At 45.8% G+C, this 70,902-nt stretch overlaps 1 protein-coding gene and 2 long non-coding RNA genes across 5 annotated transcripts; 1 reads left to right on the top strand and 2 right to left on the bottom strand.

Moving 5' to 3' along the window:
- Positions 1–11,010: 11,010 nt before the first annotated feature.
- LOC140530102 (uncharacterized) lies at positions 11,011–12,213 on the bottom strand. Its single transcript, XR_011975793.1, has 2 exons — positions 11,788–12,213; positions 11,011–11,306 (listed from the first exon to the last, which is right to left on the bottom strand). It is a non-coding gene; the product is annotated as an uncharacterized lncRNA (long non-coding RNA).
- Positions 12,214–24,268: 12,055 nt separating this feature from the next.
- Positions 24,269–28,659, bottom strand: LOC140530101 (uncharacterized). Its single transcript, XR_011975792.1, has 2 exons — positions 27,143–28,659; positions 24,269–25,258 (listed from the first exon to the last, which is right to left on the bottom strand). It is a non-coding gene; the product is annotated as an uncharacterized lncRNA (long non-coding RNA).
- Positions 25,862–46,676, top strand: TAL1 (TAL bHLH transcription factor 1, erythroid differentiation factor). Of its 3 annotated transcripts, none has more exons than XM_072649350.1 (5): positions 25,862–25,935; positions 29,067–29,220; positions 34,886–35,359; positions 36,882–36,976; positions 42,315–46,676. In XM_072649350.1, exons 3-5 carry the CDS (start codon positions 34,887–34,889, stop codon positions 42,776–42,778), a joined length of 1,032 nt encoding a protein of 343 aa, XP_072505451.1. In that variant the 5' UTR covers positions 25,862–25,935; positions 29,067–29,220; position 34,886; the 3' UTR covers positions 42,779–46,676. The 3 variants fall into 3 exon arrangements, with proteins under 3 accessions (XP_072505451.1, XP_072505452.1, XP_072505453.1); XM_072649351.1 differs by lacking the exon at positions 25,862–25,935 and adding an exon at positions 26,173–26,739; XM_072649352.1 differs by lacking the exons at positions 25,862–25,935; positions 29,067–29,220 and adding an exon at positions 29,238–31,920.
- Positions 46,677–70,902: the final 24,226 nt, after the last annotated feature.

Raw genomic sequence — 70,902 nt, 5'->3', positions numbered from 1 at the left:
CTTTTCATTGGTGTACTACATTACTTAGCCCTGCCTATGGACAGGCAGAGCAAATCTGATGCTTCACGCAGGGAACAGCCCTTCCAGTACACATAGACAACTCTCATGTCTCCCAAGTCTATTGACTCTAGATTACTTTGTTCTTCAGTGTATCACGGTCCTTTCTAAAATGTGGCACCCCACCCAGTACAGCAAGATTATCACCTTCCAGTTCTGGGTACTATGTACTTTTAAGGGCTAAAATTACATTAATTTTTTTTGGAGGTGGGGAGAGGGGACTACTGTATCACATTATTAACTCATAGACCTTGCAGTTCCCTAGACCCCAATGGCTAAAATTGCATTAGTTTGGTTTTTTTGCTACCATGTATCACAATATTGAAATGTTGGCCTTTCCATTTGCTAGTCTTAACTCCAACCCCTTCAACCCCTATTTTTTTTTCCTTCAAATGAACTGCTGTCTAGCATACCTTCCCCATCTTTTATTTGGGATACTTGGGAAATTGGTTTTTTTAACCTAAGTGTAAGACTTTACATTTATCCCTGAACATTTCATTGTAGTCAATTTTTCATTTTATCAAAGGGTCCACTACAATTTTCCTTTAGGCAGTGACACGTTGTCATCTAATTCTTCCATCTCTGACTACTTACATATCTCTACTTGCATATCCCATTATCAGTTCAAACACAATGTATCCAAAATCAAACTCCTCTTCCTTTCTAGGTAGTCCCGCCTTTCTGATTTCCCTATCTCTCTTTGTGGCACCACCAGGTTTATTCCCTGAGACTTGAAAGCTTGGCGTTATCTTCTAAACCTTCCTAACATCATCTGTAACAAAATAACTACCACTTATGTAACACTTTCTGGTTGGAAAAGTACTTTGCAAATGTCTCATTTGATTCTCACAACAACCCTAGGAGGGTCCGTGCAGTCATTATCCCCATTTTACAGATGAGAAAAGTAAGGCTGAGATGGCTGAGATGGGGTTTGAATTCTGTTCTTCCTGTGCCCAAGTGCAGCACTTCTTGCACTTTGCCACCTTGATGACATAAACATTGTCTCCCAGTTTTATTGATGTCTCCTGTGTTCACCTCTTTCCGTTCATAGCCTATCACTTAGTGCCTGGATTACAATGACACTCTAGCAAGTCCCCCAGCCTCATTTTTTTCTCCCTTTTCATCCTGCATAGGCCCCAGACTAATCTTCCTAGTGTCCTCATGCTGTATCACTCCAAATCAAGTTCAAATGCCTCACTCTGACTTTCAAAATTCTTTATGATTTTGGTTTATCAAACCTTATCTCATTGCTCTCCTACCTAGAGACCCTCTACCTAGGCTGATTTCCTCCTTGGCTGTTTCCTACTAAGACTCTCTCTCTCTCTCTCTCTCTCTCTCTCTCTCTCTCTCTCTCTCTCTCTCTCTCTCTCTCTCCCACTTCTCAACATTCTTTGGAATTCTCTTTCACCTCATCTTCCCCTATCTAAATCTTCAACTCAACTCAAGGAAGTCTTGGCTAACCACCCCAGCCCACAGTCAGCGAGGTTTTCCCTTCCTGACTTCTCTTTGGGTATTTAACTACCATTAAGCGAAAGCCATTCTGTTCTGTTTGTACTCCTTTATAACTTTTTCAGACCATATACTTGCTTCCAGGGATGCAAATCATTTCTTTCCAAAGATTCTGAGCTCCAGGAGGTCAGGGGGCCCTGGCTGCACCCCTCTTTCCTATTCAGCATACCTGCTGGGTGCAGAAGATTGCAGGAGAAGGAGAGATTAGATGCTTCATAACCAATAGCTAGCATTTCCTCTATTTGGAGTACTTTAAAGTTTGCAAAGCACTTGCCTATTTTAACTCATTGGATCCTCACACCAACCTTGGTGGGACATAGATGACATCATTATATTATTTATAATATATATTATTAAACCCAATTTGCAGATGAGAATGCTTAAAGTGTTTGAGTGACTTGCCTACAGTCATACCACTAGGAAGTGTTCGAGGCAAGAACATGAATTCTGATTCAGCACTCTTTCCATTCTACTGAATAGCTGTCTCAATAGTGTACTTGGTCTACTGGGGCAGGTGACCCATTGACAAATCTTTTATGAGAAAATTGCCCAAGGAGAGATAGCCTCAGAGAGATGAGCTGGGTTTGAGTCCTGTTTCTGATACATATGAGCAGTAAGTTCCTGGACAAGTCACTGTTGTTGGAACTGATCCAACCATTTTGGTGAGTAATCTGGAATTATGCCTATGCATTATAAAACTGCCTATACCCTTTGGCCCAGCAATACCACTGTTAAGTCTGTTTTTCAAGAAGATTAGGTAAAAAGGAAAACCTACCACAATTAGGAGAAATAGGGAAGGCCTCCTAAGGAGGTGGCACTTGAAGACGACTTCAGCTAGAAAGGAACTCAGCCACCTTGTCCAGCTTAGACTTGAATGAGAATCCCCTGAGATAACAATAATAATTTGTGGCATTTCAAGATTCGCCAAATACTATAGGATCATCTTGTCTCAGCTTCCTAACAGACCCAGTGGGAGTGTTAAAACCAAAGGTGATATGGATGAAGTGACTTGCCCAGGGTCCTTTGGCTCATAAGTCTCCAAAGCAGATTCCAAACCCAGGTCCTTCTGATTTGGAGTCCAGCTCTTTCCTCATGATCCGGGCTGTCTTGGCAGTATGGCTAACAAGTAGTCAGACAGCCTCTGCTTGAAGTCCTTCAGAGATGCTTGAGGCAGCCCATTCCACTTTGAAACATCCCTGGTTTTTCTTTATGCCAGGATGAATTGGCCTTTCTCTAATTTCTCCCTGCTGCTGCTGCTGCAGGTTCTGCCCCCTTGCAGCCAAGCCGACCAAGTCTGACCCCTCCCCCACAAAACAACAGACCTTCAGATAGTTGAAGGCAGAAATCACATCTCCCTGAATCTTCTTCATATAGAACACCTCTAGTATCTTCAACTGATCCTTGAATGAGATGAACACAAGGCCCTGGGCCAACCTGGTCACCCCTCCTTTGGACACTAGCTTCTCAGTGTCTTTCCCAAACTGTGGTGGTCAGATCTGAAGCTAGTCATTAATGTGGCCTGGCCAGAGCAGACAACAGTACCTTATTCCTAAAAACTATAGCTTTTAATGCAACCTAAGGTTGGGGAAGGTAGGTGGCGCCATGCTATACAGAACTCTGGGCTGAGAGTCAGGAAGACTCTTCTTGAGTTCAAATCTGGCCTCAGACATTTAGTAGCTGTGTGACCCTGGGCAAGTTATTTCATTCTGTTTGCCTCAGTTTCCTCATCTGTAAAATGAGCTGGGGAAGGAAACAGCAAACCACTCTAGTATCTCTGCCAAGGAAACACCAAATGGGGACACAAAGAGTCATAGATGACTGAAATGACTGAGCAACAAGAACACATTAGCTTTTTTGGCTGTTGAAGCAGACTCAACTCACATTGAGCTTGAAGTCCAGTAAAACTCTTCAGATCTTTTGAGGTCTAACTACTTTCTAATAGTACCTCTCCCATCTTGCACTTGTGATAGTGACTTTTAGAACCCAACTGTAAGACTTTTACATTTGTTCCTATGAAAACCCAGTGTGATGAATGAAAGACTAGCCTTGGAGCCAGAAGTCCTGTCTTGGATGGCTATCAGCTGTATGAATGTCAGCTAGTCCCTTAGACTTAGTGCCTTAGCCAACTCTCTAAAAGATGATAGGTTGCTCTACAATATCTTTGGTTTTTATTATCTTCAATTCCCAACATATCCCTCACTCCCCAGAGAGTCATCCCTTGTAACAAAGAATAAAAAAGAGAAAAATTGTCCAGCAAAACTGACCAACATACAGACCAGGTCTGGAATTATGTGTAGTGATCCAAACTCATATTCGCTGCCTCTGCAAAGAAGGGAGGGAGGTAGTCTCACATCTTTGGGATCAAGTTTAGTCATTGATAATTTCTCAGCATTCTGCTTCAAAATTTGCATTGCATATATTTTTCTCTAGTGCTGCTTACTTCACTCAGTATCAGTTCATAAAGGTCTTCATCTACTTCTCTATGTTCTTCATATTCATCATTTTTACGGGGCAGTAATACTCCATTCCATTCGTGGATCACAATTTATTTAGTCACTTCCCAGTTCACAGTTCCAGCAACAGTGGATTAGTGTGCCTGTCTTTCCATGATCCCTTCAACAATGATGATTCATCTCTTTTGCCTTCTTTGCCAGTTTGGTGGGTTCTCCTCATGTTAGCAGTCATCACAGTACCCGACATACACACATAGACACACATATCCATGTACACATATATATGTATATACATACATATATATATACACATACATATGCCCACACATACACATACTAATATACATATATACTAATATAATATATTGTATACTTTTTACTAATATACCCCATATTATAATATACCATATAGAAATATACTGTATTAGTGTATATATATATTAATATCCTGATATATATCCTAATATACAGATACATAGATATATATATTCATATTTAGTGCTGTGGGAGCTCTAAGGGAGATAAGTTATACACCATCTTGGAGGAACCAGGAGCAGAAATAAGCTTAGGAGAATGGGTGGCATTTGGATAAGCCAAGAGGAGGGTGCTTTTAGGGAGTGACCTGGCACTAGTGAAAGCCAATGCTGATGTCACCCCCATTTCCTGGCACCCTGGGCTCCTGGCTGAGAATGATGGTTCTGTGGTGTTCCTGCATCTCTGCCCATCCCCCACTGTCTCCACCAGAAAGGCCAGGAGTTCCCCACCTCCTAGGGGGAGGAAAAAGAGGGTGAAAGGAGGAGCAGCAGGAAGAGGAAATCCTGTTTTTCCATTTCCTGGCCAGGGGGAAAGTCTGCCAAGATGAAGACAGGAACAAAACAGTATGGGGTTAAGGTTAGAAGCAAGAGAGATTTGTTTTAGATCCCCCTTCCCTGAGCTTGTCAGGAGGCTGGAGTCCTGCGAGGTGGGAGAGGAAGGAGATTGGAGAAGCAAGGGCATGATGACATTAGGGACCTGAAATGTCAAAGCTGGGGAGAGAGGAGGGAGGTTGTTAGGACCATTGGCTTTGGGGTCAAAGAGACCTGAATTCAAACCCTGCCTCAGACACTTAGCTGTATAGCCTTAATCAAGTCACTGAATCTCTCTCAGCCTCTGTTTCCTCACTTGTAAAATTGGGATAATAATAGCATCTATCTCACAGGGTTATGGGGAGAATCAAATGAGATAGTTTGTAAATTGCTTTGCAAACTTTAAAGTTGATGGAAATGCTGACTGTAATTATAGTCATAATCATGTCAGAGCAGCAAGAGGCATTTGAACACAGAACATGGAATATCAGATCCGTGAGAGACCTTGAGATCATATTGAACATCTTCATTTTCGGGAAGAATACTGAGAATCAGGATTGAGTGACTTGCTCAAAGGTGTCCAGTGACAGGGGAGTAATAAGATGAGCACCCAGGTCACTGTGCTCCCAGTTCAGGCCCCTGCACCCCTGCAGTGTTGGCCCCTGGCAGGGTACACATTGGCATCACTTTCAATGACATGGTATTCTGTACCAGGCAGTTCTGGGAGATGCAGTTAAAGAGAAGGGACAGCCCTGACTTGTGTGACTCACGGATACATGTTTTCACACATACCTACAGATACTTTGTTCCCATCATGCACGCACACATAGATCCAAACACACTAATTCTGAGAATTCGCACACACATACACACACACACACACACTCAGTTCTAGCTTTGGAGACAGGCTCCATTGTCACAAAATGGCACATGTCAGAGCCCACACGATGGCTGAGGAATTGGACACGAGATCGGGATGGGGGGAGGGGACAGAGCGGAACAGGATTACCCTGGAGGCCTCTTTGGATGTGGTGAAGTTGGAGTATTGGGTGGCTATGGTTTAGACAGAAAGGGAGGGCAGTGAATTTGTGAAATGAGGTCCACCAGTGTTCAGCACAGTGCCTGACCCACCACAGCTGCTTAATAAATGTTTATTGACTGACTCCATCCCAACATGTCTGGGCTAACCCTAGTGGGGCCTCAACTGCTTCTTTCTGGAATACTGATCCTTCTCCCTTCTCTCCCCACCTTTGTCTCTACCCAGACCACTGCAGCACATGAACCCAGAGGGATCCTGGCTCAGCACCTGGCTAGTCCAATGTCCAGGCTGCTCCAGGAAATTGCAGAGACTCTAAGGTTGTGTAATCAGCTTATCTGCCCACAGGATGCCCTCCACAATCTATATGGAGGTGCCTTGGAGGGGTGGGAGAGTTTCTTCTAAGCTCATATTGCATGCTCCTTTCTGATTGTCCTCTGTGTCTTTCTCTACCCTTTCTCTGTATCTCCTTTATCTCTCTCTCTCTCTCTCTCTCTCTCTCTCTCTCTCTCTCTCTCTCTCTCTCTCTCTCATCTCTGCCTCTGTCTCTATTTCTGTCTCTCTCTCCTTCCCCCTTCTCTTTCTGTCTTTGTTTTTCTCTGTCTCTATCTCTGTCTTCTATACCTCTCTGTTCACTCTCCCTTGCAGTGTCTTTCAGTCACTAACTCTGAAAGATGGAAGGGACCTCAGAGGTCATTTAGTCTAACACATAGCTAAATCTCTCCAGCACCCTCAGCATGTAGGCATCCAGCCACTACTTGAACACCAGTGATGGAGAACTCATTCCTTGCTGGAGCAGTCCATTCCACTTTTGAAAAGCTCACATTGTAAGGCATCCTCTCCTCTGGACCTCAGACTAACTTCACTGCCTCTCTGCTATGTCCTCACATCATCCTGGAACTGGACAAAACAAAGCTAATCCATCCTCTGCATCACAGCTCTTCCAGTGCTCATATCCCTTCTAAGTCTGCTCTTCTTCAGGCCACCTATCCCCAGCTGCTTCTCCTGATCCTTACATCTTTCTTTTTTCATCCACCTCTCCCTTTCCCATTCTGGGTTAAATTACAAAATATTTATTAAAAAAGCTTGGCCTAATGCCTGACACATGGGAGACACAACACAGATGCTCATTTCCTTCCCTGTTCCGTGTGTGTGTGTGTGTGTGTGCGTGTGTGTGCATGTGTGTGTGTGTCTACCTTGTATCTGAATGTATATTTCTTTCTCATTCAGTCTTTGTATAAGTGTGCAGGGGAGGAGGGACGATCACATACATGTGTGAATGTCTAAAAGTGTAGAAGGGATATCCATAAAACAGTAATTTACATTTCCTGTGTGGCCTGTGGCCTCGGCCTCATCCATTTATAGTCACAGGGCATCTGGGAGGTTGTCCCCCACCAGGTCCCATGACTGTGCATGGATGACATAGACAAGCCTTGCCCAGTATTTGAAGGCAAATATTACCAACCTTCGTGAAGTGCCCATAGTTCTTCTGAACTGACTAGAGAAATGAAGAATATGAGGAAAGATACACGGACTGAGAGAAGAAGAGAATAAGGAAACAGATGAAGGATAGAGAGAGGAAGTAAGGTCAGGAAGATGGAGACAGACAAGGAGAGAGAAAGAGTGAGATGGAGTCAGAGACCAGAGATAAGAGATAGGGAAAGAGAGAGACAGGAAGGACAGAGAGATGAGAAGACATAAATATGGAGACTGAACCTGGAGATAGGAAACGGATACATAAAGAGATGGAGGGAAAGAGACAAGGTGGAGGTGAAAAGTGGAGATAGTAGCAAGCATAGATATGTCCTGGAGAGACTGAAAAGAAACATGTGGAGGCATGTGAAGACTTACAGGAGCTGAGGAACATTTAGAAACCCAGGAAAGAGAAAAAGACAAAGAAATGGAGACAAAAACTGGAGACAGGAAATGGAAACAGGAAAAGGGAAGACACAAAGAGATGGAGGAGTCAGATAAATGACAAAGAACAATGTTTTGCCTTAATTTTTTCACCAAGGTGTTTTCCCATCTCCTGGCTTCTTTAAGTACCAGTCTCTCATAATTAAATTAAAAAATTAAAGAATATTGAATGTGAGATCTAGAAAGGGTCTTTGGAAAGAGAATAAAAAATGCAAAAGGTGGGAGGGGCTTAGAACTTAGGTCAGAGACCATCAGACCTGGGAGGGATTTTACAGATTGGACCCCATTATTTTAAAGATGAAGAAACTAAGGAAAAAAGATTGGTCTAAGGTCACTCATGTCATTCCAGACTTCTTATTCCATTGATGTTGGAATAGGTCCTACCCTATCAGCTCCGGTTTGGGACTCAACAGACAGTTAAGTGAATTTTAATTTTATTTTAAAAATGATAGTTTATTTTCCCCCAGTTACATGTAAAACCATTTTTAATATTCATTTAAAATTCTTTTGAGTTCCAAATTTTCTCTCTCTTTCCCTCACCTCCCTCCCCCTTCCCTGAGTTACTAAGCGATTTGATATGGGTTATACATGTTCGATCATGCAAAACATATCATATTAGTCATGTTGTAAAAGAAGACCCAAACCAAAAGAAAAAAACCCACAAAAATAAAGTAAAAAAAATAGTATGCTTTGATCTGCTTTCAGACTCCATCAGTTCTTTCTCTGGAGGTAAATAGCATGCTTTATCATGAGTCCCCTGGGATTGTCTTGGATTGTTGTATTACTGAGAATAGCTAAATCATTCATAGTTGATCACTATACAGTATTGCTGTTTCTCTCTATACAGTGTTCTCTTGGTTCTGCTAATTTCACTTTGTATTATCATAGAAATCTTTCCAGGGTTTTCTGAAATCTGTCTGCCCATCATTTCTTATAGCACAACAGTATTCCATCATGTTCATATTCTACAACTTGTTCACCCACTCCCCAACTGAGGGGCATCACCTCAATTTCCAATTCTTTGCCATCACAAAAAAGAGCTGCTATAAATGTTTGTACAAAAAGGTCCTTTCCCCTTATTAAGGGACATTTGATGAGTCACGGGGATGTAAAAGGTCATCCTTTTCAACATGTCATTTAACAAAGGAAAAAATGAGAAGGGACTTGTCCAAAATAGAGCAGGTAGTAAGTTAGGATGTTAACCTAGGGTCTCTGACAGAACATCCCATGTTTTTCCAAATATGCCAAAGTATATCCTTGTATTCCCAGAAACTGTAATGAAAAGCTTTAATTTAATTTATAGAGAGAGGAAGTAAGATCCATTGTTGCTTTTCAGTGACAAATCAGCCTGTCATCACCCTCATCATCTGCCTCCTTCCGGTGCCCAGGAAAGGACACCATAGAGGTGCATGTGCCTGTCTATACAACTGTGGCACAAGATCTTGCTGGTTTGGGGCTCCCCTCCACCCTTCTCTGGCTGCTTGGTGAATATACACAAATATAATTTCAATGTCCATAGAGATGAATAGAGCCTTTGCTGGGCAGATAGCACTCCTGTCCTCCATCCCCAAGGCCACCACCCTTTTAACTATCTGCTATGACAATGACTTCCTTGGAGGTCTTCCTGCTTCTCTTTCCTCCCTCCCTCTTTCATACCTACAGATCTGCTCATGTCCCCTTCCATCGCCTCTCGAGAGAACAGAAAACTTCCTCATCTGGCATTCTAGTCTTTCTCAGCAGTCATCAGCCTGCCTGTCCAGATAGGATCATAGTGTTACCTTCTGCCCACCATATCCTCTAGCTAAACTAGAGCCCTGAATGTGCCAAGGGCCCTCCCAAGGCAGCTAGGTGGTAAAGTGGGTAGAGCTGGACCTGGAGTTGGAAAGTCCTGAGTTCAGATCCAGCTTGACATTTGCTAGCTGTGTTGCCCTGGTCAAGTCACTTAACCTCTGCCTGCCTTAGTTACCTCAACTATAACATGGGGATGATAAACAGCACTTACTCCCTAGGGCTGTTGTGAGGAATGAACGAGATAATATTTATAAAGTGCCTGGTACATGTTAGACACATTTCCTTCCTTTTTTTCCTTCCTCTTTTCCCTCCTCACACTGTGTCCTAGGACTGGGATCCCATTCTCTTCTTTCTTTGCCTGCAGTATTCCTGCCCATACATTTAAGCCACCTCCTCCAGGAAGGCTGCCTTGATACCCTTCCACTAAAGACCTCACAGGGACACTTTATTTGTGCTCTGGTGTACTCTACAGTATGTTGCGCATTTCAGTTTTCTCTTGGTAAAGGATGGATAAGGGGGAACCCAGTTTTATCTAAACTTTGTGTCTTCTGCTTCTGCCACAGGAGAGTTCTGCACAAAATGAGGACTTAAATAAGATGTTGGTGGCCTATTCCTCTGTAGAGCTGGGAGGTTCACAAGCATTGCATGTTGCACTTATCTTCAGACTTTTTCAATGTATAGATCAGTTCAACTGGTTTTTCCTGCTCTTTCCCCGTTTTTTTGTCCTTAAAATGCTATTTCTTATATGGGATAGCTCTTAGGGAGGGGACAGGGGAATACTGGGGGATATTGGGATATAGAAAAGTAACTAGGTGGCATAAGGACAGATAAGTGGTGCAGTGAGTAGAGGACCAGACCTGGAGTCAGGAGGACCTGAGTGCAAATCTGGCCTCAGACACTTCCTTAGCTGTTGACCCTGGGCAAGTTACATCACCCCATTGACCTCAGTTTCCTCATCTGTCAAATGAGCTGGAGAAGGAAATGGCAAACCACTTCAGTATCTTTGCCAAGAAAGTTCTGGCACTGATGAAATCCCAAGTCCTTGACTTGCTGACAGTTGATTCTGAAGAGATGTTATGATTGTAAAATTTCATGATTCTAAGATCTGAGGGGAATGATTGTTACTGGCTGTGGGGAGATTCCAGGATGAACCAGTACCTACTTCACAGGGTTGTGACATTTAGATGAAATGATATTTGTAAAAAAAGCACTTAGCACAGTGCCTGGCACATAGTAGGTATATTATAAATTCTTATTCCCCTTTTGTGAGGGTGAAAGCTCCCCCGCCTCTTGTGAGGGGCTGGCGCTAGTACCAGTGCTGTCTCCCATCCCTGCAGCTGGAGAGAGAACAACTCAGCACATAAAATGGGAAGTCTCCCATGAAACTGACACTAGTCTAGGGTAGCTTGTTAGGGGACCCTGTAATATAGTTTGTTAGGTGTTCCCCTGAGAAACATTGAAGGCAAAGACTGCCTGCCTAGTTTTGGTCTGAATGTTCAGGTGCCCACCAGCACACTGCCTGGCACGGAGCAGGATCTTGATAAATGTTTGATGGCCCTCTGAGCACAAGGCCTTTGCCTGAGGTGTGAGAGGCTATTTGTCTTCCCCCAGATCATCCTGCACTGAGGGGGTGGGGGGGTGGAGATGGTGGTGTTCCTGGAGAGATCCTGGGTGTCCTGGCCTTGGGGAAAACAGCTCCTAGGAAAAGAAAACAGCTACTTGAGAGGTATAAAGGGGCACTGGGCACTCCTACAGGAGGTTTGACAGGATGGGGTCCTGACCCTCTCTAAACAGCTCCCACTTCCGGCTGGCGTGAAAGATAAAGGGGAGAAGGGCGGGGAGGAGGAGAGGGGAGAATTGGGGCTCTGGTCCTTCCCCCTCCTCGGACTCGCTTCCGTCTGCTGGGTCACGTCCGGGGTCAAACTGCCCACTGGTCTATCCGTTCTCTCCTTCTGTTCCTGTCCTGTCTTCCTGTGGCCCACCTGGGAGAGGGACTGGGCTGGGGACAGCCGGCTCTGGATGCCCGGAGGAGCTGAAGGGTGGTGGTAGGCGGGGCCCCATTCTCCCAAACTTCACAGTGGCTGTGATACGTTGGGGTGGGGGAATGGGAGAAGGGCTATCACCCTTTGTCTCTTCCCCGCCCCCAGGCCCCCCTCCCCGCCCCCCGCCCAGCTCTTGCCTCTGTCCATGGTCCTGCGGAGAAGGGAGAGGGGCCACGTTTCCTGGCGTGCCCTTGGGTCTCACGTCACGACCCGCTCCCCGCCTCCCGAAGGCTATTTTTAGCTGCTCTGCAGAGGATCTGCCAGTGTTTCCTTTTTTCCACTGGCGATGGAAAGTGAGGAGGGAATTAGATGTCGTCACGGGCCCCGGAAATGGTTGAGGGGGGAGGGAGAGAGATGGACAAAGACCTGGCCATCCAGACCATGGCGCCACCAGCAGGACTGGATAGAGCAAGAACCGGGGTGGGGTACGGGAAGAAACTCGGAAGAGTCAGTGAGCATCCTTCACGAGGAAGTACTTTGTAACCCACAAAGGACCCTAGGACTGGGCTGGGTACAGCCCTGCCTTTTCCCCTAGTCCCATCTCCTTGCCAACTCCTCACTCCTCTAACCACCATGAGGATAAAAGGCCATAGGGAGAGGACATAGTTATCATAATAGCCATTGTTACAGACATTCATTGGCATCACCTATGTGCAGGGCCTTGGGAAGACCTTGGGCAGAGGCAGCCCAGTAGGATCTCTGCCTAACCTATCAACTTCATGGTTTCCCCGGTCCTCTTGGCTCTACCATAAATCGTGGTGGGGAGGGGGGAGGTGGGAATGGGGGTTGATAGGGCAAAGTCCCAAGTAGCTTTAATCCACAATAATAAATGATTTGAACTCCTGAGGGAGTCAAATGTGGTGCTGATCAAGATCCAACAGGAAAGATTATTACCTGCTGTACAGAGATTCCAGAATGAGTGGCCACTGGAATTAGATTGTAAGGGCGGGGGGGGGGGGGGGGGAGGGGGGGGCAGTAGGAATTCAACAGATTGGGGATGGGGCAAGAGAATGCAAGGTCATTGCTTGGGGTCAGAGATTTGCCTGGTCTGACAAGCTACTGTGTGCCTGGAGGGCAGGGATGGGAGATAAGCCTGAGAAGATAGGAAAGTGCCAGGTTTCCTAGGGTCTTAGCTATGCTGATGATCTTGAACTTCATTCAGAATGAAGGAGGGAGCAGAAGAAAGGTTTGTAGCTAAGTAGGGGCATGACAGCTATGTATACAGAAGATTACTGGGACTATGTGTGTGAAGACTGGATTCGAGTGGAGAAGGAGGGAGGGATGAGCAGCTATGAAGTTAATGAAGAAGTCTAGGAAGGTGGCAATGAGGGCTTATATTAGGTGATGGTGATAGGAATTAAAAGAGGGGACATCAGGTGCCAAAACAATGAGAAGGAATGAACAGGAGACTATATATAACTGAGGGGAGATGAGAAGTGAGGGCACAGGAAGAGGGAAAGATAACAGCAAGGTTCAGGGCATGAGAGACCAGCTTAATGGGGCTACAAAGAGCAATCAGAAGTGAAATGTTGGAGAAAGAGAAGAGTTCATGTTAGGGTGGGTTATTTGAAGTGTGGCAGAGGTGCCATCTGAGGTAGGCAGCTAGAGATGGGGGAAGTGGGGCATCTGGAGCTCAGAAGAGACATTAGATCTGCACATAATGATTTGCATAAAGTTTGAATTTCTTGAAGCAGAGGGTGAATGTGAATTTCATGTATCTGGAACTGGGAAAGACTTCATAGTCCACCTGATTCAATTACCTCATTTTATAAAGGTGGAAACTGAAGCCTGGATAAGCTGTGTCTTGTTCAAGATCATACAGTTTTCAAAGGATTGTACAAAGGATTTAAATCCATGTCCTTTGACTGCAGCTAACTAGAGGGAGTATAATTAACAACTACTGACATTCATGTAGCACTTTATAGATTGCAAAATGTTTATTTACTCTCTTTTTTTGTCTCTCTCCTTCCCCACCACTCTCTGTGTGTCATACCCTCTCTCCTCCCCCATTTTCTCCTGTCTCTCTCCCTCTCTCTTCCTACTCTCCCCACCCCTATCTCTCTCTTCTTTCTCTCCCCCCCCCCATCTCTCTGTCTCCCTCTTCTCTTTCCTGTCTCCTCCCTCCCCGCCCTGCCCCTGACCTCTATGTCTCTTCTCTCTCTCTTATATCAATGCTGATGGGCACTGGCTCTGCCAATTATAGTCTTAAGGAATTGCCTGGGAGTCCTGAAAAGTTAAAATCATGTTTCCAGGATTATACCATGGTGTGCATGTCAGATTTAGGACTTGAACCCAGGATCACCTAAGAGGGTAGCTCTTTTTCCACTATATTATGATGCTTCTCACAGGTGTTATTATGTCTGTTTCGTAGAAGAGGAAACTGAGGCTCATAGCGTTAATGTGTTAACTGAGTCATCTACTAGTAAGTTTCTGAGGTAGCATTTGAACATAGGTCTTCACGATGCCTAATCCATCACTCAGTTCATTAGGCATACTGCCTTGTCTAGAGATGAGAATAGATCCTTAAGGAATATCCACTTTATTAAGGAGATGAGGAAACATTGAATGAATCTGAGCAAGAGAATCCAAATCCTCTTTCATCTTAGTACCTTGCCTCTGACCTCACCTCTCATTTCTTTTGTTGGTGTCTTTTTGTTATAATCATTTGCTTACGTGTTGTCTCCACCATCAGATATGGGGGTTCCTTGAAAGCTATTTCCCCTTTCTTCATATCTTCAGCTTTTAACACAGTGCCTGGCACAGAATAGGTGAATAATAAATGCTTGTTGTGGCTAATACAGAAATGTATTGCGTGATCTCACATATATAATTGCTATCACATTTCTTGCCTTCTCAATGGATAGGGGGAGAGGAAGGGAAAGAATTTAGAGTTCAAGATTTTAAAAAATGAATGTCAGAATCTTTTTACATGTAATTGGAAAATATTTAACAAAATAAAATTTTAAAAGTAAACTTTTGTTGACTGATTATATCTGAGAGGCAGGCATGGTTAACACTTATCAGCTACTGCTGAGAAGTCAAGGGGGCTGAGGCTTGAGAAAAGGCTTTTAAAAAGCTGTTTAGAGGTCACTGGGGACTTTTGAAAGAGGAATTTCAGTAGACTGGTGGGGTCAGAATCTGGATTGCAATGGGTTGGTGGTGAGGAAGCAGAGACATTGGGAGTTCTCAACTTTTCAAGAAATTTACTGGAAGGTGAGATGGGAGAAGATTCAGTTAATCAACAAGGGTGAAAGAACCACTTTTTAAGAAACTGGGGAACACAAAGAAAGAACTATAGAATCGGAATGCAGAATGAAGCAGACTATTTTCTCTTTCATTATGTTTTTTTCTCATGATTTCTCCTATTCATTTTAATTATTCATGCAACATGACTAATATGAAAATATATTTAATAAGAATGTAAATATAGAACCCATATAAGATTGTAAGCCATTTCAGGGAGGGAGGGGGGAAGGAGGGGGAGAAAATTTAAAACATATGGAAGTGATTGTTGAAAACTGAAAACAAATAAATTAATAATAATAAAAAAGAATATCCCATACAAAAAAAAGAAAAAAAAAGAAACTGGGAAACTAGGGAATGTTTGTAAAGAGACAGGAGGTTATCTAGCCCAGAGGGAGAGATTGGAGATACATGAGAAAGAGGGGGTGACTAAAGGAGGCTGCCTTAAAATAAGTTTGCAGATATTTAACAAGCAAACAGTTACTGTATGCCAGGTAGTGTGGTAGGTAGGCAGGCACTGGGAATACTAGGATGAAAAGAAAAACTATCCTTACCTTCAAGGGATATATTATAGTCCTTTGGGGGCTGAGGATATGGAATGAAATGGATAAATACGCAAAAGAGTGGTGGTGGTAGATTGAGTCACTAGTGATTAAAGGGGATATGGAAAGATGGTCACTAGGGGGTGACATATGAGTTGAACCTTGGAGGATCAACTAGGGGTTCTGTGAGTTGGAAAGGAGGAGGTAGTACATGTCAGGCATGGGGAACAGACTGTGCTAAGATATGGGACACGGTGTTGTGTAAGGGGAACAGTCAAGCCAGTCAGTCAACAATCCTTTAAGTGCCTGCTATTAGTCAAACATCATCCTAACTGCTGGTGATGCAAAGAAAGACAAGAACAATGCCAGGATGTTAAGGAGCTCATAGGTTAATGGCAGACAGAACATGCAAACAATTATGTACAAAACCCTATAGACAAGATAAATTGGAAAAAATCAATGGAGAGAAGTCCCTGGTGTTAAAGGAAGGTTTGGGAAAGGCTCTGTGCAAAAGGTAGGCTTTTGACTGAGACTTGAGGAAAGCAGAGATAAGGAGGGAGAGAATTCCAGGCTTGAGAGACAGACACTGAAAAGGTACAGAGATGGGAAACAGGTCTTGTGTGAGGAAGGGTTTGGAGGCCATTATCACTGGATCAGAGAACATGGGAGAGGGGAGTAAGGTGTAAGAAGACCGGAAATATAGAGGGGGACCAGGTTATGAGGAGATTTAAAAGTAAAACAGAAAGATTTATATTTGATTCTGGAATTAATATGGAGCCACTGGAGTTTACTGAGTAGGGAGATGACATGATCTCATTCAAGTTTTATCATTTTTGACAGCTAAGTGGAGGAGAGATTGGAATAGAGTGCAATGAAACAGAAAGATAATGAACCAGAAGTTTATTGCAATAGTCCAGGCATGAGGTGATGAGGATTGTGTTGAGGGAAAGAGGCAGGAATATGAAGAAGATGCTGCAAAGGTAGAAATGACAGAATTTGGCAACTGATTGGATATGGGGTGGGTGAGATATTGAAGAGTCAAGAATGACAAATAGGGTGTGAACTTGGGTCACTGAGTGGATAGTGATATACTTTACAGTCTACAGGGAGGTTAGGAAGAGCAAAGGGTTTGGAGGGAAAGGCAATAAGTTTTAATTTCAGACATGTTGAATTTTAAATGTCTATGGGATATCCAATTAGAACTATCCAATAGGCAGTTGGAGATGTGAGAATTGAACTCAGGAGAGAAGTTAGGTCTGGATAATTAGATCTGAGAATCATCTAGAAAGAGATGCTAATTGAATCCATACGAGCTGATACCAACAAGGAAGATAGTATAGAGGGAGAAGAGAAACTGGCCAAAGTCAGCCTTAATTAGTAGGTGTGATCTGAATCCAATAAAGGAGCCTGAGAAAGAGCAGTCAGACAGGTAGGAAGAGAACCGAGAAAGAGCAGTGTTACAAGAAGGAGGTCAAATCAAAAGTTCAGAGAGGTCAAGAAGAATAAGGATTGAAAAAAGGTCACTGGATTTGACAATTAATAGATGACTGATAACCTTAAAGACCAACAAAGCCAAAATGCAGAGAGCTAAGAAGAGAGTGAAAGCAAAGGAAATAGATGGCCTTCTTAAGGAGTTTGGCCATGAAAGATAGGAAAGATATAGAATTATAGTTAGCAGGGATGGGTGGATAAAGTAAAGGTTTTTTTAAGAACAGAGGAGCACAGGCATGTTTGTAGGTGGCAGAGAGGTAGATAGTAGAAAGGAATAAATAAGCCAGTTTGTCTTGGCCAAAGAATATGTGAGGGAATTTTTGTTCAACAGCTCTGAAGATATTGGAACTAGACTTTATTTTAAAAGATGTTTTTAATTTTCAACATTCACTTTTATAAGATAAAGAATTCAAAATTTCCCCCCTCCCCCTCCCCAAGATGGTATGCAATCTGATATAGGCTATACATGTATAATCATATGTAACATATGTGGAAGCATCAGTCATTTTGTGAAAGAAGAATTAGAACAAAAAGGAAGAACCATAAGAAAGAAAAAAAATAAAAAAGAGAAAAATAGTGTGCTTTGATCTACATTCAGACCCTGCAGTTCTTTCTCCAGATTTCTCTGGATAGTATTTTTCATCATGAGTCTTTTGGAATTCCCTTGGATCATTGTGTTGCTGATAAGAGCTAAGTCTATAGAAGTTGGTCATTGCACAATGTTGCTGTTGCTGTGTTCAGTGTTCTCCTGGTTCTGCTCACTTCACTCAGTATCAGTTCATGTATGTCTTTCCAGGTTTTTCTGAAATCTGCTCGCCCAACATTTTTTACGGAACAATAGTATTCCATTACAATATACCACAACTTGTCCAGTCATTCCCCAATTGATGGGCATCCCTCTATTTCTAATTCTTTGTCACCACAGAAAGAGGAACTAGACTTTCAAGTGTATGGCATGTATGCTCTGGAGCAACCTCACAAACCTCTATCCTTATTGACAAATCAGATGTTCAGAGTTTAGCTGCTACTTATTTTCTCAGAGTCTAGGTGTAGCCCTGAGGGGCTGGAAAGTCTTTCTTTCTTTCTTTCTTTCTTTCTTTCTTTCTTTCTTTCTTTCTTTCTTTCTTTCTTTCTTTCTGTCTGTCTGTCTGTCTTTCTTTCTTTCTTTCTTTCTTTCTTTCTTTCTTTCTTTCTTTCTTCCTTCCTTCCTTCCTTCCTTCCTTTCTTTCTTTCTTTCTTTCTTTCTTTCTTTCTTTCTTTCTTTCTTTCTTTCTTTCTTTCTTCCTTCCTTCCTTCCTTCCTTCCTTCCTTCCTTCCTTCCTTCCTTCCTTCCTTTCCTTCCTTCCTTCCTTCCTTCCTTCCTTTCTTTCTTTCTTTTATTTTTTCCCCATCTATGTTAAACAATTAAAAAAAAACTTTTGGGTCTCTCTCTCTCTCTCTCTCTCTCTCTCTCTCTCTTTTTTTTTTTTACATTTTGAGTTCCAAATTCCCTTCCTCCCCTTCCTCCTGCCTCCCTGAGATGCTAAGCAATCTGACATAGATTATACATGTACAATCATGTAAAACATTTCCATATTAGTCATTTTGTTCAAGAAGACTCAAAGGAAGAAAGACAGAAAGAAAGGAGGGTAAAAGGAAAGAAAGAAGGAAAGAAACGGCATGTGTCAGTCTGTATTCAGTCAACATCAGCTCCTTCTCTGGAGACAGATAACATGCTTCATCATTATTACTTTGGGATTGGCTTGGATCATTGTATTGCTGAGAATAGCTGTCACTCACATTTCTTCATTGTATAGTATCACTGTTACTATTGGTTCTGCTCACTTTTTTATCAGTTCATGTAACTCTTTCCAGGTTTTTCTGAAATCATCCTGCTTATCACTTCTTATAGCGCAATAATATTCCATCAATCATATACTATAGCTTATTCAGCTATTTCCCAATTGGTGGGCATCCCCTTGATTTCTAATTCTTATCCACCACAAAAAATCTGCTATAAATACTTTTGTACAAATAATTCCTTTCCCATTTTTTTTTAATTTGGGAGGTGTCTTTCTCATGTGATTGATAGCTCATCAGTTCCCACCAATGTTCTTCCCTCCTCCCCATGATTATCAGTGGATGTCAACTAGTCTGCCAGACTTAATTAGCTTTAAGAAAGGAGAATTTATATAATAGAGAACCACTGAGTGAATGTTCTTGAGTCAGATAATACTATGATTAGACATAAGTTTTTAAAGTAATTTTTTTCACTCTTCAAGAATCTGCCTCATTTCTCTCCAACCCCTCTCCATTTGAGAAAGAAAAACAAAACAGAATATGCAAAGATACAAATATATATAATTAAGCAAAGCCAATTTTCACATTGATCATGTATAAAAAACCATCTCCTTCTGTACTGAGTCTTTCATCTTTATCAGGCAGTGGGTAGCACGTTTCATCATTATTCCTCTGGAATATTGACTGATACTTATCAGATAAGAGTTCCCAAGTCTTTCAAAGTTATTTTACTTTACAATGTTGCTGTCTTTATATAAGTTGTTTCCCTGATTCTGCTCACTCCATTCTGCATCACTTTAAACAAGTCTTCCAAGATTTCTCTGAAGCACTCTCTATCATTTCTTAAAGCAACATAGTATTCCATCAAGTTTATATACCACAACTTGTTTAGTCATTCCCCAGCTAATAAGTGCTTCCTCAGTTTCCAATTATTTGCCAATGCAAAAGAGCTATAAATGTTTTTGTACATCCTTATCAGGGGTTTGTTTTGCTTGGGAGTAATCCCTCCCTTTGTCTATCTTCCCTCTAATTCCTCTTCTCTTTCTCTCCTATTTCCCTATCCAGTAAAATGTATTTCTGAACTCAGCTCTGTGTGTGTATTCTTCCCTTCTTTAACCAGTTTAGATGAGAATGAGGTTCAGGTATCATCCACTCCCCCTCATCCTTGTTTAGATTTCTACTTGAACATCCCGAAAATGTGAGATAATTTTCTTTCACATTCCTCTCCCTTCTCCCTCTCCTTCCATTTTTGTTTTAAGATCATTAAGACATAATAAGAACCACTCTCACGTCTTTTGCCTAATTAGATTCCCTCTCTGTCCTCAGAGCAGACACATGCATATCTCTCCTCTTTAGAATGTAAGTAATTTATCCTTGTTTAGTCCCTTATGATTGTTCTTTTCTTTATTTTTTATGTTTCTTTTGAGTCCTGTGTTTGTGCTTCAAAATTTCTATGGAGCTCTGGTCTTTTTTTTTTTTTTTAAATCAGGAATGCTTAGAAACCTTCTATTTTATTAAAGGTTCACTTTTCACCATAGAATTATACTCAGCTTTCCTGGGTAAATTATTCTTTGTTCCTATCCTATATCCTTTGCCTTTTAGACTGTTGCATTGCAAGCTCACCATTTCTTTTTAGTGATGGCTGCTAAATGATGTGTGATCTTGATTGTGGCTCCTCGATGTCTGAACTTTTTCTTTTTGATTACTTGTAGTAGTTTTTCCTTGACCTGGAAGTTCTGGAGTTTTGCTATAATATTTTCCAGAGTTTTCATTTTGGGGGTTTCTTTCAAGAAGTGACCAGTGGGTTCTTTCTAATTTCCACTTTGACTTCTGATTCTAAAAGATATGGGCAGTATTTTTTGGTTATTTCTTGAAATATGATATCTAAATTCTTTTTTTTTCTTTTGGTCACGACTTTCAGGTAGTCCAATGATCCTTAAATATTCTCTTGCTCTATTTTCCAGATCAGCCATTTTTGTGGTGAAATACCTTACATTTTCTTGTGTGTGTGTGTTTTTTTTAGCCTTTTCTTTTTGTTTTGGCATTTCTTGATATCTCTTGGAATAATTAACTTCTATTTGGTTAATTCTAACTTTCAGACACTCAGTTGTCATGTTCCACTGCAATTCAGAACTCAAGAGCTCATGAAATCCATTAGCCTCAGCCTCTCTGATTGCTTGGATTACAGATGTGTGCCACCATACCAGGTGCCACCTTCCCCCCATCCCCCCACACCCTTCTCCCCCGGCCCCGTGCCAAAAGGCACAGATCCAAATGTTTCCTTTAGGAAGTCTCTTCAGATCAGACTAAGTCAGCAGGTTGCCTCTGAATTTTAACTGTCCTTATTGTTCCATTTGTATAGGACTCATTCATTACATACTCTGATGATTATTTGTCTCATTCCCCACAGTGACTGTCCCAAATCTGCTTCTTGTTCTTCTGCCCCCAACTCCACTCTAAATTTTTTCACTTTGCACTTAAAAAAGGTGACAGTGCTACCTGTTTTCCAGGACACCCATCAAGAATTCTTCACTTTTCTGGGAAACAATCTTTGCAGCAAGTATCTCTGATAAAGGCCTCATTTCTCAGACATATGGAGAACTGAATCAAATTTATAAAAATACAAGTCATTTCCTGACTGATAAATGGTCAGATGCTATGAACAGGCAGTTTTCAGATGAAGAAATCAAAGCTATCTATAGTTATATGAAGAAGTCCTCTAAATCACTTTGATTGGAGAAATGCAAATTAAAACAACTCTGAGGTACCACCTCACAAAAAAAAGAGGAATATAATAAAGGATATGGGAAAATTGGAACACTAATGCATTCTTGGTGGAGTTGTGAACTGATCCAATCATTCTGAAGAGCAATTTGGAATCATGTCCAAAGGACAAATAAACTGTGCATATCCTTCTTCTAGCAATACCACCACTAGGTCTGTATCCCAAAGAACTCATAAAAAAGGGAAAAGACACACATGTACAAAAATATTTATGGCAGCTCTTTCTGTGATGGCAAAATACTGAAAATCGAGGGGATGTCCCATCAATTGGGGAATGGTTGAACAAGTTGTGGTATATGAATGTAATGAAATACTATTGTACAGTAAGAAAGGATGAGCAGACAGATTTCAGAAAAACCTGGAAAGATTTGTATGAATTGATGCAAAGTGAAGTGAGCAGAACCAGGAAAACACTGTAGACAGTAACAGTAACATTGCGCAATGACCAATGACGAATGACTCAACTCTTTTCAGGAATGCAGTGATCCAAGACAATTACTCATATGGAAAATACTATAGACATTCAGAGAAAGAACTGATAGACTCTGAATGCAGATCAAAGCATTTTTTCATTTTATGTTCTTTTTTTCCTTTTGATCTATTTCTTCTTTTGTAACTGAGAGTGATATGAGAATATGTTTTACATGATAGTACATATATTGCTTACCATTTGAGGAAAAGGAGAGGGGAAAAAGGGAGAGAGGGAGAAAAATTTAGAATTCACAATCTTGTAAACATGAATGTTAAAAATTGTCTTTACATATAATTGGAAAAAGAGAAAATACTTTCTAAAAAAGAATTTTTTACTTTCCTTCATCCAGTCCTCAAACTTGTTTCCAATAATCACTCTTTCTTTCCTTCTTCTTTATTTGCTTCTCTATCTCCTCTTTGAGTCCTTGCTTATAGATGTCTTGGAGTAAATCTCTTCTTCTGAGTGTGTGTCTTGAGTCTTCCCTATGACCACAATACCTCTATTTTGTGGACTTCTTTTGTTGTTGTTGTAGTTTGCCCATTCTTCTAAAATATTTTTGGCTTTAGACTTTTTTTAGGTCCAGGCTCTGTGCAGTGTGTGTGTGTGTGTGTGTGTGTGTGTGTGTGTGTGTGTGTGTGTGTGTGTGTGTGAGAGAGAGAGAGAGAGAGAGAGAGAGAGAGAGAGAGAGAGAGAGAGAGAGAGAGAGAGCGCTAAGCTTTTGTCCCCTTAAATCATTCTCCTGCTTTCTTGGGAGTGTTGAGTATTGTGTGATTCCAGGATCTCAGGAACAGCATAGCTTGAGGATTTGCAAGCTTTCAATGCTCCCAAAGTGATATAATCTAGGGCAAAGACTTCTCTCTGCTCTTCTAGTTCAAACACTTCAAGTTTTTGACTCTTTCAGCTTTCTGTCTGAACAACATGACTATGGGCTTGCTCCTGGTTGGAAGTTCCAGTAGATTACTGCTGGGCTTAACCACTGTCTGGTAACTGGGAAGCTTGGCTGAAGGCCTTGAGTTTTTGCTTTGCTCCTGGGACCATTGCCACACAACTATTGTTTACTTCTGAATTAGTTCTTTGCTCAGTATATACCTAGAGCCCACTAGCTTCCGCTATCCATATCCCCTATCCCCTAGATATAGGTCCCTTTCTCAAGGCATGCTGAATCTGTGACCCAGAACTGGGTAGTGAACAACAAAGCTGCGAAATGCATTCTGTTCCTGCATTCTGACCCATATGGCAAGTTTTGGGCCAGACTCCATCCTCAGTTCTGCAGACTTCTCTGTCTGTGCTAACCTGGGCTGGAAAAATGACTCTATAATTTTTCTTGGATCTCTCCATCAGGACTCAGTTTGGTGTGTTTTCTAGATCTTTGTGAAAAAGTTGCATTGGAGGAGCTGGACTACTTCTCCCTACTCTCTCATACTGATTCCATCCTTGAAATGAGTCTTGATGAAATCCAGGGAAGCCAGGAGAGGGATAGCAGGAGTATCAACATTTCACTCATGGAAAACAGTCCATTAAAATGCAGAGAACTGGAGTTGGGATCAAGGTGGCACTAGGCCTGGAGTCTAGTCCTGGAGACCTGAGTTCAAATCCTGCCTCAGATAATTTCTGTGTGACCCTGTGCAAGTCACTTAACCTCACTTTGCCTCAGTGTGTTCCACAACAAATTGGAGATAATAATAGCACCCACCTCCCAAACTGTTGTGAGTCTTAAATGAGATTATATTTTAGAGGCTTTTCAAACCTTAAAAGCAATATATATGTGTGTGTGTGTATATATATATATATATATATATATATATATATATATATATATATATATATATACACACACACACACATGTATACACACATATATAATACTATATATACTATATATTATACTATATGTGTGTATATACATATATATTGTTATTATTTGAGGAATAATAAGAAAGTCCGTGTTGCTGGAACGTGGAGTATATGAAGAAGAGTGATGTGTAAGAAGACTGAAAAGGTAAGAATAGGAGAAACTGTGAAGGACTTTGAAAGAAAACCAGGGGAATTCATATTCAGCCTTCCAGGTAATAGCTTTTCTCAATCTGGAGTTTTCTGAGGAGAGTGATACAGTCAGACTTCTTTAATAAGATTTCTTTGACAGCTGATTGGAGGATGATCTAAAGTGGGGAGGGACTTGAAGTGGGGAGACCAGCCAGTAAGCTATTGAAGTGATCCAGGTGAAATACGATAAGGGTCTACACTAGGTTGGCAGCCATATGGGTGGAGAGAAGGACACGTATACAAGAGCTGTTGTAAAGGTAAAAATGTTAAGACTTAGCAAAAGATTTTATTTAAGGCAAGAGGCTGGGTGGCTGGGAGGACAGTGGTGCCACTCATAGGGAAATTTGAAAAGGGGGAGTTTTTTGGGGGGAGGAAATAACGAGTTTTGCCTTGGACATGTTGAATTTGAGATGTCCAATAGGCAGTTCATATGACATGAGATTGGCGATTAGAAGAGAAGTCAAGGATGGACAATAGATCTGAGAATCATTTGCCAAGAAAACCCCAAAAAGGGGTTAAAAAGTTTAGATTGGACTGGACTGGACTGGACTGACCAGTCTGACTGCTCTGCTCAGCAACTGTAACTCTATTTGTGGGCAAAGGCAGGCCTTCAAGGAACCCTACTTTTGTCTGTGTGGACTCTCTCAGGACCAAGCATAGAATTCAGGCCCACCCTGACTAGTAGATAGGTGTTTCTGTGGCAAAATAAACTATCCCCTCAATCTAACCCACCTAACCATCAATCTGACAACTAGTGATCCAACCAATCAGTATCTGATGGTCAACCTCTCTCCGTTACTGAGATCAACCACTGCAGCAATAAGAAGCGTTGTCGGCTATAGCTCCCCAAAAGTCTCCTGCCTCAAGTGTGTTGCTGAACCTGACCCCTCTGCCTTGTGGATACCCATGGCAGGCTGAGCTAGACTACCTTTTGGCCCCAGGATTCTGTCTTTAGCCTGGGCCTGTCCCATCTTGGGGGGCCTATATCTCCAACGGTCCCTCTTCAAGAATAAACAAGGGGTAGCCTCCCGAGAATTTTCTGGGGGAGTGGGCTTCGAGGCTTTGTCTCTTCCTGGAATCGCCATTTCCTGACTGCCTGCTTTGCAGACCACTCCTGCCGTCGCCCTTGTCTCTGTCTCACTGTCCCCGGGTCTGTCTGAGCAGCCGGGTTTCGCCACCTTTTGGCTACCCCAAGCCCTAGGACTCCTGGCTTGTGGTTTAGAATCAGGATGCACGCCACATCTCGCCCAGGGTCTGAAATTCAGAGAAGGGGAAGTGAGGTTAGGGCCTGCCCTCACAGTCCTCCATCCATTGATTACTGTCTACCCAATTACTGCTGCTCCTTCCCCCTGTCCCAGAGATGTACTGGGGCTCAGAAACTGTCCCCAGGGACGCAGTAACAGGTCTGTGTTTACTCAGAACGGGGTGGGTACGGGAGCAGAACTGGTGTTGCTAGTGGAGGCGCAGGCCTCTGGGCACCACCTGTCGCAGAGCCCTGCGGGAGTCGAGGACGAAGAGTCCTGGACTGTGGGGTCCAGTGAGTGCCGGCCGCGGGTGTCTCTGGAAAGGCCCAGGCCCCTCCCCAGTCTTTCCCCTACCCCGCACACCGCCCTGCAATCATTTTCCGCTCCCCTTGGATGAAATTGCCAAAGTCTAATGAATCATTCGGCCCGTAATGGGCCGCGGAGCTTATCAGGGGCCGGCGGGCCCGCGGCGGCGCCTTATCTCGGCCGCGCACATGGGCCGCCCGCCCGCCCGCTCCGCCCGCCATGCTAAGTAGGAAGGGGACGTGAGGTGGGATTAGAACGAATGTGGATGTGGCAAAGCCACCAGCGCCGCGGCTCGCGGGGGCGGGGGCGGGGAGGGAGGCCGGGCAAGGGAGGGGGGCGCACCCTCGAATAGGCCGGAAAATGGCTCCGCCGCGCAGAACGGTGAGTAGCCCACCCGTGCCTTTATTCCTACAAGGAGCCCCGGACACCCCCACGCCGACGGCCTCCCCCTCCTCCTTCTATTCCTCAATCTGCACCGGGGCTATTTTCCCAGCTTCCTTTCGATAGTGTGAGTGTGTGTTTTAACCGCCGCGTCCCCCACCCCCACCCCGGCCCCCATCAACCGGGCCCCCGCCTCCCAGACCCTCTTCCTTCCTTCCCCTTTTTTCTTACGCAATATACAGAAATGCGCAAGGCGGTGGTTGGTGTTTATTTCTTCTTCTTAGTTGTGTGCGTGCGTCCAGATTGTGGCAGTGTGGGTCTGTGCGGGGGTTGCGTGTGCGGGATAGCAGCCGGGCCGGGTCCTCTCGTAGCCACCACCTTGGGGCCGTGTTGTGTGTGCGTGTGACCACCTGGGCTTTACTCTGGCCTGTGTAGCTGAGCCGTCGGGTTGTGGGTCCGTGTGTGGCTGTGTAGCTTGGGCCGTGTGTGTTCTCAGACGCTGATCTGGGGTACTGTAGGAGACCGTGGGTGCGGGGTTTTGGCCAGGCTAGAACCTGGGGCATTCTCTCCTAATTAGGTTGAGAAGTCTGTCAGTGTGCTGGTGTGTGTGTGTGTGTGTGTGTGTGTGTGTGTGTGTGTGTGTGTGTGTGTGTGTGTGTGGTGTGGTGCGCGCGCGCTCGTGTGCCCAGGCCAGGGAGGTCCAGGGCACCTCGCAGGGCTTCCTGGTTTATTCCTGACCATGGTTTCCTGGGGGACCGATGGCAGCTCGGAGTGTCGGACGCCCAGTGGATGGGCAGTACCTTGGTATTCGTCTTTTTCCGGAGGGGGTAGCGGGGGCTCTGGGCTTCGGTCTGGGGCGGGGCAGATTTGACAGAAGGGGACCAGGGCCAGGTAGGATTGCTTCCCTCCCCTCTCCTGCGGTCCCTTCTACTCTCGGAGCCTGGCGGAAGCTTCACTACCAACCTTCCCCAGACGAGCAGGATCCCCTCCCTGCCTGGCCTGATGGGGCCTGGTCTGCCCTTTCACTCTGTTGGGCTCTGGCCAGCCTACTTTGTCTAGTCAGTTTCAGGGCTTTCCATCTCAGGTCGTTTTTGCCTGCTGGGCTGGAGCTCTGGCCTGGGGTATCTCTGGTCCAGTGGAATGCACAAACCCCCTCGGCCAGAGAGTCTTTCTCCATTCCCGTCCACTCACCCTCATCCCAACCCACCTCAAGCTTGCCCCGGTAGCCTGAGCCTCACGATCGAAATATCCGCATCTGTCTCGGAGGGTGGTCATGAGATAGCGGCGTCTAGGTTGCCTGGCAGAGGCCGCCAATTCTTTGCCAATTCGGAGAAGATTTTCATTTCTAGAAGAAAAACGAAAGCTTGGGAATGCGTTGGTTTCCACCCCTCCCTTATCATCCTCTCAAAGGGCGTGCAGAGAGGGGGGTCCTAGACCAGTGTCTGGACAGGAACAAAGCGCTTTGTGAGGAGAGATCGTTCTCTCGGATTCTTTTTTCCGCAGTGAAGGGAGTCTCCGCTTCCTCCAGGGCCTCTGGCTCTGACTGTAGCCGGGACCAACACCAAGCTTAGAGAGGGGTCTTTGGCGTAGCTTGGAGGCGATTCTGAGTGAGCCTGAGGCACAGTCAGAGGGCTAGAAGGGGAGAGCAGAGTTTCCTTCCCCAGCCTACCCCATATTCCTTGTGAATCCAGAGCCAGAGAAAATAAATTCCTTGGGAAAATCCCGGAAAATTATCCAGATATTTTCTGCAAGGCAGTGCCTACACAGGTGTAGGGAAGAAGATCCTCTTTATTATCCTGAGATTCTGATCCATAGAAATGCCATCTTTAGGCCTACAGTAAAATTAAAGATCCTCATCTCTCAGCACCAGGCTAGGTTCCCCTCCGCCCTTTTTGCCCGAGATAATGCGGACAATGGTTTCCATCAGCCCAACCCTCCACTTCTCGCCGTAGGAGGAGACGCCCTTGCCTCCAAAGCGGGATTCTCCACGTCGAGATTGGGGGATTCTTTTGGTTTTCGTTGTGGGAATTTTCCTAACTGGTGGAGTGGAGGAGCTAGGGAGCGATGGGGAGGTATCGGGAAATTGACCTGTTTTGTAAGGAAAGCGCTTTGCAAATCTGAAGGCACTCCATAAATGGGAGTTATTATGCCTGCCTAAGTCATCACCTAGGAACTGCGGGCAGAATAAAGTCCAATAATGATTTTCAGGCCCATTCTACCCCAGTCAATGCCCTACCAGGTAAGGGAGCCTTCCTCGGATCTCCCGGAGCCCGAGTCGAGTTGGCTTGATTTTGGACGAACACCAGCCCCAATTGTAGGCTACTGTCTGACTTCAGTTAATCGAGGGCGGACTGTTTCTCGCCCCGATCCCACCCTAAACCATTCCATTAAACTATGGGGATCCTTCTGCACTCTCCTTACCGGGCTGGCAAAGAAGAACCCAGCCTCAGCTTCAGTGCCGGCTCTGCTACGGACCTCCAGCACCCTTTTCAGCGTGTGGGGGAATCTAGTTTTCCTTATGTGTCCTATGGTTCCTAAACTCCGCCACAACCTTCCAGACTTCAGGGGCTACCGCAAGATTTCCCGTGGGCCTCTTCCTAATGGGTACCCCTTGGACAGCCTGAGACTGGGCAGACAGCTCTCGAAGCTGGACACACAAAGAAGGATCCGCCCCTCGGAGGCGGGCTGGGCCAGGGCAGCACAGGGCACTGGTCAGACCCAACTAGGCCCGCGGCCTTCTGGGTCTCCGAAGACCCTGAGACTCCTAGCCTGTGCCGGTCCATGTTGGGGTGTCACTAGGGTGGGAGGTGCTCCTGTTTCTGATTGGTGAGGGCTGGAAACTTTTGTGGGGTCCATGTGCCCAGTAACTCCAAAGGACTCCTTTCCATATGCCCTAGCCCTGGAAGCGGGATTTTGCTCTATGGGGCGTGTTTTCTATATCCGTCCAGATCCCTGGGGCTTGGAGGGGGACACGTGGATAATCGGCAGAGAGACTGACCTCTCTCTCTCTCTCTCTCTCTCTCTCTCTCTCTCTCTCTCTCTCTCTCTCTCTCTCTCTCTCTCTCTCCCTCTCTCTCTCCCTCTCCCTCTTCCGATCCTTCCTGGAACCTACCGGCCCTCTCTCTTGGCAGGCCGTTCTGGAGTAGGCCGCTGCCATTGCCTTCTAGAGAGGGAGGTGGAGACCGAGGACCCCGGCTAGTCCTTTCCTCCTACCGGCCCGCCCCCCATAGTGGGGAGAGGTGGAAAACCGACAGCTAGGAGCCTGCCCCTTTAAATATGCCCCAGGTGAGTTTGACGACTTTTTAGCTGGAGTAGGGGGAAGGGACGGTGTGTCTCCGGGCGTGTTGGGAGGGGCAGACGTTAAAAGTACATCGAGAAGCTCGTGGGGAGGAGGGCAACCCCCAGCCCCAAGGTGGGAGTGTTGATGATTGCGGAGGACAGTGCTAAGGACCACTTGGCTTACTGGCCCTGGAAAGAAAAGAGAGGAGAAGAAATTCTCCCCGACTCAGGAAGACAAGACGATGCAATTCAATATAATACAATATTTATACAGAACAATTTTAAGAGGGAGGGGGCATTACACTGGTTATCAGCAAGGGTCTAGCTTAGTATGAAGTGAGGTTGGGATTCAGATAAACTAAACAGACATTTTCTCAGTGCTGACAGTGACTTAGGCAATGGGGATACAAAATTAAAAGAATGCCAAAGGACCCTTGTTGTCAAAAAGCTTTCTTTCTACTGTGGAATAGACTGAGTCAATGAAACATCAAATGGCAGGTAAATTGAGCATGAGAGCACTGTCACCTTGGAAGATTAGAGAACGGGGAAACTGAGGGAGATCTTATCAGAAGTCAAGGAGTCTAAGAGTATGACTCTTAGGTGGTGGTGGTACCCACCATGCAGAAGTATAGGATTTAAGAGGTTGGTGCTGATTAATGAGGAAGGTCACGATGGACAGGGTTTGAAGGATTTGCTTCTGTCTTCGGTATTTATTCACTGTGTGACTTTGTACAATTCATTTCCTTCTTTAGGCTCCCTCAGTTTATTCTTTTGTAAACAATCTAATTCAAGAAATGTTTATTAAGCACTTAAGTTCCTGTGCTGCCTCTGGAGTTATAAAGAAAAATGTAATGGAGGCCCTGTCCTCAAGGAGCTTACACCATTGACTGGAGGGGGTGGGGGGGAGAGACAAGCATACAAATCACCCTGATTGAGGGAAAGTGAGATAAATTCAAAGCAATGGCCTAGAATTAGGTAAAGGTCTGTGGGAGGTGTGAGGAGAAAATAGCACTCTCACTTAATTGGAATTGCTGCTGGATTAGAGAAAGTGTCCCCAGGACTGCAGTCTCCAAAATTTTGGTAGACTCATCATTATTTCTGAAGCATGGCTTAACTTGAGGGCACCAGAACTGACTTCTTGGGTCAAGGCTATGTTAGGACACCCAGCCCTGGAGGCTAGTGCTAGAAGAGCCTCTGCTTTGCTCTGCTTTTTTTTTTTTTTTTGGCAGTTATTCTTTGGGTTTCACTGCTCCATTTTCCATATTCTAGGCATTGGGCAAAGGTTGGAGGCTTTATTGTGTGTTTTTTTTTTCTCTTTCTCCTCTTGGGTATTTGGTGTTAAAATCCCAGGCAGCTTTTATCGTTGATGGGTCCTGTCCCTTCCTGACAGTTCAGGGGTGCTCTGCTACTCAAGACTGGGGAAGGGGACAGAGGGTGGTAGGTGTCTATGCCAGTGGCTAGACCATGCTATAGAGCCCAATGCAGCAGCAAGGATAGTTTGGAATCTGGCTCTGATGCTGCCTATTTTTGTGACCTTTAGTGGGTCCAGCCATCAGGTAGAAGGTGGAGGTAGGGGATTATATTATACCTTCCCACTTACCTGAAGGGACAGTTGTGAGGGCTATAGGAATGGATTCTTTTTTTTTTTTTTTACCTCTCCTGGGAGGAAGACATTTTCTAGAGTCTAAACTACACAGTTCACTAAAACAAAACAATTTTTTTGAGTGAAGAAAAATGAGCAAAACCCAGCTCCTTTCTTAAGAAATTGACCTCTATTGAGGGTGGGAGAGGAAGAGACGATATTTACAAGCTCAACCATAGAGATCATCATGTCCACATCATTTTATAGCTGAGGAAACTGAGACCCAGACAAGGGACAATAATTGCCAAAGGTCTCATAAGGAGTAAGTCATTCATTCAACAAGTGTTCATTGAGTAAATGCTAAGTGTCCAGGATAGTTCCAAGGGCTCCGTGGCAGAACAGGATCTGTGACCCTCCAAGGCACAGAAAAGATTAGAGATGTAGAGAGATCTTCAAGTTTAACCTTCATTTTATACATGAAGAAACTGAGGTGAAAGAGGTGAAAAGACCGAACCGCTGGGGTCACAAAGGCAATGCGACAGAGCTGGGATTTGATTCCACGTCTCTGACGCTAAACCCGGTTCAGGAGAGACTACTGTCCTTAGGAAACAATGGCCTCGGGACTTCATGGCTAGAGTATCATTTAGGAGGAGCACCAAGGAAGTGTAAATGGAAAGAATCGTAGATCTGCCCTGGAGCCTTGGTTTAAAGCTCGCCTCTAATGCACCTTTGGAGTTGTACGACCATTGGATCAAATTGCTCTCTCCCACCCGGCTTCAGTTTCCTCTTCTGTAAAACGGGGTCTATGTCTGTGAACGTCTCATCTCAGAGGATGGCTGTGAGGAAAGCCCTTTAGGGATTATAATTATTATTATCATTCGTTGTATTGGCATTCAGATGATTGTTGTGGGGGCTTTTTCTCGCCGTGCATGCAGCCCTCGTGGTATTTAGTGCTTCACTCCCACTGTCCCTACTCCGCCCCTCATTGTCCCCTTTAAAATAAAAACCAGGAAGCGCTTTTCCTTCTCGACTGTTCAGATTAGAGCCCTTCCATCTCGCGTTTGCCCGCCCAGGGAGCTGGACCAGACCACCATCCGGCATTTGGGGCCCTAGAAGCAAAGGAGGTGGGGAAACTGTCCGGGGTGGGGGAGGTGAGAGGGAGGAAGCAGCTGGCGGAGCCGAGGGGCCAAGAGCCTGAGCTTCCCTGAGAGAGCCCTGCTCTGGACTTGGAGTCCGGCTAATACGGTCAAAGTGGTGGGAGATCCACTGGGTCATTCACCCCTGCCCAGGGGAAGGCCTCTGCTCAGGCTAGTCTGGAAGGAGAGAGAGCCCAGGGAACCCTCTCCTCGGCCCCTGTATAGCCTCGGGGAGCCCGGGGCTGCTGAGCTCACTCCCCCTTGGATGATGACCAGCAAGCATATGGACTCCTTTAGCCTAGGAGGGTCCTTAGCCCCCGCTGCTTCCTCCTACGTCTGCCCATCGGGGATGTTTGCGTTCTAATAGACGCTGACCATTGTCTCCGGAAGCCTCCGAGACAAGCATCGAATGTCGAGTGTTTCTGTGTTTCAAAGCCGAGTGTTTCTGCCGGACATGCCAGTTTTTCGTTTCGTTTTGTTTTGTTTTGTTTTATTTTTTCGTTTTTTGTTTGTATGTTTTTGTTTTACTTTCTCCAGAATAAAATCCAACAAATTCAGTTTAGGGAAAGTTTATTTATGAAAGTTTCTGTTTAAATGCAGTTAGGTAGTCATTCTGACCTGGAGCTGTCAAAGCCCGAGCCTCGAAAGAGTTGTGGCCCTGGAGACCATTTTGCAGAGGCCCCCAGTCCCTCGTAGAGAAGCCGGGCAGCCAGGCTCAGTCTGCAGCTGGTGTGGCAGGCCCAGGGCCGGAGGAGGGCAGGGCTGGAACTGGCAGGGCAGCGCGGGGCTGGGCAGGGCCGAGCCAGATCCGAGCTCAGCTGGGTAGACTTTCTTAGGGCCGCTAGCTTTTGAGAACCAGAGGTCTCCGGCCACCCCCAATGGCCGGGCTCTATAAGCCTTCCTTAGATTACCACGTTCTTCCCCCAGCTCTCTTCCCCAGGGATTATCCGATCCACGAATTCATTCCTAGGGAGAGCCCCTGCTCCTATTTGTCTCCCCTTCTCTTCAGGTTGCCAGAACTTTCCCCACTCCTCCTCCATCCTCCTCCCGTGGGGAGGCAGTGCGAGGAACCTTACCCTCATTTTCTTAAAGACCAGACTGAGCCTCAGACGTGAGGCTTGATCCAAGGGCTTACGGTCAGCAAAGGTCAGAGCTAGGATCCGAACCCAGAGCTTTTTCAACTCTACAAGTCCAGCAGCTGAGAGCCAGCCCGGTTTGAGGCCTTCCCTGGGCATTCCGTATCCTCAGAGATAGGTTAGGGAAGCTCCTGACAGCTGTGCCCCTGGAGGATTCCTCCTCACCTCAACCCTCCCACCTGCGCGCAGTTAGCATTCCCTTCCCAGGGGCGTCGGTGTACTTTACCTCCCAGCCCTTTAGGAGTTGGGGGTGACTGGGAGAGGGAAGAAGAGGGCTGAGCGGCTCAGAGCCCAGGGAATTCGCCTCCGAGTCCCGATCAAGAGCCTGTCCTAGACTTTCGTTATCAGTCTCCAGTGCTAGTCTGGTCCCGCTTGGTTCGAATCCCCGAGCTCGTATCTTCAGGCCTAGGTCCTCCCCTACCTGCAACCCGCGCCACCTCTGCGCTGCAGCCCGGGGAGGCGGGGCTTGGGGTTCTGTGCCCCAGGGGCAATCTCTAAGGTCCTTGTCAAGGACCCTCGGTTACTAGCCGCCATCTCGAGGTCGTTTTGACTCATGCTACCCGGTCCTTGCCATTGTTCGCGTCTTTCGGAATCACGCTTCGAACGCACAGTGTTTCGGTCAGTGACGGGGCTGTGGTACCTGCCCAGTGCGAGTGCCGGGCACTGAGTGCCCCAGAGGATTTGGTCTGATTCAGGCAGCCCAGTGTTGTGTGGGTGGATGACGAGGCAGGGGCGAGTATCAGCTGGAGGATGAGGGCAGAGAAGGGCTCACAGATCTCGGACCCTGTCGCAGAACGCGCTCTGGTCGCTGAAGCGCCCTTAAAATTGTATTTGTGTGATGATGAGGCAGGCCTGGAGGGACACTAAGGAAGCGAGTTGTGAATCAATGCCCCTATCAGCTGAAAAGGATCCATGTAGACAAATTAGACAAGGAACTAAGTAGACCTACTCCCCTCTCTCTTATTTCTCTCAACCGCATTAGTTTTCTCTCACCTGGTGTGTGTTGGAATCTTATATTAATGGAAATAATTTCTCCCCATTCCACTTTGCCCGCATGGACACGGCCGCTGTTATCTGTTAGGGCCTGGGATGCTGAGAAGCCCCAGTTCCTACCAACACCTCACCTTGTCCTCCACAGGGGCCGGGTTTTTGGATGGGAAGGAGAGTACGGGCTAAGGATGGGGAAAGGGGTATCCGCGGGAGGGAAAGGGACTGAGCTGAGGGATTAAGGAGAGGAGAATTCTTTCCCTCCTAGCTGTTACCCCGAGGTCCCCAAAGCCCCAGGAAAAGGTGGAGAGCTGGGACCTGGCGAGGAGAGGAAGAAAGAGGGGAAAGGGAGATTAGGGAATTGGAGGAGGGGAGAATGAAAGAGAAGGAAGAATGGAGCAGGGAGGGGGCGAGAGGATCGAGGACGAGGGGAGCGGGGTAAGGGAAGCGGACAGAGAGGAGGGAGGGCAAAGGAGATTGTGTACCCGTTTTTCTGCGCCTCTCTATCTACCTTTTCCCCTCCAGAGCCGCAGGCCGGACACAGCGGCTCTGGGGAGAAATATCCTTTTCCGTTTCCCCCCCCCTCTTTCGCTCTTCTCCTTTCACTTCCATTAAATAAATAATAAATAAAACGCTTTTTCTTCTGGTTGTCTCTTCTTCCCCCCCCTCCACGTGTGTCTCCCCCTCCCCGTCTCTGTCCCCCGCCCCCTCCCCCTCCTCGGGTCCCCACGCTTCCTGTCCCCGCCTGCGGGCGCTGCGTGTCCGTCTGTGTGACTGTCCGTCTGTCTGTCCGTCCGCGTGTGTCTGCTTGTCTGTCTGTGTCCCTGCAGGATGATGGAGCGGCAGCCAGCTGAGCTGCCCCCCAGTGACCCCCCTCGGGATGAAGCCAGGACTAGCAGCAGCGGCGGAGGGGGGGGCGGCTCTGAGCCTGAGCCGGAGTCCGAGTCCCGCATGGAGCCTCCGCGGGCCCCCCCACACCTCCTCCTCCTCAACGGCGTTGCCAAGGAGACCGGCCGTCCGGCCCCCGACCCCCCCGTCATCGAGTTGGCCCCCCGCCGCGGCCCGGGGGGCGGTGCCCGGGACTTAAAGGGCCGCGACGCAGAGGCGCGCCAGAGGGTACCCACCACGGAGCTGTGTCGGCCACCCGCTCCTGCCCCGGCCACGGCGCCTGCCCCAGTAGAGCCCCCCAGCGACGGCCGCATGGTGCAGCTGAGCCCCACAGCGCTCCCGGGACAGGCGGCCGCTGCCGCTGCGGGCAGGGCCATGCTCTACGGCCTCGGGCAGCCGCTCGCCTCGCTCAGCAGGTTTGTGTTGGCGGCCTCGGGAAAGGGGAGGACTGAGGGACTGGCATGTGGAGATTGGGACCCGGCTAGGGGGATGTAGACTGGGGTGTGAGAAAGGGAATCGAGATGTGGAGATGGGGAAACGTCTTGGGAATGGGGACTAGATATTGGGATGGAGACCGGGATGGGGGATAAGGTCTAGAATGTGCTTTTGGAGGACCGGAATGTGGAGGTGGAGGATCGGAATGTGAGGATGGGGATCGGGCTGCTGCAGAATGGGTTTGTCTTTGAAGAGGGGGTGGGGCATGGAGGTGGTAGCCAGGAGATAAACAGTTCAGCGAGGTCAGCGGGGATTGACCCTGTGTTGGTCATGGGAAAATGTGTTACTACTGTCTTCGGAAACATGTGTGCCTCTTGCCTATGGGGGATCAGACTCCTGTTACCATCATGACTGTTTTAGGAAGGAGTGTATAGCATTTTTGTGCTTCTGTGTTCAGATCTGTGTATTATGTCCGTATGATTTGAATGTGTCTGTGTGTATGTACGCGGTGTGCGTGTAGGGGCGGGGAGGGGGGGAACAGGCAAGCAAAGGGGATCGGTTTGTCTTTCTGTCCTTGTCCTGGCTTCGGTGCATTCTGAGTTCGTGTCTGACCTTTCTCAGATCCTACCCTAGGACCCTCTTTTCCCTCTCTCTTTCCCTCCCTCTTCTCCTCTATGTCTCTATCTCCCTTTCTCCTCCTTTTTTCTCTGTATCCTTTTCCCTGTCTCTCTGTCTACGTCTATCCCTCTGTTTCTGTTTGTGTCTCTGTGTCTGTTTCTTTGTGTCCGTCTCTTTCTCTTTGATCCTCCAACTGATCTGTACTCATTAGGGCTTGTTTGCCTTTGCCGCTGTCTGTGTTCCGTTTCATAATGTCCATCCCTCTGTCTGTCCGTGTTGCATTTCCTTTACCTGTCTGCTATTCTAAAAGGTCTCCCTCGCCTCTCCTGGTCGGTCCATCTTACGGTGTTGGAGGAGCGTCAGATAGAAAATGTTGGGGATAGAGGGAGGTTGTGTGCTTGTGTGTGATGCCCTATTCCTCCTCTTTCTCTTCTACCCTACCAAACTGTGTAGCCAGAGCTCTTTGACAGAACCCTGCGGTGCCCTGATCCCCTTCCCGCCTGGGCCCGGGCCTTGTTTCCTTTAGGGGCTCTACAGTTAATAGACGGCCCCCACCTCCCTCTGGGGCCCACGCCTCCGGTGTGTGTGTGGGGGGTCTTCTTTCTTGCCTACCTCTCCTGACTCAGGTTCGCTGGGAGAGGGCCCTGGACTTCCTGGGGAACCTTGCTGACCCTCGACTCATCAAGAAGAAGTCCCAGACAGGAAGTGTGTGTGTGTGTGTGTGTGGAGGGGGGGGTAGACAAGGGACATTTTGGGCTAAACTTTAGTACGTACGTTCTCTCAGCCCCGGCCTGGAGTGAGTGACGGTCCTGCGTCTACCAAGAAGGTGGTGGAGGCTGATTTATCTGACTCTGCTTCTCCTGCCTTTCCTTCTCCTCCTGACAGCGGGTTTTTCGGGGAGCCAGACCCCTTCCCGGTGTTTACCAGCAACAATCGCGTCAAGAGGAGACCCTCACCCTACGAAGTGGAGATCAATGATGGTTAGTCAGTCCTCCCTTCCTACCCCCGCCTGGCCCTTTAGTCTGACTTCCCACCCCCCAGCACCCCTCCCAGGAAAGTTCAATAGCGCAACAGTTATGGAGCTATTTGGTTTATAGTGATAGAGTCAGGGAGCAGGTCCTGCTGATCTAGGAGCCAGGAAAATGTGAGTTCAAGTACTACCTCAGACCTAGAATGCAGGCTACCCTGGGGGCGGGGGAGGGGAGGAGGGGCGGGGCAGTCCCTTCATCTCTCAGCACTCAGGCAATTCTCTAAAGTCGTAAAAGGGTAGTTAATCCGGAATTGATGCCATTTCAACTCTGAACCACTCTCACCCCAAATAACACATGTATAATACATATTCATAAATATACACATTCAGGTAAAGATGCACAGATGCTGTATATAGAATATATATGTATGTAAAGTGTTGAATACAATAACAGCTTAATACAAGCTTGATAACTTGCCCAGAGTCAGACAATTGGTAGGTTTGAGGGAGCATTTGAACTCAGAGCTTTCTGAGTTCAAAGCTTTCTGAGTTCCAATACATATACATATATTCTGTATTCAGTACATATGTATATCTACAAATACATAGAATTACATATATTCACAAATACATACGTATACACACATGTACATACCCCCCCCCCCCCCCCAGATATTTCATTGATGCATTGATGTAGAGAGTGCTGGGTACAGATGCTCCCTCTAACAAGGAAGACTGCCCCTACTCTGCAACCTAAAGTCTTAGGCAATGGTTTGGGACACTGAGCAAACTGCCCAGTGTCACATAACGGCATGTGTCAGGAGCTTGAACCTAGGTTTTCCTGATCCCAGGTCTGCTGTCTATTCACTATGTCTCACCTCTCTTTTCTCCTCTCCCCTCCCCTCCCCTCTCCTCCCCTCCTCTCCTCTCTTCTCTTCTCCTCCCCTCCCCCTTCCCCTCCTTCCCCCTCCTCCCCTCCCCTCTCCCTTTCCCTATCCCCTCCCTTTCCCTCCTCCCCTCCCCTCCCCTCTTCCGTCCCCTCCTCTCCCCTGCCCTCTCCTCCCGTCCTCTTCCTTGCCATCCCCTCTCCTCCTCTTCTCTCCTCCCCTCCTCTCCCCTCCTCTCCTCTCCTCTCCTCTCCCCTCCCCTCCCCTCCTCTCCCCTCCCCTCCCCTCCTCTCCCCTCCCCTCCCCTCCTCTCCTCTCCTCTCCTCTCCTCTCCTCTGCTCTTTAAAACACTATATAAACACTCATTGCTATTAATGTTGTTGTTAGTAATCCTGACTCTCATTCTTACTGGCTGAGTGACTTTGGCTGAGTCACTGAACTACTCTTCCTCTGAAAAATGAGGATAATACTCCTCCAACTCTCTACCTCATAACTGCCCTGGTTATAAGGAAGTTACCCAAACCCTGGAGAAGTATGATGTTTCCTCCTCCATCTCACTGTTACAAAGTAACAGCTGGCACTTATATAGCATGTTTAGCCTTACCTGGACTTATATTATCTTACTTGTATCATTTCATTTGATTCTCACAATCATAATTTGAGGTAGGTGGTATTATTTCCCCCATTTTACAGATGAAGAAACTGAGGCTGAATGACCTTTAATAACTTGCCCAGACTCAGGCAATGGGTAACCTTGAGGGAACATTTGAACTCATAGCTTTCTGATGCCAAACTCAGCATTTCATCCTTTAAGCAACCTCATTACTTCTGAAGTTTCTGTGATAATCATTCTGCCCTAAGTGAGGATGTATGAAATAGTTAAAGTGAAGGTAGGTCCCATGACCATGCTGGTAGGAAAGGGGGAGACAGTTTGAAGTCAAATCATCCTTGCTGAAAATTGCTGAATTAAATACAATTAAGCAGACATTTATGAAGGCTTTCTATGTATACATCTGGTGGAGATACACAGTTTAACTGAGACAACTGGAAGGGAAGGAAATCTTTGCTCTCAAGACTGACTTGTAATTTAGCAGGATTAAGTGAGCAAATCCATTCTTTTGTGCCTTTCCACCTGCCCCCAACACCATCGGGGATCCCTTGGGAATGGATCATTCTGCGCTAGCCCATAGCTTTCTTAGGGTGGGGAGCAGAGTGATGAAGAGGAGATTCCTTCAAGCCCAGTTTAATTTTCAGTCTTTTTGTTAGTTGGGAGAGATTGTACTTTCAGTCTCCCCTGGGGCTGTTGTGAAGTTGAAAGTGACATTGTTCTGCCAAACACCATGTATTTGGACTAGTGGAAAGAGCCCTGGGAGGAAGGCTGGGATTGAGACCTAAGACTCTATGGTTGGCGGAATAGTTTAGGGATGCTTGGAGCCTGTGAGGGGTCCGGTGTGGCCAGAGGGTAGTGACATAGAGAGGCCTTTGGTAGTTTGTAATTAGACTGGAGGAGTAGGTAGGGGCCAGGTTAGGGAGGGCCTTGAATACCAGGCTCAGGATTTTAGACATTGCCTGGTGGGCCATGGCTCAGGGAGGAGAGGGTAACCATTGTAGGTGTGTGAATGACAAGTTGGGTTTTCAGAAGTGTTTACAGGCAGTCTAGGTTGCTGTGGAACCAGAGAGTCATGCTGACTGGTGGACCTGGGGGAAATAACATTTGAAGGGGGTAGAAAACACCCATTTAACTCATCAAACATCCTACTTTGTGCCAACTCTTCCAGTTAGTCCCACACTCCCCTCAGAGAGACTAAGAGAAACAGAGAGGCAGAGATATAGAAATAGAGAAGCAGGAAAAAATGAGGACATTGGAGAGAAAACAGAAAAAGAACAGATAGGAAAGTGGGGAGAGAGAATAGAGAGGCAAAAGAGGGAAAGGGATGAAAGGAGAAGACATTATAATTTAACTAGCGTTGTAACCATGGGCAAATAGTTTTCCTCAGTGAGTCTTAGTGCCTCTCTCTGTAAAAAATGAGGAAATTGTTATTCAGTTCTATTTAGGTCAACACAATAGACATTTCTGAAATTCCCTACTGTGTGCAGTACCCTGTTAAGCAGTTCTGAGAGAAATGTGGACTTTAGATCAGGCACAGTTAATGAAGCTAAGTCTTTGATTTCAAGACTCCAGCATCTCTTCTTTCTCTGAGGACCTGGGGAGTGAAAAGAAAGATGTGTGTGTGTGTGTGTGTGTGTGTGTGTGTGTGTGTGTGTGCGCGTGCGTATGTGTTTGTGTTTGCATAGAAATCAATGTTAGGGTAGACTGAAAGGTGGAGAACATGGCTGTCTCAGCTGGCATTGGGTTCCCATTTCCCAGCCAAGGTGGAACTGTCCTATCCAGAGGTCTGACGCCCTGGGAACAACTTCCATTTCCTTCTAGGGACAGCCTAGCAGCTGTGCTGTGTTTTTCTGTCCTGGTCCTCAGAGAGCAGGAAGCCCACTTGACCCACAGAGGAAGAGTTTTGGGGGAGTCCCTCAGGGGTCTTGGTGTGCTGGTCTCACTCCCTGGGGCAGTATTTCATTCACCAGAAAATTTGTTTTCCCACAGAGGGGATGAGACTAGAGAGATCTAGAAGGGACTCTGGAAAGGGAGTGTCAGACCTAGAAGGGACTGCAGAGCATAGAATGTCAGAACTGAAAGGGACCTTAGAATGTAAGATGTCAGAGTTTGGAGGACTTTGAAGTAGCCTTCCCCGATACTACGTGTGACTTTATTTTTTTTAATAATTTTATATATTTTTATTGTTCTACAATCACTACCATAAAACTTAGATTTTTTTTTCCCCCTAGCTACCCCCCACTTCCCCCCTCCCTCCCTGAGACAGCATACAATTCTATATAGGATCTACACATACATTCCTATTGAATACATTTTCACTATACTCATGCTGTGTAGAAGAACTAAAATGAATGGGAGAAATCATATAACAAACCAAAACATAATACACTGCATGTGTGACTTTAGACAAGTCATGGCTTCTGTGGGCTTCTGTTTCCTCATCTATAAAATGAAGAGGTTGGACTGAATGACCTTTAAGGTTCCTTCTAACTCTCAATTCGAAATTCCAGGATTGAATGCTCTAGAATGATCAAGAACTTGGAGAGAACTTAGAACAGTGAATCCCAGAGTTGGGAAGAATCCTAGATGAAAATAAATAGACCATCTAGTAGAGACTTTAGAACACAAAACAATGACTTTCAGATCAGGAAGAGACCTGGGAACATCAGAGTGGAGAGACCCCTCAGAGATCCTTCTTCTTTGGCAGATCATTGATACAAAGGGACAGAGACAGGACTCAAATCCCAGGGGATCTTTCCACTATGAAAGAGAGAGAGAGAGAGAGAAAGAGAGAGAGAGAGAGAGAGACAGACAGACAGACAGACAGACAGACACAGACACAGACAGACAGAGACACGCCAAGAGAGACAGAGAGACAGAGACAGAGAGAGACACACACAGAGAGACAGAGAGACAGAGAGAGACAGATAGAGACAGAGAGACAGAGGCAGAGACAAGGAGACAGAGAAAATGAGAGACAAAGAGAGAACATACAGAGATGGAGCTAGAAACTAAGACCAAGATACTGAGAGAGAGACAGAGACGGATACAGATAGGTAGACAGAACGACAGACACACACACACAGACAGAGACAAAGAGAAAAAGTAGAGAGATAAATATACAAAAGCCTGGAGCCACAGTAACATACAGAAAGAACTGAGGGAGAGGCAGAAACAATAAAGTGGAGAGAAGGAAAGTCCGTGGACCCTTTTTGTGATGCTCAGTGGCTTTGTGTGATTTTAGGCACCAACACAGCTATGGATCAGCCTACTCTGGGAGGATTAGAGAGCTTCTGATCTACCCCACTTACTTTATTTTCTATGTAAAGAAAATGAGAGTCAGAGAGGTTATGTGTGAGGTTGAGCAGTGGATAGCTCACTGACTTTGGAGTCAGGAAAAAAGAAAGGGTTCAAATCCTGCCTCAGACACTTATTAACTGTGATCCTAAGCAAAATCACTTAACTTCTCAGCTTCAGTTTTCTCCTTAGTAAAATGGGGATAAAATAGCACCTAGCTCACAGGACTGAGATAATATTCACTTTGCAAACTGCTATAGAAATATCCTGCTATTCTTATAATATGTAAATATGTTATAAACTGCTATTATAATATATAAATTATATTAAATTATAAACTGCTATTCTTATTAAGTGACTTGCCCAAGGTCACACAGTAAAGTGTCTAAGGCAGAATTCGAACTTTTATTTTCCTGACTCGAAGTTCATTGCACTTTCCATCCCTTCCAGCGCTAGAAGTCTGTAGGGGGTGGGGTGGGTGGGAGAGCTACGGGGGAGGGAGAGTGGTGAGGACTGACTGGCTATGTTCCCTCCTTCATTGTGCTACCTACCAGGTCCCCACACCAAGGTCGTCCGGCGCATCTTCACCAATAGTAGGGAGCGGTGGAGGCAGCAAAACGTTAATGGAGCTTTCGCTGAGCTCCGAAAACTTATCCCCACCCATCCTCCAGATAAGAAGCTCAGCAAAAACGAGATACTTCGTCTGGCTATGAAATATATCAACTTCTTAGCCAAACTCCTCAATGACCAAGAGGAGGAAGGTAGCCAGCGGGGTCGTGTGTCCAAGGACCCCGCGGGGACTGGGGGAGCTGGCAGCGGAGGAGCCGGGACGGGACCCGGGGCTGGGCCAGCTACTGATGATCTCCTCCACGATGCTCTCTCGCCCAACTCCAGCTGTGGCAGCTCTCTGGATGGCGCTGCCAGCCCTGACAGCTACACTGAGGATTCAGAGCCGAAGCACCCAGCTCGAAGCCTTCACCCTGCTCTATTGCCTGCCGATGGCACTGGCCCACGGTGATGGGTCATGCCAAAGGGCAGCCCTCTGTGTGGCTGGGATGGTGCAGACTTTGGGTGCAGGATAGGGACAGTAGATGGAGCAGGATATTGGGAATGGGGGAAATGGTCATTCTAGAGGCTAGGAAAAGACTGGCCTGGAAGCTGGGGGGATGACCTTTCTTGGGCCTGGCTCATCATGTATGTCACATGTCATGGGAATTGTATGTGTATGGTCTGAGGTTGAAGTGATGTCTTTGGTGACTCTCTCCCTCCCGGATCCTTGGACTTTGCCCCCTGTGGCCCTGGAGTTGGCATCTCTGTGGACACAGCGTGGTTTATAGTGTATAAGGAAGAAGACCCAGCTCTCCCTCACTCTCCTGTACTTCTGTGAACCTCTGGACACCTTCCAGCCCAACCCCACCATCTGATCTCCAGAACCAAGTCTAAGGCCCCAAGAACTCTCCCTATGCCTTTCCTTTCCCATAACACTGAATTGTGCTGTTTCAGACTTTGGCCTTTGGGATGGCCTAAACCCCAGTCACCCAGGCTCCTGGACTCCATGGCTCTGCCCACTGGTGGTCACTTGAGGGCTGGAGGCATTGTGGGAAGAGTGGAAAGTCAGCACTTTCCATGTGGGAGCTTCGGAGCCCTCCTATGGAAGGAAAGGTACCCAGTGCTCTGTCCCACTCTGCCCTGGTCCTCCTACCACCACAGTCTGCAGCTGCTAAGTGATCACCCCTGGTCCTTTGTTCCCAGAGTTGAGAGCAGCTTTGAGGGCCAGTTGTCATCAGAACACTCATGGATGGCATTATCACAATTTATGCACAGCCACCAATGCCTTCCCCAGTGAAGGCATGGATAATCCAAGACCCTGGAGAAAAAAGCATTTTCTTGGTTTGGGAATGAAGCTGATGGCTCCTCTCATTACTGGATGCTAGCTTTTTGGCTCTAGCCACTGTAGGAGGGAACTGAGGACTCTTGACTGGGATGCAGGAGACCTGAATCCTTGACATAACTGTTACTAACTTACTGTGTGGCCTTGGGTGAGTTCTTTCCCCAATCTGGGCCTCAGACCCTCCTCAGATGGGACTGACTGGGAGGACTCCTTCCCAGAGTCTGCTCTCAGCTCACAAGCCCTGTGACACTGGGCAGATCTCTATTGGGGGCATTAGCTTTGGTAACCTCTAAAGGTCTTTTCAGCTATGCTCTTCTCTAATCCCAGGCTCCTGTGCTGATTGGTGATGAAACTTGGGGAACCTGGGCATGTATAATGCGGAGCTGAACCTGAAGAGTCTACGCTCTGTGTTCAGTGCCCTTACAGACTCCGACTGCATGGGTGTCCTATAAGTATAGATTGGCCTGGGAATGGATGGGGGCTCACCTGAATGAGCTGACACCTGACCTGGTTTGAAGGCAAGACAACAAACTCTACAAATAGCTTTTGAGTCTCCGGCACCTCACTTTATGTGGCAGGCATACTCCTGAGAAAGTCACATGTAAATGGAAGTTTTGGACATCAAATTCTGCTTTAAAGGACTCTTAAGGTGACCTCTTTTGTAAAGTGAAGAATTCTTTTTGTAAAGTGAAACATCATTTCTTAATTTGTTTCATGTAAGATTGAAGGGTTGGACATCAGGTTTCATAAAGTGAGGTCTGCCTATAGCTGTGCTGGAGAAAGAGGCCCCCAGTATTTGTAAGAAAACTCCAGTTCCCCTTCTGTGTCTCTCACTGGAGGCTTCTTTTTCAAATAGTGACTGACTGCTTGGTGCTGTCTGAAAGCCTGACCATCCCTCTGTAGCAGGACCAGTCAGGGTCCTTGAACCCTGGCCACATCATGACACTTTACCTGCTCTCTGACAGCAGGCATTGAGGTACAGCTGTGTGCAGGGAGCTGAGTAGATTACCTGTCCATGGTCCAGCAGTGCCTGGCTTTGATGGCATGAGGGTTTTGGCCTGTGCCTGAAAAGAGGCACCCCCTTTTTGTGGGGTGGGGCAGGTAGCAATAGCCTGACTTGGTAGGAGGCACTGAGGGTTTCTCAGTGTTTCTGTACCTACTCTGCTCTGAGCTCTGATGACTCATCTTGATCATTTCCATTTTACAACCTCCAAGGTTTGGTTGATCCTTTGCTATCAAATAGTCTCCATTTTACAGATGAAGAAACTTTTTGTCCATGGTCATGTGTCAGTTGGAAGGTGGAAACATGGCTCCAGTCTCTCCTGGGGCTTCAATTTTCTATGCCTTGTACTTAATACCTTATGCCCTCCTTCCTGGTGGGCTCCTGTTTTCAAACTCAAAGCCACCATGGAAACCATGTGAAATCTAGAGTAGCTTGGGGCTTGGTGCCCAGCTTCAACAAGATAGGTTGGCCAGCAAAAATTGGAGTGGGAGACACTTAAGTTTCCCAGTAAGAGCAAGAGACCTTGGTAAACTGGAACCATGCAGATAGCTGTGGACCTGGGTTCTAGTCCATACTTCCCTTCTGAGTTGCTGTGTGACTTTTGGCAAGTTGCTTCTCCTTTCTGGGCCTCAATTCTCCAGTGTGACAAATGGGGTAGGATCAGAATCTCATCTGCCTCCTAGGGAAGTCATGAGGCTCATTGGAGGCTATGTATGTGAAAACTTATGGGGAAGATTAAAGCCTGGGAGGTGGTGTTACCATGAGCATCCCTCCTGAAGATGAGTTTTTTCCACCCCAGACACATACGCATTGGCTTTTGCTGTAGCTTAAGCTCTCTGGGTAACAATGAACTCTCTCTTGCTCTCCATACATGAACATTATGCAGATAATTTAGACCTTGAATTATTTCTTCCTGAACTCTCTGGATAATTGATGCCATTAGATGTTGGTCAACAGATAGACTTGGACATCTTTGCTCTTTTAGGCTGAGGTATGTGTCTCTGTGTGGGAAGAGGAGTGGGAAGGGAAAGAGGGTTTCCAGAGAATGAATCAGGTTTGGGGGAGAGAGCATGAGAATAGGTCATATCACAGGATCAACCTAACTTGATCCAGTGTGGGAAGGTGGCCAAGGCTTTAGCAGAGACTCAAAAATCATTTGGTTTTTCCTTTCCCCCGAAAGAAATGAGAAAATTCTAAGAATAAAACTAAATCAAATAGGAGAACAATTCAATTCCACTCAAAAAGCATTCACCTACTGTATGTCTGGCACTGTGTCAGCTTCTGGGGATACAAACAACAACAAAAATCCAAACCAGTGCCTGTCCTCAAGGAACTTAAATTCTATTGGGGGAGAGTAACTAAGAATACAAAAATGTCAGCAGAACTAACATTCTAAGGATGATGAGAAAAAATGTTATGAAAGAAAACATTCTGAGAACATTTAGGCCAATGTGACAGTTTGGGGAAATTGCCTATTTTTTCACTCATATTTTCCCTTTTTCTGTGTATATGTGTGTGTAGCTGAATGACATGATGGTACAATCTTTGCAAATTTCTCCAAATGAGACAAAAGCCAGTGGCTATAGCCCATCGGCTACATTTAGTCTCAAGTTTTGGGAGTGGGTCTAGTCGTACTCGTGATTTCAATGGTACCTGACCCCCTGGGAACCCGGATTTCCTCTGGTCCCTGTCCTATGTCTGTGTACGTACATGGCTTCCCCACATTTCCCCAGGGCTAGCTCCTTGGGTCCATGTACTGTAGGGGATGATTTTGACTGGTCTCTGCATTCTCTTGCAGAGAGGGAGTAATCACCCTTGGTACTGTTGCCTTGGAGGACCACCAAGGCGAGCACTGGGGAGTGCTACTCTGGGAGAGAAAAGGCCTTTTGGTGGTGACGAGTGTGCTTGCACTTGTGTGTGTGTGAGTGTGTGTGTGTATGCGTGTGTGTGCACACGCAAGCATATGTGTATGAAGAATATATTGGGGAATAAGATTTCTAAATAAAAGTTTTACAGAGTGCCTGTGGCTGGTCAGTGCTATCTTTGTTCTGGGGAAGATGGGAAGAAGGGAATGCTTTGGACGGTTGGGAGAGCTATCAGGGAGAAGATGGAGACCTCTTGTCTTCCTGTCAAAGATGGTTTTCCTCTTGAAGGTCAGGTTGGACCAGATTTTTTCCAAGGTCCCTTCCCCTTTCAGGTTCTATGGCTCTATTTGTTCACTGTAAAGGTTAGGAGAAGGGTTAGATTTGTCCTTGTTCCAAGAAGCAGAGCCAGGAGTGATGGAAACATATAGGGAAAACCTGGGACCATCAGAGCTATCTAACAATGGGTTCCCCAGCCATGGAGAGCACCAGGCAGAGATGGGATGATCATTTGCTCAGGGATGTTGCAGAGAGGGTTCCTGGAGGGTTTGGAGTGGGCCTAGTAGCTGCTGAGGTCTTTTCTCTTTCAGAATTCTGTGATTTCTGTTTCTTGTCCAGTCAATCTCCTTGACTTCCTTCTCTCCAAACAGCTGTTGGGGCAGAAGTAGGGTAGGAAAAAATAGGAAGGACCATTTCTTTAGCACAGTAAGGTTACAAATCACTCTTCTCACCACAGTCCTGCGAAGGAAGCAATTCAAGAATTATCATTCTGAATTCACAGAAGGGGAAACTGAGGCACATAGAGGTGACATGACTTGCTCAAAGTCACATGACTAATTTGCATCAGAGCATGGATCTGAACCAGGTCAGAGGATCTGAATTCAGATCCCAACTTTGCTGTTTATTGACCTTGAAGCAATACACTTAGAGTCATAGGATTTTAGTAATGGAAGAAACTCCAAATAGTTGGAGGAGTCTATAGCCCATAGGACTATGTCCTAATATACAACTCTGCGATGTGTAAGGTTTAAAATGCATCCAGGGTGATTTAGGACTGGCTGCTGAAATCCTCCACAGGTGTGTTGATTGGTCCATACAATTCCACTTCTCTTGTCTGGGTAGACCTTTCTTGTTCATTTTTAGAGACTCTCCCTCCCTTCCCAGTGCTCCCTGGCTTCGTCTCCCACCAGCTCCATGACAGCTGCCACAATAGACCCTTGTTCAGGAGCTGTCATATAAACTGAGACTCCAGTGGCTTTTTGAAAAGAAAGCATATCCCACTGCCCCTCTAAGGCTACACCCCAGCATGCAAAGTGGTGGGGGCAAGGGAGTCCATATTTGACTCTCTCCCTGACTCCATCTGTCTTTACTCTAGTTGTCTCCAACAATTCTAACTGTTTAGCTGGCATATTCCCAGTATCACCCCATGATCAAAGGCCTAGGGTCTCCTAAGGATGCTGGACTTGGCCTCATCTTGAGGGCCAATTTCTCTCTCTAGTTTGTTGTCCCCCCACAAAGTTTTGTCCTGGGCAAACCACCACAATATATTTAGGTTTCCCCAAAAGTGCATAACATATTTTCAGCACTAAATATGGGTGCTGGGCACAGTGCTGCCTTTATTTCACCTTGAGGGGGACTGAATAAGAGGTGAAGCACTCATAGGAACCCATGAACAGGTATGGAAAGACAAGCCTTCAAGGTGTTCATTGCTCTGAAGGTAAATACACTTTGGGGCCATCAAGTAAGTGCCCTCCTTTAACCTAGACCTGCACTGCCCTAACTACTTCAGGCTGTAGCCTTGTTGACAAGGTCCAGTTCTCTTGCCCTGAATGGTGTGCCCTTTGGTGTCAGGGCATGCCTCTGGGAGGGGTCCTCTGCCTTTTCCCAGAAATATCTGGTTGAGGAGGCAGGTGCCTGATTAGTTCACCTGAGGAGCTCTCTATCACTTGGAAATTAGTGAACTTGGGGAATCTTGGCCTTGGGTTTGCTCAAGGTAAGGTAAGCCACAAGTCATGAGAAGTTCATTTTCAGTTCTTGCATTTGATGCTTGGGCTCAGGAAAGGAAAATCAGAAGGAACCTCAGATCACCTGGCAAGTATGAATTGCTGCCAGTCACTGTTTCCTCTGTGTGTGTGTGTGTGTGTGTGTGTGTGTGTGTGTATGTGTGGAGTGGAGAAGGGGAAAAATGGGGGTAACAGGGACGAATCCCCTCCCACAATCTCATGTTGCATCATAGCCTAAAGACAAGGGAAATAGACAAGAGATGGTAACTGAATCATCAGGAGCTGATGAGAAGACTCCAGGACAAAACCTTACAGAACACCCATAGTTAGTAGGAGTGACATGGATAATGAACCAGCAAAGGAGGCTGAAGATGGGTTAGAAAGAGGGAGGAGGAGGACCAGGCGAGAGTCAAGGAAGAGCTAAAGGTTGATCATCCGTATCAGATGCTGCAGAAAATCCAAGGATGGTGAGGCTTGATATAGGACCACCTGATTTGGTAGATGTGGAGATAGCACCCAAACAACTGTGTACAAACAAGATATAAACAGGATAAGTGGGGTAGACTCAGAAGAAAGGCACTAAGATTCAGAAAGGCTTCTGGTGGAAGGTTATTTGAGACTTAAAGGAAGCCAGGGAAGGTAGGAGGTGTAGTTAAGGAGGGAGAGAGTTCCAAGCATGAGGCACAGCCAGGGAAAATCCTTGGAGTCTGGAGATGGGGGATCTTATGCTAGGAATAGGTAGGATTCTGATATTACTAGACTGTATTATACTTGGTGGAGCTGGGGAGGGGGTAAGGAGATTGGACAGATAGGAAGGAAGGATTTTGTTTTTGATTCTTAAGACAATAGGGAACCAATGGTGTTCACTGAGTGTCGTAGTATTGATGGGGTCAGACTTACATTTTAGGAAGATCAGTTTCACAGTGGGGAGAACCTGGAGGCAAACTGATCCCCAGTAGCTATTACTATAGTCTGCGTGTAAGGTGATGAGGGCCTGCACCAGGGTGGGCTGTGTCACAGGAAAGATGATATAAAAGTAGAAATGACAGAACTTGGTAACTGAATGGATATGGGGGAATGGGAGAGTGAGGACTGGAGGATGACTCATGGGATGAGAGCCTGGGTGACTAGGATGAGGGTGGTGCCCTGGACAGCAAAAGGAAGAGGGAAGAGTTTAAGGGGGAAAGATAATTAATTCAGTTTTGGACATATTGTCTTTAGATGTCTATGGGACATCTAGTTAGAGAAGTCCAAGAGGAAGCTGAAGATGTGAGGTTAGGGCTGGACAAATAAATCTGAGTCATCCACATAGAGATGATAATTGAAACCATGGGAGCTAATGAGATCACCAAGCAAAAATAGTCTAGAAGGAGAAGAGAAGACCCAGGACGGAGCCTTTGTGGGCATCCAAGGTTAGGGGGTATGACCCAAATGAAGGTTCAGAAAAGGGAGGCATTGATTGTCTGCAATCTTCTCAAAGAGTTTAGCCATAAAAGGCAGAAGAAATGTGGGATGATAGCTAGCAAGGATGGGGTGGATCAGGTAAGAGTTTTTAAGGATGGAGAGAAGCATGAGCAGGTTTGTTGGGAGGAGGGAAACAGCCATAGATGTGGAGAGATTGAAGATAAGCAAGAAAGCAGGGATGATAGAAGGAGTAATGGCTGGAGAAGATGGGATGAAATGGGATCCTTTATCTAAGAAGGGTTTGCCTTAAAAAGGAGAGGGGCCATTTGCCTTAAAAAAGAGAGGGGCCATCCCTTCTCCTGAGATAGGGTTGAAGGAGGAGAAAATTTCAGAAGGTGTTTTAGTGATGTGAGATGGGGTTGAGAGGACAAGGGGACAAGAGGGAATTCTGGGTGAACGGCCTCTGTTTTATTCTTGTGAAATATGAAACTAGGTACTTATGTGAGAGGATGGAGGAAAGGGAGCTATGGAAGATTTGAGGAGGGATAAAAAAGTTTGGAAGAATTGATGTGGTGAGTGGGATGGTAAATCAGTTATGAAAGCCTAAAACAATTACCTGCTACATTAAGGAGGCCCAGGTAATTTGTAATGGAACCAGTTCTACATTCTGAGGTCCTCCCAGCACTACCATGATGTTTTGTTTTCTAAGCTGTCTATTCAGGCTGACCTTGTGTTTCCTTGTTGACAATGGGGTGAGCTTGGTCAGGTAAAGGCTGGATTAGACACCCGTTGAAAGTTTCAACTGAGGCTCTAAAGGGGAAGGGACTTACGAGAGTTCATGGTGGGTCAGTGTCAGAGCTGACTCTAGGACACATCTGTTCTGCCTGTCACTTTTGAGCTCAGTCCCCTTCCTTTCTCAGGGAAGGTCAGAGCCTGCCTTGTTAGAGGATGGGATCTTTCTGGTGTAGCAGTTAGCCATGGGTCTGTTTCCTCATGTTGGTGGTGGTGGGGGGACAGAGACAAAGACAGAGACAGACAGGACACAGGAAGGGAGGAGAGAGAGGAAGGAGGGATGAGAAAGAGAAAGAAGGGGCAAGAGAGAGGGATGAGACAGAGGAAGAGGGAAGGAGAAGAAAGTTAGGGAGAGAAAGAGAGGGGAGAGAGAGAAAAAAGAGAAAATGTGTGTGTATGTGTGTGTGTGTGTGTGTGTGTGTGTGTGTGTGTGTGTGTGTGTGTGTGTGTATGAAACCTCTTTTGCACACTCCAGCTTGGACCCATACTTTGGCCAGTGGCCTCTGGAGTGTGGCTCAGGCTGGAAATTTCATTTCCCTTAGGTGTGGCAGAAGGAGTTGGCCCTTGGTTTGGCTTGAGTGGAGACAACCTCCTCCCCTAGCATGAGGAGAGAGGTGATTTTGAAGGGCTGGGAATTGAGTTGGCTGAGATATCTGCTTGTGGAGGGCTTCAGGGCCCCCAGGACTGAGGGCTGATCCTGCCACACCCCAAGGGAGAAGTGATAGGAGATCTGAGAACCCTTATCTATTCCTCTCACCCTCATCTCCCCCACTTATTATCTCCTGCCTACTTTGAAAAACAGCAAACTGTCCTCTTGTTTTGGGCCCACCCTACACAATTTTGGGCTAGAGTAGTCAAATGTGTGTTTCTTGGACAGTATGAGAACAATGGACTATTAGAGCAGGGAGATCTCTCATTTTTATAGGTGGGGACACTAAGGCCTAGAGGAGTTTGAGTGACTTGTCCAAAGTCATCCAAGTAGCATATAACAGAGTTGGGTTTCAAAGGCAGGTTTCCCAATTATAGATCCACTACTCTCTCCAGGACACCATCCTGTCCTTGTCAGAACAGTAAAGAAAAATAGCTAATATTTACAAGCTACTTGCAAAGCTTTTACAGTATGTTATTCTATTTGATCTTCACAATACCACAAAGTAGGAGATTATTTCTCTCTTTTTACAGAGAAGGAAACTGAGGCTGAGAGAAATATAACAACATTTTATGGCTTCCCACATTACAGCCTTGCTAGGTAGGCAGCATAAGCATTATTATATCCACTTTACAGATGAATACACAGAGGCTCAGAGAGTGAAATGACTTGCCAAGGTTGTAAGTGAAGTGTGTCTCTTATCTCTGTCTCCATCTTTGTCTCTTTGTCTCTATTTCTGCCTCTGTATCTCTCCTCTCACTTCTCTTCTGTCTCTGTCTGTCTCTTTCCTTGGCTCTCTGCCAGGTGCTCTGTTCCCCTTCCTCACTTGTTGCCTTGGTCCTCCCCTCTTTAGTGTCCACACAATAACAGGATGTGATTCGTTCACAGAAAGGAAACTCAATGAGTCGATGGTGCAGATAGCACATCTCTGGCCAACACTCCCCTTCCCTCAGGGCCCCCTCCCTCCCCCTCTCCACAGCTGATGCCTCTGGAACTGGGAAGTTCTCTCTCTGTCTCTGTCTCTGTCTCTGTCTCTCTGTCTCTCTGTCTCTCTGTCTCTCTGTCTCTCTCCCTCCCTCTCCCCCTCCTCACTTCCTCCCCTCCCTCTGTCTCTGTGTGTCTTTCCCTCTCTCCTCTCTCTCTCTCTCTCTCTCTCTCTTTCTCTCCCTCTCCCCCCCTCACTTCCTCCATCTTCCTCTGTCTCTGTCTGTCTGTCTCTCCCTCTGTCTCTCCTTCCCTCCATTTCCCCAAACAGCCTCTTCCTGCATTTCTTCCTTCTCTGGACACCAAGCCACATTCACAACAGGATGCAATTTCTCACTCCATACCTCTTTCTAATCCCACTCCCACTTCCAGTTCTAGACCAGACTCTTTGAAGTCTCTGAACTCTCATGATGAAATTCATGATGACCACACCTTCCACAGGACTCCACTGCCTCTCAGCCTTGGCTTCTGGGCAGTGTGATGACAGGCTGACCTTGTCCTCTGCAGAATCCAGGAAGCTGAGGCCCAGCAAGAGAGGCTTGTTGGACAGGCTCCCAGTCCAAGCAGCAAGGCCCAGCTCCTGGGTGTGTTCCCTGGCCCCACCATGCTGGTCACAGTGCCACAGAGTTACACAATCTCCACACTGAAAGGGATCTCAGAGATCGCCTGGTCCAACCTCTTTTGGGCAGACTCTGCTTCCATATGGGCTCATCCAGTCTCTGATTGAGATCCAGTGATGAGGAACCCAGGGTCGCCTGAAGTAGACCATTGTTTTGAAAGTAAAACAAATGTTTCAATTTCTATTCAGGCAGCATCAGTTCTTTCTCTGTAGATGGACAGCGTTCTTCATCATAAGTCCTTTAGAGTTGTCTTGGTTTGTTGTATTGCTGAGAATAGCTAAGTCATTCACAGCTGATCATCTTAAAATAGTGCCATTACTTTGTACACAGTAAGTACATGTCATTTCACACCAGCTTCTGTAAGTCTTTCCAGGTTTTTCTGAGAGTGTCCTGCTCATCATTTCTTACAGTACAATAATATTCCATCATAATTGCATACCACAATTTGTTCAGTCATTCCATAATTGATGGGCATCTCTCAATTTCCATTTCTTTGTCACCAGAAAAGAGCTGCTTTAAATATTTTTGTATGTATAGTTCCTTTTTCTTTTCCTTATCTCTTTTTGGATATAGACCTAATAGAGATATTTCTATGTCAAAGAGTATGCATGGTTTTTATAGCCCTATGGGCATAGTTCCAAGTTGATCTCCAGAATGGTTGGATCAGGTCATCACTCCACCAACAATACATTAATGTCTCATTTTTCCCCCATCCCCTCCAATATTTGTCGTTATCCTTTTCTGTCCTATTGTCCAATCTAATAGGTATGAGTTAGTACCTCAGAATTCTTTTCATTTGCAGTTCTCCAATCTATAGTGATTTAGAACATTTTTTCATATAATTACAGGCAACTTTGATGATTTCATCTGAAAACTTCATATCTTTTGATCATTTATCAATTGGGCCAATGGCTCTTAGTTTTTATAAATTTGGTCAGTTCTCTATATGTTTGAGAATGGAGGCCTTTATCAGAGAAAGGTGCTTGAAAATTTTTTTTCACAGCTACTATTATTAACTGTATTTCATTTCATCCTAATTTCCCCTCTGTTTATTCTATTCTGTCTCCTTTCATCCTGTTTCTCCTCAAAAATGTTTAACTTCTGACTACTCCCTCCCCCAATCTGCCCTCCCTTCTATCATTGCCCCATTTTATTATCCCCTTCTGCTCTTACTTTCCTTTAGGATAAGATAGATTTTTATACCCAACTGAATTTGTGTTATTCCTTCTGAGTCAATTTTCATGAGAGTAAGTTTCACTCACTCCCTGTCAGCTCCCCTATCTTCCCCTCCACAGTAATAGCCTTTTCTCATTCCTTTTATGTGAGATAATTTGTTCCATTGTACCTTTCCCTTTCTCCCAGTGCATTTCTCTCTCACCATTTAATTTTATTTTTTTAGATATCATCCCTTCATATTCAATTTACACCTGTGCCCTCTGTCTGTATATACTCCTACCTGCTCAGAAAGTTCTTATGAGCTACAAGTATCTTCCCATGTAGGAATCTAAACAGCTTAACTGTCTGAAGTCTCTTATGATTTCTTTATGTTGTTTACCTTTTCATGCTTTTCTTGAGTCTTGTGTTTAAAAGTCAAATTTTCTTTTCAGATCTGGTCTTTTCATCAAGAATGCTTGAAAGTCGTCTATTTTGTTGAATATACATTTTTCCCCTGAAGGATGATACTTAGTTTTTCTGGATAGGTGATTCTTGGTTGCAATCTTAGCTCCTTTGCTCTCTAGAATACCATATTCTAAGATTTCTGATCTTTTAATGTAGAAGCTGCTAAATCTTACTGTGGCTCCTGACTTAAATTGTTTCTTTCTGGCTACTTGGAATATTTTCTCCTTGCCTGGGGAGCTCTGGAATTTTTCTGGAAGTTTTCATTTTGGGATCTCTTTCAGGAGATGATTGGTGGATTCTTTCAATTTCCAGTTTACCCTCTGATTCTAAAATATCAGCAAAGTTTTCCTTGATAACTTCTTGAAAGATAATGTCTAGGCTCTTCTTTTGATCATGGCTTTCAAGTAGTCCAATAATTTAAAAATTATTTCTCTTGGATCTATTTTCCATGTCAGTTATTTTTCCAATGAGATATTTCATATTGTCTTCTACTTTTTTCATTGTTTTGGTTTTGTTTTATTGTTTCTTAGTTTTTTAATGAAGTTATTAGTTTCCATTTACTTAATTCTAATTTTTAAGGAATTATTTTCTTCAGTGAACTTTTGTACCAACTTTTCCATTTGGCCAGTTCTGCTTTTCAAGGCATTCATCTTCTCATTGACTTTTTGGATCTCTTCTATCGTTTGGACTACTGTGTTTTTTAAGGTGTTATTATCCTCAGTATTTTTTGTGTCTTTTTTACCAAACTGTTGACTCTTTTTCCATGATTTTCTTGCATTACTCTCATTTCTCTTCCCAATTTTTTCTTCTACCTCTTTTACTTGGTTTTCAAAAATCCTTTTGAGCCCTTCCATGGTCTGAGATCAATTCATATTTTTCTTAGAGGCTTTGGATGTAGGAACTTTGACTTTGTTATCTTCTGCTGAGTGTGTGTTTTGCTCTTCCTTGTCACCGTAGTAACTTTCTATGGTCAGATTTATTTTTTGCTGTTTTCTCATTTTCCAGTCTATTTCTTGACTTGTAAAAACTCTTTGTTAAAGTGGGATTCTGCTTCCAGGGTGGAGGGCACACTGTCCCAAGCTTCAGAGTTTTTGTACAGCTGTTTCAAGAGATCCTTCTAGAGACCTGTAAATTTTCAGTTCTTCCAAGGTGGTATGATTTAAGGAGAGGTTTTACTATACTCCTTGCCTGTGTTCTATCTATGAGTGACCATAAATATTCTTTTCTGCCCTGGAACTGTGATAAGGGTCCCTGCTCCATTGCAGTCTGAATGCTCTGGTGTGCTAGTTCTCCTCCTCATCCTGAGACTGCCACCCAGGACTGGGAACCAGATCTGAGTATGGGCAAAGTAACAAAGTTCTGCCCCCAGTGCCAACAAAGAGACCCCTGTAATCTCCTTCTGACCAGTTGTTCTGTGGCCTGAGAGCTCTGGAGGCAGCCGCTGCTGCTGCTGATTCATTCACTCCCAAGGCCTGCTCTTGATTTGTGGGGGTTGGGGCCATGCTGGTGTGATCTGCACCAGATTGTGTTCCACTCTCACCTTGGTGCAACAGACCTTTCCTGCTGACCTTCTAAGTTGTCTTTGGCTAGAAATTTATTTCACCCTGTCTTTTTGTGGGTTCTGCTACTCCAGGAATTATTTTTATGGCATTATTTAAAGATGTTCAGAAGGGTTTGGGGTAGAGCTCGGGCAAGTCACTGCCTTATTTTCACCATCTTGGCTCCACCTCTGAAGTAGCCCATTTCCTTTCGGGTTCAAATTGGGCTGGTGACCCCCCAGATACTTGAAGACAGCCTTTGTGTCCCCCTGAGCCTTCTTTTTACCAGGTTAAACATCCCCATTTGCTTCAGCTGATTCTAATATGGTCTCTTGACCATCTTCTCCTCTGGAATACTCTGTCCTCTCTGGGTTTGCAGGACACTGGGTTTCCAGGACAGTCTCTTCTGGTTTTCCTCCTACCTGTCTGAGCATTCTTTCTCAGTCTCCTTTGCAGGATTTTTGTCTACATGACACCCCCTCACTGTGGTTTTTCCCTAAGGCACTGTCTTGGACCCTTTTCTCTTCTGTGTCTACACACTCTCTCAGTAGTATAATCTCCCAGGATTTTAAACTACCATCTCTATGAAGATGAATCCCAGATCTATATGACAAACCTGTAGCTCCCCTGAGCTTCCAACTGTAAACTGGACAATTCAAACCAGATGTTCTATCAACATCTTAAACTCAACAGATTCAAAATCAAACACATTGTCTCCCTAAGGCCTTCTCTCCCAAATTTCCTGTTTTCTGTCAAAGGTACTGCCATCCTTGCAGTCTTCCAGAAATGAGCCTGGATTCCTTATTTTTCCTCACCTCATATATTCAATTGGTTGCCAAATCTTGAAATTTCTACCATAGGTCTGATTACCACACCTCTAGATTATTGAAATAGCCTCCTGGTTGGTCTTCTGTCTGATTGAGTTAATGGTTCACGTTGCTACAATAGTAATTTTCCTTAAGTGCAGACCTGAGCATGTGACTTTTCCATCTACCCATTCCAGGGGCTCCGTATAACCTCTAAGATAAATAATAATAATAGCTAGCATTTATATTGGAAGATAAGTGCTATTATCATCATTTTCCAGGGAAGGAAACAGAGGTAGACAGAGATTAAGTGACTGGTCCAGGGTTACACAGCTAGTAAGTATCTAATGTTAAATTTGAACTCAGATCTTCCTGACACCAGGTCCAATGTTTCACCATCTAGTTGAAATATAAATTCCTCTGTTTAGCTTTTAAAACCTTACATAATTTGGCCCTGACCTTCCATTCTTATTGGGCGTGACCTCTCCTTTCATACTCTGTGACACAGCCAAGCTGGCTTTTCTGTTTCTCATACAGGTCACTCCACGTCTTGTCTCCACACCTTTGTACTGGCCATCTGCAATGCCTAGAATGCCCCCCCCCCCAATCCCTCTACCTCACAGAGTCTCTCCCTTCCAAAATGCATCTCAAGCTTCATCTTCTGCAAGAAGCCTTTCCTGATCTCCAGCCCTAACTGCTTGACCCCTTCCCTTCCAAACCTCCATAGGGTGGTTTCACTACCTTGTACATATTGGAACTTATTCACTTCATATCTTTGCTGTGTATATTTTTAAATTAAAAAGTCAGCTCCTTGAGGGTAGAGATTGTTTCATTCTTTTCTTTTTAAACTTTGTTTTTCCTGTTTTTTCCTTTTCTTTTTTTGGTCTCTGTTCACTTTTACAATGTTTCATTGTTTTTGCTTGTAGTCTCTGCAACTAGCATAGTAGATACTTAATATCTACATACTAAGATACATAGTAGATCTACATGTAATAGATACACATAGATACTCAATAAATTGTTGGTTGGTTAATTGATTGATTACCTGCCACCTGATTAATTTTTAAAGTAGGAGAAATTGGAGAAGTGATTGTGTGTGGAACCAGACAGCAATGCTAATGCTTAACTCTTAATGTCTGCCTCGCGTATAGCTGAATGTTGATGCGCATATTAGTTATTGCATTTTTTGAATTATATTTGCTTTATACTCAAACTCAACATTTGCAAAACAGAGCTCATCATCCCCCATGCCCACCCCCAAACCCGCACCTCTTTTGGACTTTCCTATCCCAAAGATTTGATCATTTGTCCGGTCCCCCAGGTTCAAAACCTTGGCATTACATCAGACTCCTTATTCTTCCTTTACCTCATGTATCCAAATCTTGCTTCTGTTCCTTCCTCTACACTCACCCAGCTTCCCCCTGAATTTGACCTTCTTCTCTGACCTGGACTTTTGCAATAGCAAGCCCAACGCTGCATCTAATTCACTACAAGTGCCTACTATGGGCAGAAATAGCACTAAAGTGTTGAGTATTAAAAAAGGGCAAAACTAAAGGTTCTTTCCCTCAAGGAGTTTACATTCTAGCTTTTTAAGACATTGAATGTGGCATTGGGCCTGGAATCAGAAAGGTCTGAATTCAAATTCTGCTTCAGATGCTTAGTAGCTGGATGGCCCTGGTTCTCCTCCTACCTTACCTGTCTGACTGCTCCTCAGTTTCCTTTGCTGGGTCTTTATTTAGGTCATGTGTCCCAACCTTGGGTATCCACCAAGGTGCTGTCCTGGACTCTCTTTTCTTCTCTCCCTCTAGTATTCTACTTGGTGATCATCATCAGCTCCCATAGATTCAATGGTCATCTCTGTGTACATGATTGTCAGATTTATTTGTCAAGCCCTAATCTCTCTCCTAATGTACGTCTCACATTTCCAGTTGCTTACTGGACACATTGAACTGGACCTTCCTTAGATGTCTCAAACTCACCATGTCCAAAATGGAGCTATCTTTTCTTCCAAATGTTGCCCTCTTCTTAACTTCTCTACTAGAGTAGAGGGTACCACCATGCCCTCAGTTATCCAGAATTAATACCTAAGTGTCACCCTCACCTTCTCACCCTCTCTCATTCCCCATATCCAGTCTATCATCAAGGCAAGTCAATTTGAACTTTGAAATCCCTCTCTAGTACGCCCCCTTCTCTTCTGTAACATAGCCACTGCCCTGAGAAAACCCTTATCTCCTGACTTCTGGACTAGTACATTAGCTGCTGGGAGGGCTGCCTGCCTGCCTGGGTGGGGTCCAGTTCAGCCTCCAATCAGCTATCAGAGTGATTTTCCTAAGGTACAAATCTGCCCATGATACCTTTTTATTGAAAAGCCCCCAGTGGTTCTTCATTACGTCAGAGGTCAAATATAAAATCCTCTGCTTTTAAAACCCTTCATAACCTGACCCGTCCCACCTCTCCAGTCGTCTTACATCCCCTCACCATCCCCTCTGCCCCAATAATCTACAGTACAGTGACACTGACCTTCCGGCAGTTTCTTGAACAGGATGCTCCATTTTCAGGTGCTGGACATTTTCTCTGGCTATCCAACATGCCTGGAACTCTCTCCCTCCTTGTCTATACCTCCTGGCTTCCCTGACTTCCATCAAGTCCCAATGAGGAAGCCTTTCCTGCTCCCCTATATGCTAGTGCCTCCCCTCTGTCATTATTTCCAGTGTACACTTGTCCAGTACATTTGTACCTAATTATTTGCACATCAGCTCCCCCTTGTTAGACTGTGAGCTCTGTAAGATTGAGAGCTTTTACCTTTTTTCATATCCCCAGTGCCTGGCACACACTAGGAGCTTAATAAATACTTTTTCACTTGATTTATCTTAAAAGGAATCAAACTGAAGGTCTAAATGGGCCCAGATAGCCCAGGTATTCTTGAATCACAGAGCTAGAAGGTCTCACAGAGAACATTTAATTCAAGCCTTTCATTTTACAAATAGGGAAACGGAGACCCAGTTTCTTCCTAAAGGTCTGAATAAGAGAGCAAGTACCAGAGTCAGGATTTGCACCCAGCTCCCCTGCCTCCAGAGCCATCTTCTTCATCCATCCCACCTCCTCTCTTGAAACCAGCTGCCTCGCAGAAATTAGGAAGGCCCTGTATTTCAGTAGTACCTCAAGGCTTATGGGGTCCTTTCTTCTCAAACAACCCCTGGAGAGCAGAGAGTGAGAGTGGGGATTATTGTCCCTGCATGCAGATGAGGAAACTGAGGCACAGAGAGGGAGAGTCACTTGCCCAGGATCCCAAAGCTCAGGAATTGGGTCATGAATTAAACCTGTGTCTTAGATCCCAGATCATAGAACAGTAGAATTCAGCAGTAGGAGAGATATTAGAAATGATATGCCCAGTGTTCACATTTGGTGGATGGGAAACAGGCTCAGAGACAGGAGCTGATAGATGTCACAGTCACGCTGGAATCCCAGGCTTCTTACTGCCAAAAAATGTTCTCTCTGTGACAGCTGACTGGCTCAGAGAAGGTTTCCTGGAGAATGAGTGGGGGTGGGGGACTTAGGTGAGATCCAGGGAATGGGGGAGGGCATTCTAGGAAGAGGAAATAGTGATTAACTAGCTGGGCCCTCCTCCTGTCCCTGGAGCCTGATATTTCTGGAAGGCACCTGGTGTGGGGCCTGGCCTGGCCAGCCTTTCCCAGGACCGAGGCCTGCTGGTGCCTGGTAGTGTGACCAGCTGAGGCCCATGAGAGCACCCTTCCACCATGCATTCCCAGTCCGCCTTTCCAGCCTGGGACCCAGACCCTGCCCTATCTCTCCCTGAGCCAAGCCTTCTGTCCTGGTTGTTCATTCTCACACAGGTCTAGGGCTCATCTTCCCAGGGGATCCCCCAGTTCAATAGACTATCAGGCGTCCCCATCTCTCTCACGGCCTTGCTCTCCAGGGTGGGTGGGGGGAGTGGATGGAGGGGAACATGCTACCACCCAGCCAGCCTTTGCTCCCCTCCCCCAGGGCAACTCCTAGTCACTCTGTCCTCTCCCCACCCTCAGTGATATGAGGAAGAGATGCCAGAATGAGTTTGTGGAGGGTCCTGGGACAAGAGGTCTGTCCAGGAGCCACATCTGCTCTATTGGGGCTGGGCCAAGCCCCTTGAGGACTAGGCTGGGCTGAACTGGGTTGGGCTGTGGCAGGCCCTTTCCCTCAGCTTTGGGAAAGGATGGAGCCCTGCTCCTGGCTGCTAACTGGGTCCTGCCTGGCTCCCGTTCTGAGGGTCTGTGTCATGGTAATAAGGACAGATGCGCTAGGGTGGAGAAGTCGGAGGAGGCGGGGGTGAAGGGAAACAAGGCCTTTGTCTAGCCTTTGTCTTCATGGAGGGCCCTCCACGGCAGACAAGGGGGGCCTGCCTGAAGCTGTGTGGAAGCAATCAGCTGCTTGTCACCTCGGCAGTGTGCTGTAGTTAGTGGAGAGAGCCCTGAATGATGAGGGAGCTTCCCTGGGCTCCAGCCTAAACAAGACCTCTTCTCCCATCCCTGAGATGTGAGTCTGGGGCAGCTCATCTGCAGCAGGCCCAGCTCTCACTGGCAGAAAGTTCTTCCTGATACTGAGCCTGATGCTGCCTTGTTGTACCTTCTTTCTGTGGCTTCTGGTTCTGCCCTTGAACCCAGTGACCCAAGGCTCATCTTTCCTTGGCATTTATCCTCAGGGCTCTCCCAAGCTTCCTTTTTACTCCCAGGCCTCCTGCTCCCACCAGGCCTAACCTTGTCTCTTTCTTCTGTCCCTCCTTCATCTCCTGCGTAGGCCTCCCACCTGGAGGGTCTCAGGTAAGGGTGCTGGGTTCATTCCTTTATTTCACAATGAAAGAGACCTTAGTAGCATCCCCTCCCAGGCTAGCGGGATGACATGCTTCCCTCTGCTCTGTTTCCAGGCCTAGAACCCAAGACTAGGACATAAGAACATGGTTTGAAGGAACTAGAAACACAGCCTGGAGAAGAGCCCCCTCCCACACAAAGATAGGTCTCAGTTTCCCTATTTACAAATTCAGACATTGGGCCAGATCATTTCTCCCCACCTTGGGGGTGGGGGGACAGGGTTATGAGAAATATGTTGAAATTTTTCAAGGGCTGTTACAGCAAATAGGATTATCCTTGTTTTGGAGCAGTGTTGGATCCATTCCCTTATTTCACAAGGACAGATGCCTTACCAGCATCCTCTCCTGGGCCTAAAGGGAGGACATCCCAGTGGGAGGAATACTCAGAAAAGTATATTTTGCTTTAATGTAAGGAAAAGCTTCCTCATCACGTTGACAGCTTCAAAGTGGAGTGGGTTGTTCTTGGGAGATAGTGAGCTCTCCGTCACAAGAGGTCTTCAGGAAGAGGCTGGATGACTTCTGGTGGGATGGGTGTTCTAGTCTCCGAGTTCTTATTCCAGCAGAGACTGGACTCGATACCTCTGAAGTCCTTCCAGCACCAAAATTCTGAAAGGGGCATTTTGTAAAGCTAATAAGATTCCATGGAGATGTGGGTAATGCCCATTTTCTGGGACCCAATGACCTCATCCATAAAATGGGGATAATTCTGTTCTTTCCCTAATGGGTTGCTGTGAGGAAAGTGCTTTGGAAATCTTAAAATATCACAGAAATGGGAGTAGTATTTATTCTTATTCGTGTGTGTGTGTGTGTGTGTGTGTGTGTATGTAAATACCAAGAACCCTAGAAGTGACAGCAGGATGCTGAGGGCTGTTTCTAGAGCCAAGGTCAACCTGGGATGAGGCCCAGTGCCATTCCACTGTCCCCTCTATGTTCTTGGGAGTAGTGTGGTCTGGCCAAACCCTTGGGCTTAAGGTTCAACCCAGAAGGAACTATGTGTTTGGTGGGGACCAGGGCCCCTTGCTAGGCCAGGGGAGGCCAGATGACCATGGGATCTAGAGCTGGAAAGAACCACAGAGATAATCTAATCCAATCCTTACGTTTTATAGATATGAAAACTGAAGTCTAGAGCAGGTAGGTGGTTTGCTCAGGTCATTCTAGTAGCTCACAATCAGGATTTCAACTCAGGTTTGGATTTCAAACATCACACTGTTGTATCAGGGGCAGATTTCTGGAACTGGTCAAGACCACCTGTTACCTGGGCAGGTGGGGGACAGTTGGTACTTTTTTGGTTATGGGGGAGATGTGGTCCTTCCTTGCTTATGAGCCAGGGTCTATTAGGGATTACTGGGGCCTCGATGATCCTGGAGACTGGGACTTCTGTCCAGAAAGACAGAAGCCTCCAGTGGCCATGGCTGAAGTGGGGCCAATGGGCCATATTTCTCTTTGTGTTTGGAGGCTGGGTAAGGGCCAGGGGGTGGGCACCACTAGGCAGGTTTATTTTATTTCATTGAGGAGGTCAGTGATAAATCTTATAAACTCCACTGGAGTCTCCTAGGACTCAGCAGCAGCAGCAGATGCATTCCCTGAGCGAGCTTGGCTGCCTTTCTCTCTCCTGCTCCCACTGCCAACAGACTCTGGGAATGGCTTCTCAGCCTGCCCCAAAGTTCCCAGGAGGCCTCCCTGGACCTCTTCCCCCAATGCTCCTCTAGCACAGGAGGAACCCTGCATGTCCGCACCAGAGCTGGTCGCTCAGGTCATTTACACCCCACAGTGTCTAAGGTCTGGCATCTCCTAGACCAAACCTATTTGGGAGTGAGCTGTCCTCCAGGAAGCTTGCCCAGGGGAGGCCAACCTCTCCCTTGTCCTTACCTCACTCACACTCAGGGAGCTCTGAGTCCAGGTGGAGAAAAAAGGTCTTGGAACAGTACAAGGGAGTCAGAAAGGAGATCCAGGAGACCCTCATTTATTGTGTTTGGATTAAAGTTGGGTTGGTGCCATTTTTGGACACCAGGCATCATTCTCTTTAGACACCTGCCCTCTCGATTGACCCCTTCCTTGCAACACTATTATCCATCAACAAAGGCCTTCATGTTGATCCTGGTACATAATACCACACCTCTACCATGGAACAGCCTTGGTAGATAGAGGCTGCTCTGGATGTCTAGCACGCGTTTCCTTTGCACCCCCACCTTTCAGAATCTCTAATTTCCTTCCTCATCACTTCCTATGTGAAACCTTTCCTGATCCCCCGAGATGTTAGTGCCTCCCCCCAAATCATCTTGTATTTTTCTTGTATGCATGTTGTACACACTCATTTGTGCAGAGGGCAGGGACTTTGTGTTGTATCTTCCATGCAATGCCAACATGACGGAATCATTTAAAAAATGTTTACTGATTGACTAGAGAAAAACATTTAAGCAAAACCAGCAGATGGACAGTATCCTGCAAGGAATGTGTGTTTGGTCATCCCTTTAAAAAAATAAAACATGTCAATTTTCCAGGCCCATGATTGGTCCCTGCAGTGAATCAGATTGTGCTGCCTTCTGGGTTGTCAGTTTTTTAACATTACCATAGCGATTATTTCTTTTGCTCTCTTAGTTCTCCTGGTTCTTCTTTTTTCTGTCTGCATCACTTCATACACTCTTTCCATGTTTCTTTAGATTCCTTGTAATAGCATCCCATTTTATTCCAGAACTAGAATTTGTTCAGCCATTGCCTAGTTAATAGGCAATTACCTTATTTTTAATCCTTTGCTATGATGAATATTTTGTTATAAAGGACTTTATTCTTTCTCCTTAATTTTGGCCTTCTTGGGTTTTAATCCAAGTCCAGTCTCTTACTAGGTGACTTTGGAGAAGTCACCTATCTCGATGAGCTTTAGTTTCCTCATCTGTAAAATGAGGGAGTTGGAATAGATAACCCCTGAGGGCCCTTCTATTCCTAAATCACTTACCCCAGTGCCTGGCACATAGTAAGCACTTAAGAAATGTTTCTTGACTATTGAGGGGATATGCCCAACATTCCATCTCCATCACCTTTCTGTTGTCTGGGCCTCATATCTGGTCTACACTTCCTCCTCTTCTTCATCTCCAACTCAAGCTCTACTTCAGCATGAAACCTTCCTAGAGTCCCCTAGCTATCAGTGACCACCCTGCTGTCCACCCACAAAACTACCTGGTCTTAATCTTTTATTTACTCCCTGAGGTTGTTTAGTTGTTTTCAGCGATGTCCAACTCTTCATGACCCCATTTAGAGTTTTCTTGGTAGAGATACTGGAATAGTTTGTCATTTTCCTTTCTAGCTCATTTTTACAGATGAAGAAACTGAGACAAACAGGGTTAAGTGACTTTCCCAGGGCGACACCACTAGTAAGTGTTTGAGGCCAGATTTGAACTCAGGAAGATGAGTCTTCTTGACTCTAGGCCTGGAGCTCTATGCACAATGGCACCATCTAGCTGGTATTTTCTGTATTTGTGGGCTTTCTTGTCGTTCTCTTACTGGGCTGTGAGCTTCTCTCATGGTACAACTGGCAAATAGAACTTCTGGGGACCTGGGTTCTAGGCCCTGCCCAATCCATCCTTCACACAGCTACCAGACTGACCTTTCTAAATATTCTATTTGGTGATCTATGACTATATCTCTCAGTAAGCCTTGCTTTTTGCCTGTGTCTTCCTGGCCCCCAGGAGGTGCCTGGTATACAGTAAGGACTTCATAAATGCTTATTCATTGACTGATTCCTCTAACATATACCTGAGCAAAATCATTGCTTTGGATTCCTCAGTTTCCTCCCTTGTCAAAAGAGAGAGTCAGATTCAGTAGTGTCTCTAGGAGTGATTATAACTCTATTAGGATGGTGTCATATTAGGAGTGGCTATAACTTATTAGGAGTGTTTATTTATCATTGTCCCGGTCACCTAGCTGGCAGGGGTCAGCCAGGATTCAAACCACAGTCACCTGAGCTGGGTGGGTTTTCTTGTCCTGACAAATCATTGTATCTTGCAAATCTGTGCTAATCTTCTTTCCCCTCCAAAGGGATCTCCACATCATAACTGTTTGATTGAAACAAAGATTCTGTTTTTGGTGAATATCATCTGAAATCTGGGGCTCATGGCTTTGGCCTTGGAAATCCCCGGTGAAAGGGAGATTTTGTTGTAAAGGGAGAATTGATTTGGAGAGAATTCAGCTGTGGCAGTGGATTGTAAAGAGCCGTGGCCAGATCTACAGACACAGCTCCAATACTTGACATGTGACTGTGGGCAGGCCATTTAATATCTATGCCCTCCAGTTAAGCGGAATGAGAAAATGCAAGACGGTTGGGAGGTAAGTGCTCCATAGGCCAGAAGGTGCTATGAAGACAGGGAGTTTTTTGTTCAGGCTGGCTGCCTGGGAGCAGATGCTGCTTTTTGGCTGGCGTCCTGTGCTGGCCAGTGCCAAGGGTGTTAAAAACATCTTGGAGATCTCTCAGTGAGGAGGACTTAGGGTCTGAACTCTATCTCCAGCAGTGGAGAAGGACTTCGTTGAGCCATCTCCTCTCCCCTGGTCCTCTTCAGGACCAAGGACATCCATCTACAAGGTAGATGAGGCTAGGTCTCTGTGCTGTGGTTGGGGTAAGGTCCAAGCTTGTTCCTCCATTCCCCTGTTCACCTGACTGAGCCTCAGTTTCTCTCTGTCAAAGAAGAAACTGTACTAGATGGCTTCTAAGCTCTCTCCTGGCTCTCAAGCTTTGTGATCTTATGTCTGGGGCTGACATTAACATTTGAAAGATGAGGTTTCCAGAGTCACTGCACAGAGGGAGCCACCTCATAATGCAGGGGTGGCCAGCTTGATTATAAGGAAGGGGCATTAGCTCTTGTTCCCAGGAAAGTTTATGAGGCTTCCAGAGTGAGACCCAATTCCCAGGACTCTGTACAGGTGCCAGTCAAAGTGATGGATGGCTAGGGGAGGTGCTCATCCTGCTGACCAAGCCTCCCTTGAGGAAAGATGCTTAGCAGCCAGAGGATGGCAGGAAAGGCTGGGAACCTGTCTGGAAGGCTGTTCCCTCCACACTTCCAATGGATACTTAGGCTCTGACAGACCTGCCTAATCCCACACAGTGTCAGGGCTGGCAGGTGCTCACAGGCCATCTAGTTCAGACCTAGTCTAGAGTCCCCTCTGCAACACAGCCACAAGTGGGCACCCAGCCTCAGTTCCAGAGGTTGGCACCCCTTGCCATCCATGGCAGCTCACTGGCCTCTCTGAGGGATGTCAGCTATGAAGCTTTCCCTTCCTTTGATGTTTGCTTGTATTCGTATTGCCAGCATTTAAATCGGTGCCTGGCCCATGCTCTTATGGGCTTGCTCTGTCTGTCTCTTCTCTCCTCCACAAGAAAGCTTCAAATACTTGAGGGCAGGAGGAAAATGTCCTACCCTTGATCTTATCACTGCCACAAAGAGTCACCTCCACATCTAGAACTCTGAATCTCCTCTTTCTAACCCAAGCCTCCTTCCCCTCCACCTCTGCCTGGATCTCCCCATTCCTAAATCTGTTCTGACCTTACTACAACCTGCAGGTGCTCCGGCCCCTCCTGCTTTCCTCTGCTTTGGTATCCCCTTCCCCCCCTTTCAAAATCTTGAACCTAGATCCTTTCAGTTAAATTTTACACTCTCCTCTACTGTCAAGTCACCTGCTCCTTGTCCTAGAGATACACCCTTCTTTCTAAAATAGAATTCTGGATCAACCCCACATCCACCTTCAGAGGATGTCTCAGATGTCGCCCACTGGGGTTATTGCAAATGGATGCCAAGAAACCTCAATTAGGCCCTCCCTCGTTCCTGGAAGCCAGTCCTTTAACTTTTTCCCTGATCCATTCTCTACCTCACTTCCCACAATGGCTATTAGAATTTCTTCTCTCCATCCTCCTTTGGACTGAGTCACTTCCTTGCTACAGATGCTCCTGTGCTTCCCAATCTCCTTTAGGATTTAGGGAAAGACAAGATAAAACAAACAACAAAACCTCTCGGTCTTTTTGTCTTCTCTTCCCTTTCTCTTTCCCTAGTCTCTCTCCCCTCTCTCCCGCCTCTTTCTTCTCTTCCTCTTTCTAATTCTTCTTCCTCTTCCTCTCCTCCTCCTTCTTCTCCTCCTCCTTCCCCTTCTCCTTCTTCATTTCTCTCTCTCCCTCTCTCCTCTCCACTCTCCCTCACTTCTCTTTCTCTCTTCATTTCAATCCTTTCACCATCTGACTCCAGCCTATTTTTTTACCTTCCCACACTCATTTCATTTTACTTCCCTTCCAAGACTCTCGAATATAGACAAACTGTCTTTTTGTGAATTTTCATACGAGATGCTTCAATTCCCACTTCTCAAAGTCTTTGCCCTGGCTGTCCCTAATGCCTGGAATACTTCACCTCTGCCTCTTAGAATCTTTTCTTCCTCAAAAAAAAACTTTTTTCAAGTGACACTTTCTAAATGAAACTTTTTCTCTTTTCTCTCCCCATGGTTCACATGTCCCTCAATTTTTCACATTGCATATATTTTTATACAGGCACAAACATTGTCTGATAGAAAAGAAGCTCCACAGGGGCAGGGGCTGTTTACTGTTAGCTCTGTCTCCATAGCACCCAACATTACTAGGCTTGTTAGGATACGCTCATTGATAGCTTGATCACCATTCCTGGAGACTTTCATACTCATCCACAGTGAGGCATGAATTGTTTCCTAGAAGGTGCCTAGGCTCCCCTCCCTCCACTTGATCTGGGGGAAGTACCCAATCATCTCCAGAAAGTACCCTGATCTTCCCCAAATAAAGATATATTACCCTGGTCATAAAGTCCTTAGGTTTTGTAAACCTTCTAGAGATAGAGAAATTTGGGCTAGTGGCAGGGGTGGGGGGCTCCTATAGATGGGAGGGATCGCCTTTGCTGAGGTGGCGAGAATGCTGGATCCCTGCATCCTGAGCTTGGTCCTGCCTATAGCAGCTGTAGCATCCCAAGTCAGTCACAGCCCTTCTCCACTGACACCCGGGCCCTTCATAGAAGTGTCATGAGGATCTGAACAGAGAGTGAATGTGAAAGGGCTCCAGAATCAGGAATGATAGATGGGCACTGTAATATGTAATGTAAGAGTACAACAAACATTTATTAAGCACCTTCTGTGTGCAGAGACCTAAACTTCCTGCCAAGAGAGATACAAACTTTAGAAGTTCTTTGAGGAAAATACTGTGTTTGAAGTCCAAAGGACCTGGGGACACATCCCACCTTGGTCTCTGTCTTTGTGGGGCCTTTACCTCTCTAGGTGGGCCTCAGTTTCCTCACCTGTAAAATGATAAGGTTAGAGTAGCTGGTCTTTGAAGTCTCTCCCAACTATGACCCCAAGACACTTGTTCCTCCCCTCAGGCAGTTTCCAGACTTTGGGAGGTAGGGGTGGGGGTAGAGGTGAGATAAGACACTGCAAAAAGATTAGGGAATTAGGAAGAGATCTTTCTCTCTAACAGTCATAATGTTGGATTTTAGACCTAGTTGTTCACCAATATGGGGACACCTAGTGTGAAAATTCCCTCACTGTACTGATACTGGTGGCACCTTCTCTGCAACATTCACTGAGAGCGAGGAATTTGCTGAGGGTCACTCAGCTGTGTGGGCCTGTGAACTCAGGTTTGCCTGAGGCCAAGGTAAGCTCTCTATCCATTATACTGAACCATCTCTAAGACAGATCAACCCTGATTGGAATTCATTATGCTATTAAGGAAGTAGAATTCTCACTTAAAACATGCAGGAGTCTGAAAGCCTACGGTATTTGGTTACAGAGCCTGGAGCAGACTTCAGAAGGGGATTTGAAAAGAAATCCCTTCCCTATTTCCTTCATCAAGAGGCCTGGGCTCATGTCAGGGTTCTGACACTAACAAGCTACGTGACTTTAGCATAAACCCTTTGGCTCACCGAGCCTCAGTTTTCTCATCTGTAAAATGGCATGATTGGACTGGTAGGTATCTTGTCATAACTGAGAATCAAGGAGTCTTGGTTTCAAATTTTGCCTCAGACATGAATTAGCTAGGAGCCTTACAGCTGAAAGTGACTGAACCTTCTAGTTTAACTATCTTGTCCCCCCCCATTTTGCTCAGAGTGGGGAATGAAAGCTCAAATTGGTTAACTACCTTACCTAGGGACACATGGCTGGCACATGTCAGAGATGGTATTTGAGTTTGGATTTTGATTCCACTTCTAGGATGTTATCACTATGCTGTTATGTCTTTTCATCTCAGAGATTCAGTTTTCTTGTATGAAAAATAAGGATGATGATAGCACCCCCACTCTCTACAACTACTCAAGGTGTTTATGAAAATCAAGTGAGATAATGTTTTTAAAAGGGTCAATATAAAAACCCATAGAAATGCCAGTTCTCATTATTAGATGACCAATCCTGGGTCTTCCATTAACTCAATGTGACAGGAAAATCTCTTCACCTTTAGAAGTCTCAGTTTTCCCATCTGTGAAATGAGGGAGCTGGACTCACTCTCTAGTCCCTAAGGCTTCCCTCATCCTGGGGAAGGGGAGGGAGAACTGGCTTCCCAGTCGGGGCTCCTTTGCAGTTACTCAGTATGGCCACAGGGGGGAGGCCAGCATTCATCCAGTCTTGTACCTGGCTTGGTGTAAGCAGAGGTGGTGAAAGGAGACAAAGCCCCCAAGGACTATAAGGAAAACAATGCGTGGCTATAGGCATAATGAGCTTTGCCTCTGCTCCCCAAGTTCTAGGCTTTGGAGCTGCTGGGGCTTGGGCTGTGACCCTCTGCTCTTGGGGCTAGAGGACCTGGGTTGGAGTCCTGCCTCTGTGACCCTAGGAAGATGCTTTCCTTCTCTGATCCTGTATCCTCCAGAAAAAAAAAATCTTCATATGATCTGTGTTTTACTCAGTGTGACATAGCTCCTGTATCCCTCAGTAAGTGACATCTTGAGCAGGAGAGGTCGAAAGCCTTGGGGATGAGCCTTTCTTCAGTCTTGGAACACAGTCACATGGCTTTACCTCTGGACCTGTATTTGAAGGTTCCTCAGTCCATCGATACCTCTCAGAGCCCACCAACATACAGACCAGGTGTCCATCGGGGGGACCTCAATGAAAGGAGCTAGATGGTACAGAG

Source organism: Notamacropus eugenii, chromosome 2, assembly GCF_028372415.1.
Source record: "Notamacropus eugenii isolate mMacEug1 chromosome 2, mMacEug1.pri_v2, whole genome shotgun sequence".
Taxonomy (NCBI): domain Eukaryota; kingdom Metazoa; phylum Chordata; class Mammalia; order Diprotodontia; family Macropodidae; genus Notamacropus; species Notamacropus eugenii.
Note: the sequence above shows the minus strand (reverse complement) of the source record. Positions and strands in the feature narration are given on the sequence as shown.

Coding starts and splice junctions, on each gene's coding strand:
- TAL1 (XM_072649350.1), top strand. CDS start 34,887: ATGATGGAGCGGCAGCCAGCTGAGCTGCCCCCCAGTGACCCCCCTCGG. Junction 35,360..36,881: donor CCGCTCGCCTCGCTCAGCAG/GTTTGTGTTGGC, acceptor TCCTCCTGACAG/CGGGTTTTTCGGGGAGCCAG. Junction 36,977..42,314: donor CGAAGTGGAGATCAATGATG/GTTAGTCAGTCC, acceptor GCTACCTACCAG/GTCCCCACACCAAGGTCGTC.